Source organism: Hordeum vulgare, chromosome 4H (genome assembly GCF_904849725.1).
Source record: "Hordeum vulgare subsp. vulgare chromosome 4H, MorexV3_pseudomolecules_assembly, whole genome shotgun sequence".
Classification (NCBI taxonomy): domain Eukaryota; kingdom Viridiplantae; phylum Streptophyta; class Magnoliopsida; order Poales; family Poaceae; genus Hordeum; species Hordeum vulgare.
This window is the reverse complement of record NC_058521.1, coordinates 152,161,894-152,233,982: the sequence shown is the minus strand read 5'-3', so window position 1 is coordinate 152,233,982 and position 72,089 is coordinate 152,161,894.

The following is a 72,089-nucleotide window of genomic DNA, read 5'->3' as shown; positions in this document are numbered from 1 at the left end:
TAATCCACTAAGGGCACGAGATCAATTATCTTTGGTTTGGTTGTTCCCACAGGTAAACCAAGATAGGTGAATGGCAAGGAATCCATCTTGCAACCAATAGCATCAGCTAACCTTTGGAGGTGTCCTTGATCTATGTTGATGGGGAGCAGAGCAGACTTGTGATAATTCACCTGAAGACTAGTGGATTGGGAGAACAAAATTAGCATTTTTTTGAATTCAAGCAACTGCGATTCTTCTGCAGGTAGAATGGTGAGAGTATCATCAACATACTGTACTATGGGGAAGTCTCTGTCATGGCAGGGAATTGGCATTTGAATGAGGCCATCCTCCAAGAGCTTATTGGCCAAATTTTGAAGGAAATCTGCAGCAATTGCAAAGAGAAGAGGGGACATGGGGTCTCCCTATCTGACCCCTTTCTTACAAATGAACTTCCTTCCAGGAACTCCATTTAGAAGTACAGAGGAGGAGCCAAAAGTGAGCAGCTGTTGCATCGATAGGAGCCATCTATCATTAAAACCCTTGTATCTGAGAATCTGAAAAATGAACTCATGTTCCACAGAATCAAAAGCCTTTTCAAAATCCAGTTTGAGGATGACAATGGGTTGCTTGGACTGATGACATTGATGCAAATACTCTAGTGTCCAGCCCACACAATCTTGGATGGTTCTAGATTTGATAAAGCCATACTCATTTTTGTGCATGCATTTTATAACTTGCAGTTGCAGTCTATTGGCCACCATTTTAGACAAAAACTTAAGTCCCATCCCTGTGAGAGAGATAAGCCTAAAATCACCAACTTGCTCAGGGGAACTCTTCTTGGGTATCAAATTTATATAGGATGAGTTCATGTTTTCAAGCTTGGCAATGCCAGCATGGAAATCAGCTGCAAGTTGGTAAAATTCAGGGCAGATTATAGACCAACATTTCTTAAAAAATAAGCCATTGAAGCCATCAGGGCCAGGGGCCTTGTTAGTGGGCATTCCTTGCACTGTGTGATCCATTTCTGACTTGGTAAAAGGTTCTATTAGCACATCAAGCCCATCCACCTTCTGAATTAGGGACTGTAAGTCAAAAGCCATATTAATACCCTGAGAGGAGCCCATCCTATCCTTGAAAGAAGTCCAGAAACATCCAACAATTTGCTCATGATCAGAGATGATAGAACCATCATTCAGCTTAAGAGATGAAATATAATTTTTTCTATATCTTTCAGTTGCCATGGCATGGAAAAATTTAGTGTTCTCTTCTCCAACTTTGATGAAACGAATTGTAGCTCTTTTTTTCCAGTAAAGGAACTGCAGATGCAAGAGATGATCCAAATGCAACTTTACAATCACCCTGAAATTAGATTTAGGTCTGTATTGGGGTCTTAGCTCTTCGAGATCATCAAGGCAAAGCACAACCTGGTTGCACCTATCAATAAGAAGCTTGAGCTGAGAGAGGCTGGTTTTCCATTTCTTTAGGGCCCGTCGTAGGTGCTTCAACTTGTCCATGATGATGGCAGTGATATGTCCTTTCCTGGATGGAATTCTCCAAGAGTCCTTGACACAATCCATGAAACCATCCATCTCAACCCAATAGTTTTCAAATCAAAAGAGATTGCATTTTGGGATGGAAGTGTTAACTGTAACAACACAGGGGACATGGTCAGATGCAATTTTAGCCAAAGGGAGGACTTGTGTCATAGGATATGATGACATCCAAGTGGCAGATGTAAAGAACCAATCCAATTGTTCTTGCAGAGGTGAATCTTGCATATTGGACCAGGTGAAAGATCTGCCCTTAATAGGCAATTCAAGTAGACCTAGGTGACCAATGATCTCATTGAAGATGAACATGTCATTCACATCAGCCCCAGGAAGGTTTCTATTAGATGGTGATCTAATAAAATTAAAATCCCCAAGCAGTAACCAATTGGCATCAACAGGGATGTTGAGATTATATAACCAGCTGACAAAAAGATCTCTAGCCTCACCATGACAAGATGAGGTAGATAATTGTTATCTTTTCACACGTATTTGCATCCCTACCTCACCTTTGCACAATTATTCCCATAACTACATTGCGCGCGGTCAATTTACATGCTTAAATGCCATGCTACAATCCTCTGTCACACCACATGATATGCATGATGACAACACTTGTTCGGTGATTCACCACTTGAATGTTTGGTTTTACTCTAACGCTAACCACATTTGTTTTTCCAAGTGTTTGTCTTCTTTGCTACTCTTGCTGGAATTGCTAGTTGGTGAGACATCGGAGACTGCCCCTTTAGAGCTTGATGATGTTGAGTGCTTGGTGATCCTCCACTTCTACACGGTGACAACATATCCTTCCCATGGTGATTTGGATATCGATGCGAGGATGGATCTTTCCCAAGGGGGAGGGGACGACACGGAGCATCCCACGGACATCACCATGACAAGATTCCCATTTCCAAGTGACACATTCTACTTCTACTTCAAACATACAAAGGTGAATCTTATCATTTACACGTGTCAACTTGTGCCCCGTGAGGATGGTATACTACTTGACACTCCTCTCATGTGCATACATATGTATTTTCGGAGCTTCATGGATGACGATGAGGAGTGCAAGCGCCAAGGAACAACAACACCATTCGCGAGGGAATCTTGGAAGAGAAGGAAGAAGAAGCAAGGACAACTTCTAGAAGACCCGGACCTTCCATACTTCCCGGAACCTCCGGACCCCGGACCTTTCGTCCTCCGGTGACCAGAGTAGCTCCCGAAGTGCACCAAATCTCGGGAAACCCCGAAACCTTCCCGGACCTTCCTCGAAACTTCCGGCCTGCGTGCGTGCAACCACTAGGGCCCAAGGCCCATGTATCCCTCTCTCCCTCTCACTTACCCCTTCTTGCCTTGGACTATAAATAGATCTCCACCTCCTCCTTCCTAGGGTTAGCTATGTATTGACAACTGATTGTTGAGCATTGCTCCTTCCTCTACCTCCTCCTATGGAGATACCTCCACATGAGAAGACCACGTAGTGGATGTCAAGTCCCCTTGCGAGGGAAGATACCTAGTGGATTCAAGGATCCATCTCCCCATGGGATTTGGGGTGAACTCTACCAGGTATCTTACTTTACCTTTCTTGTTCTTGTAGCCTTCTGGATCTTGTGTGTGGTGAGTCTACTGGATGTGTGATTGGTCTTGTTCTTGAGTGTTCCCTTGTGATTTCTCCTCGTTCTTTGCTTAGTCTCGCTGATGCGTTGGTTTCCCTCCAAGCTTAACGGGTGATGTAGCACATCGACAACAAGTATTTCCCTCAATTAAGAAACCAAGATATCAATGTAGTAGGAAGATCCACAAGACTATAGCTTGGGGGAGTTGATACGTCCATTATGCATCATGTTTTCATGTTGATATTTATCCCTTCTTGGGCTGTTATTTCACTTCACGGTACAATACTTATGCCTTTTCTCTCTTATTTTGCAAGGTTTACATGAAGAGGGAGAATGCCGGCAACTGGAATTCTAGCCTGAAAGTGGAGCAAAGTTGAGATACCTATTCTGCGCAACTCCAAACGCCGTAAAAATCAACGAGGATTTTTTTTCCGGATTTATAAAAAATACTCGGCCGACGAAGCGCTAGAGGGGCGCCAGCAGGTGGCCACAAGCCTGCATGGCGCGGCCACCCCCCAGGCCGCGCCATGAGGGCTTGTGGGTAGCCTGTTGGCCCACTAACCTCCCTCTTTTGCTATATGAAGGGTTTCGTCGAGGAAAAAATCAGGGAGGAGCTTTTTCGTGGATTCGCCGTTGCCACGAGGCGGAACTTGAGCAGAACCAATCTAGAGCTCCGGCAGGACGATCCTGCCGGGGAAACTTCCCTCCCGGAGGGGGAAATCGTCGCCATCGTCATCACCAACACTACTCTCATCGGAGGGGACTCGTCACCATCAACATCTTCATCATAACCATCTCATCTCCAAACCCTAGTTCATCACTTGTAACCAATCTCCGTCTCGCGACTCCGATTGGTACTTGTAAGCTTGCTAGTAGTGTTAATTACTCTTTGTAGTTGATGCTAGTTGGATTATTTGGTGGAAGAGTTTATGTTCAGATCCTTGATGCTACTCATTACCTCTCTGGTCATGGATATGAATATGCTTTGTGAGTAGTTACTTTTGTTCCTGAGGATATGGGATAAGTCATGCTAATACTAGTCATGTGAATTTGGTATTCGTTCGGTAATTTGATGTGGTGTATGTTGTTTTTCCTCTAGTGGTGTTATGTGAACGTCGACTACATAACACTTCACCATTATTTGGTTCTAGAGGAAGGCATTGGGAAGTAGTAAGTAGATGATGGGTTGCTAGAGTGACAGAAGCTTAAACCCTAGTTTATGCGTTGCTTCGTAAGGGGCTGATTTGGATCCACTAGTTTAATGCTATGGTTAGACTTTGTCTTAATTCTTCTTTCGTAGTTGCGGATGCTTGCGAGAGGGGTTAATAATAAGTGGGATGCTTGTCCAAGTAAGGGAAGTACCCAAGCGCCGGTCCACCCACATATCAAACTATCAAAGTAACGAACGCGAATCATATGAACATGATGGAACTAGCATGACAGAAATGCCCATGTGTCCTCGGGAGCGTTTTTCCTCCTATAAGACTTTGTCCAGGCTTGTCCCTTGCTACAAAAGGGATTGGGCCACTTTGCTGCGCCATTGCTACTTTTGTTACTTGTTGCTTACTACGAATCATCTCACCACACAATCACTTGTTACTGACAATCTCAATGCCTCCAGATTTTACCTTGCTGAAAACCAATTGTCAGATCCTTGTGCTCATCATTGGGTTCGACACTCTTACTTATCGAAAGGACTACGATTGATCCCCTATACTTGTGGGTCATCAGTGAACATTAAACATAACTAACACAAAGTAATTTAACACAAGTAGGATGTAATTTAATAGTATAATTATTGAATTCATGTGCATGCATAGGGAATAACAAACCTTAACACCAATATTCTTGCTAGAGCATAATTACTCATCAACATAACTCACATATCACTATCTTCATATCGCAAAACTATTGCAAAGAATCAAGCTTAATATTTAATGATCTTCATGAAAGTTTTTATTTCATATTGCGTGGACATTCATCACTTTTGGGAAAATTTTCACTTAAAGCAAATTGCCAATCCAAATAACAAGCTCTCAAACAAATATAAGTGAAGAACGAGAGCACAAGTTTCTATAAAATTTTCAACTCTCAAAATTATATAAGTGAAGCAAGAGAGGATTTATTACAAATTTCAACCACTCTCAAAATAATCTACGTGAAGCATGAGAGCAAATTTCTTCAAAATAACAGCACCACCATGCTCAAAAAGATATAAGTGAAGTACTTGGGTAATTTCATTGCTCAAAAAATTTAAATGAAGCATAAAGAGCGCTTCTAACAAATCTTATCATACTTTGGCTCTCTGAAATGGGTGTGTCTAGCATGGTTTATTATGACAAACTAACCAACAAAGAAATCAAAGACACAAATGATACAAGGCACTCAAGCAAAACTCATGATATGTGACGAATAAAAATATAGCTCCAAGTAAAATTACCGATGGTTTTTAGAAGAAAGAGGGGATGCCTTCCGGGGCATCCCCAAGGTTAGCCGCTTGGTACTCCTTAGATATTGCCTTGGGGTGCCTTGGGGCATCTCCAAGCTTAGGTTTTTATCACTCCTTATTCCTTCACCCATTGTGACCTCATTCAAAACTTGAAAACTTCAGTCACACAAAACTCAACCAAAAATTTGTGAGATCCATTAGTATAAGAAAACCAAACTTTACTATAGGTACTATTGGAAACCTATTCCAATTTTTGTTTGTATTATATCTATTGTATTCTAACTTTACCATGGCTTATGCCCCCCCGATATAAACCATAGAATAATTAAAATAAACACATAACGCAAAGAAAATAGAATCTGCTAAAAATAGAACAATATGTAAAGATTCGAAATTTACTTATACTTCTGTAACTACAAAAATTCTGAAAAAATAGGGAAAGGTCGGAAATTTGTATATTAATATTTTGTAAAAAATTCAGATACTTTTGACGTTTCTGTGTTTTTAAGATTTTTTTCTACTGGATGCAAATGTTTATGTTTTTCTAACGGATTAAAGCAATTAACACCCCACATGATCTCAATAGCTTTACTTGGGACAAACACTAAATAGAATACAAAAACACAATTATAACAGTAGCATAATTTTGCAAGAACTCAAGAACAGAAAGAAAAAGTGAAAATAAATTTTATTCATTGGGTTTCCTACCAACAAGCGTTATCCTTTGAGGCCCCTAGCTAGGCATATAACATAGATTTTAAGTGATGTCATCCTTAGTTTCCATAGATGCATTCTTATCAGGAGATTTCTCAAAAGTAACTTGAAACACGTTATCCATATGAATTTTGGCATGATCAATTCACCCATCTACCTATCCCCTTTGATTACCGGCAACAAACCAACAATATTGTTGACTAACATTGTTGACAACTTGTTTGATCATATCTAAAACATGAATTCGTTTTTCAACATTATCATCAAAGATTTGATTATCACCGAGCAAATGTCTCAGAACATAATCACTATTATTGAGAATTTCATTTACTACCGGCTTTTCACAGTTCATACCATAAAAATCAAAGATTTCCCAAGCTTCTCGTACTATATGATCAAATTCAGCCATAAGAACAAGGGTGGCTATATTCTTAGCTTTAGAATCCTTTATAACAGGTAGTTCATAAAACAATATTTGCAAAGTAGGATGACTACGGATAAATCCATTCTCAAGTTACAGAACTACTGCTGACATAGCTTCCGCATAAGTTTTAGTTCTTTTAAGTAGATGAGTATTATCACAAGTCAAAGTTCCAACACAATTAAAGAATTCTTGGATAACTTCTTTTCACATAACATTTCCTTGTCCCAAAACAAAAGGTTTAGCATCCAGATTACCAGGATGTCCAATTTTAGAGTACTTCCATCATTTGTTTCTACCATACCAAAATCACTCATGATTACAACCAGCAAAAACACAAGCAAATAAGAGATCCGACAAGAAAATGGCAAACGAAAAGAAGGCAAATAAAAAGGCAATTTTTGTGAAGTGGGGGAGAGTAAAATGGCAAATAATGTAATTGCAAGGAGATGAGAGTTGTGTGTAGGAACCTAATAGATCTTGACTTGATCTTCCGCGACAACGGCGCGAGAAATCTTGCTTAGTCTCGCTGATGCGTTGGTTTCCCTCCAAGCTTAAAGGATGATGTAGCACAACGACGACAAGTACTTACTTGAGTTAAGAAACCAAGGTATCAATCCAGTAGGAAGATCCACAAGACTATGTAAGTAGCACAAGCACGCAAATAGCAAATCCTCGCAACCCAATGCGTGGAGGGATTGTCAATCCCTCGTGGGTAAAGTAAGGATAGATTTATAGATGCAGATAAGATTTATAGAAAATAGAACGCAACAAGGTATTTCTTGATAATATAGATCTAAAAACTAAAAAGATAATAAAGTAGAAATGCAAATAGCAAAGTAGAGGTTGCAAATAGATGATGTGAAGTAGACCCGGGGGCCATAGGTTTCACTAGTGGCTTCTCTTGAGAAATAGCAAACGGTGGGTAGAAAAATTACTATTGGGCAATTGATAAAAGATAAAATAAGTATTACTATATTCAATACAATGATCATATATATAGGCATCACGTCCAAGATAAGTAGACCAACTTCCGCCTGCATCTACTTCTATTAATCCACACATCAAACGCTATCCAGAATGCATCTAGTGTATTGAGTTCATGGAGAAACGGATTAAATCCTTAATAGTGATGAAATGGTATAGACAAGATTTATTCATGTAGGAATAGACCCCATCGTTTTATCCTTGATAGCAACGATACATGCCTGTCATGTCTCTTTCTATCACTGAGATTGAGCATCGCAAGATCGAACCCATCACAAAGCACTTTTTTCCATTGCAAGATAAAAGATCTAGTTGGCCAGGCAAAAACCAAATATCGGAAAAGAGATACGAGGCTATAATAATCAAGCATGAATATGTTTTCATACTTCTGATCATAAACACACAATTCATCGGATCCCAACAAACACACCGCAAAAGAAAGAGTTACATCATATGGATCTCCAAGAGACCATTATATTGAGAAAGAAAACGAGAGAGGAAGCCATCCAGCTACTTCCTATGGACCCATAGGTATGATATGAACTACTCATGCATCATCGGAGGAGCGACAATGAGGATGGTGAACCACCCCGCGATCATTTTCCTCTTTTGAAAGGTCTCCAGATTGGATTTCATGGCTCTAGAACTTGCGACGGGTGAAACAATTTTTCGTCGACTCCTGTAGGGTTTTCTGAATATTGGGATATTTATAGAGATCAGAGGTGGTGGAGAAGGTGCCCGAGGGACGTACTAGACACCAGGCCGCACTAGGGGACTTTGGCGCTCCCTAATGTCTAGTGCCCCCTTGGGCCTCGTCTGCTGCTAATTCTTGGCTCCCAAATATCCTTATGGTCCAAAAAATTCTCCATCAAATTTCCTGGCAATTGGAGCTCATCTGGTATGGATTTTCTGCAAAGAAAAAACAACAAAAAACAACAACTGACACTTAGCACTATGTCAATAGGTTAGTCCCAAAAAATGATATAAAATTGCTATAAAATGATCATAAAACATCCAAGAATGATATTATAACAGCATGGAACAATTAAAAATTATAGATACGTTGGAGACGTATCATTATTCCCCTTGTTATTCGGGTTTTTGAGGAATCGCCCTCCAATTCGTGAAAGATCAACACCCATGGGAGTGTCCCGTATTAGTATGGTAAGTAATTGGTGTACTAACTCATACTATGTGTTGTCTATGTTTATGAGGGTTAGGTTATTCTCATGGGACCGCATCAAGAGAGTGATATTCCAAGTGTGCATGAGAGGATGACATCAAGTGTTCATGATCATGGTTGACAAGGGAAAGTTCAAGATAACCACCCCGAAGGATTACATGCTTGAAACTTTTGGATGTTCACGTGATGGACAAGTGAGATGAATACAAAGCAAGGCTTCCGGCATTGTGTATGGGAGAGATATTTGAAGACTTCACAAATGTCTTCCCTTCAACTTAAGCCAAGAGGAAACAATAACATCAAGCTAAGGTGAAAGGCTCGAGTCAAAGGTATTATTACCTTTGGCGTTAGTATTGTGGACTGACGACGACTCAAGAAACATATACACTGCAGATTGGATTATGAATAGCTATGTAGTATAAATCTTTTATGATTCTTGAGTTATAGGGATCCCACACTATTAAGAGGGGATCAAAGGGGTTTGTGATGAATTTGCTCCAATCAACATATTTCATAAACAATTACACTACTATCTTATATAACAAAGAAATCCATAGCCAACTAGGTTCCCTAAAGTATATGATCTAACCTTTGCATACTTTGCACCCTCCATTTTGTCTTATCATGGGTGGTTCTCTATGTGAGGACGTGTAGATTTTCAGTAGCTTTAAAAAAGCCCAAGAACATCAAACGGAGTTCGTATGAGAAAGTTATGCATGTTTTACTATTGGGGTGCCTGCCATTTTTGTGATGGCCGGATTTCTGGGAGGATATCCTAGATATTCGGCCGTCGATGTACAGAAACCATGTCGAAATGCTGGTTTTGTCCCATGAATTTCCGGAAATTGGTCGGATGTCTCGGGCCCCAACTTTGGCCAGATGTCCGGGCAATGTACATTGACATAGTCTTCTGTGTTCGTGTGCACACTTCACAGCCGTCGGATGTCCGACGCTTGGTCCGGATGTCCGGCCCGACACAGCCACTTACACTACAATAGCCATATTTGCACACACACTATATATATATCCCTTCACCACTTCATGGAGGGGTTGAGGAACACACTATGAACCCTAGAACACAAAACACTCCCTCTCACATCGCCTACACCAAATTCCAGATCTCAGAGAGATTAGTGAGAGTTCTTGAGAGATATTCCAATCAAGTGATAGATCCACTCCCTCTCCCTCTTGTGAGCGAAAGAATTCATGATTTGAGCAAGTATCGAGCATATCCCCTTGATCTTATTACTCTTGGAGGTTGGAGACTCCTAGGCGGTAGAAGTGCTCAGGTGAGGAATTTACTTGTGATTTGTCCCTCACAAAGTTTGTGAAGGTTTGGAGGCCGACTCAAGGCCTACCATTAGTGGTTGGGAATTGCCTTCGTGGTGATATCCCATGGAGAATAAGGTGAGCCTTCATGGCATTTGTGTTCCTTCGTGGTAACATCCACCTCTCTAACGGTGAGTAGCTTCCCTCCAAAGAAGTGAACATCGGGATACATCCTCGTCTCCGTGACTTTGGTCATACCTAACCCTAACTCCTTACTTATGGTTTACTTTGGTTACTTGAGCATACATTCACTATATATTGTGTTTGTTATTTCCTTTTAAATATTAGTTATTTAGTCCTACACTTTATATCCCGCAATTCATACTTGCTAAAAGTGATAAATCTTGTGTTTAGTGTCAATTGATAACTTGTGTCATACACTTACATATCTTGTGGTATTATAGTGCCCCAAGTGTAACCTTGCCATATTTGGAACCTATTGCATGTGGGTCCACCTTGTCTTGGATATGATGATGTCATTTTGTGTCTATGATTTGCATCTATTACTTGCCATGTCTTTGTGTGCAGACTTGTGAACATGTGATGTGTGACTTGTGTGGAGTGAAGCATGTGTTAGCAAGTGCTTCGTTTTCAAAACAAACCACCTTCACTCACTCTCTATTTTCCCCTATGTAAAATTTCACCTCTTCCTTTCCCTTTTTAAAAAATGCCCATGTTTTAGCTAAAATTGTGGTGGATGAGAGATGTGTATTGCTGGTTTTGAATGGGTGTTTCAAGGTGCATAAAATTACAAACTAATTAAACTAATGCTGTTTTGCAAAATATCTACGTGCTCCTAAATTCTTGTTCTTATTTTTAGTAAGTAGGATTTGATTTTCCAAGTCCAGGGATGTGCTTGTGATATTTTTATCACGTGTATACACCCATGGGCATTTCTTTCTTCCCTAATTATTTCTGTAAATAGGAAACCAAAGGGAATAGTTTTTCCCTTCTCTGCTGCCGTGGTAGGCTAGCTCCCGCGCAGGCATGGCCCAACTTCCCCTCCCTCGCGCATAGGATCCCACTCCCGCGACGCCTCCTTCCTGACGGTGTTCCCTCCCAGCGCGCACGTTTCCGTCAGCATCAGAGAGAGAGCGAGCACGCCGTGAGGTTTCACGGACGTCGAGGTCCCCCCTTATAACGCGTTGGCGTACGTGCCCTCTTCCTCTCCTAGGGTTCCCTCTTCCCCCCATCTCACGCCGCCACCATCTTCTTCCCCATCTCCTTCTCTTCTTTCCCTTGGTAAGGCTCTGTAGGTTAGGGAACCCGAGAAAGAGCAGCTCCTCGCTGGCGTCTTCCCTGCTTCCGTCACCATCCGCCGCCGCCGCCATGTCCGGGAGCTCAGGGTGGTTCCCCATGATCCATTCCAGGCGCTAGGAGCCCTGGGGACCGACCACACCGACGGCCCCGAGCTCGTCAAGGGCGCGTCCGCGGTGTTCCTGCTCCTTCCCGTGTTTCGGTTCTACAGATCCCCGTCGTCGGTCTTCTTCCCCTCCACCGCTTCTTCCTCCACGAACCCCTTCTTCCTTCCCCAAGGTGAGGAACGTCTCCCCTGTGCCTCTTCCTCCTTAGTTCGGCCGGATCCGTCATGTGCTCGCCGTGCCTCCCTTCTGCTGTAGCTCGTCAGGCCAGTAGGTTGTTGTGGTGCAGTAGCTTGGCGCGCTAGGTATTTGAGCAGCAGGGCTTCTCCCCCCTCGTAGTGGTGTGTAGATGTGAAGTGGTTCCCCTCCGACGTGTAGTAGCAGCGGGATGCGGCGACCTCCCTGTCACCATGCTCTCTGCCGAAGCAGAGCAGCAGCTTCGATGTGTGTGTGTGTTTCTCTGTCAGGTGCGGTTCATGAGTAGGTGTAGTGGTAGCAGGGGTCTTCCCCTTCGTATGTAGCGCTGTCGTGGTGGTGGTTCATCCTTGTAGCGTGGTAGCAGGAGTAGTTGCTCCAGCAGCCTTCCTGTCACCGGTGTGCAGATGTAGTTGCAGGTGCTGGTTGTTTTGCTAGTATGACTAGGTTAAGTCCCCTTCTCTGTCACGAACCGAGACGTAGCGAAACGGTTGGTGACTTGGGCTTGTTCTCACCAGGTCGTGGGTTCGATCCCACGGAAAGCCTCCCCCTTTTCTTTGTTGCTTTTCTTCGCCACGGTAGTCGCAGCAGCAGGGCATCTTATCCCGATAGATGCCCCTGTTCTGTCGAGTGCACTAGCTTAGCAGGGTGGTAGCGCTGCAGTAGTAACGCCAATAGGTCTAGGGTTCGATCCCAAACCCAACCCCTTTTATTTTACTGTTCCCTGTTTTTTTTGCTATGTATTTTTTTTCCTGTCTAATTCCTGTGCTCTTGTCTTGGCAGCAACTTAGCATATTTCTTTTGTGCACTATGTAATATCCTCCTGCATATTGTTTGTGAGTGTGTGTGCTCTAGAGTACTTGTGTGTGTGTGTGTGTGCTCGTGCATATGCATGCACAAGTGAGTGGGGTTGTGGTGCATGTGCACTTGGTGTGTGCATGTGTTGGTACATTCATTTGTGCAAGAGGGTAGCCCTCATGTGCACCTAGATAAGGTTGTGGTGATGATATGTGTGTGTGGTGGAACAGCCCCATTGGCAGCACTTGTGCTACTCCTCATGTTCATATGAGAGAGGGCATGATGTGTGAGTGTGTGGGTGATCTAGTGAAAGAAGTGCTTGTGATGTTGTTGTGCATGACACAAACATGGGGTTCAAACCCTCATGTCAATATTGTCTTTGTGCACATGAGCATATCTATGTAGTAGTTGTTCTAGTGATAGTCACATGAGATGTTGCACTACTCACTATACATGATTTGGAGTAGCTTCTTCCTTCTTAATTTGTGGTCACTTGTTCCAAGTAAGTTCCCACATATTATATATGGTTTTGTGGTAGAAAGATCCCAGGAATGCAATGGTGAAATCATTTTTTCCATTGGAGCATTTTCTGGAGATGGCATATTTGCATTTTCTTCTAAGTTTAGAGCTTGGTTCCATGAATTGTGATGTGCTCTTGTGTTTGTTTCTTGTTTGTGGTAGTAGAGGGTGACCACCATTACCACATGTTGGTTTCAATTCATGATTTGGAATCCATGTGTGCAAGTTGTTCCCATCCAAAGTCGGCATGTGGCTGAAATTCCAGCTTAGTGAAAATCTGAGATTTTCACAAAGTCTAAGAATCTGTTTATATTTTCTTCCCCTATAGATGAGGTTGTGCTGGTCATTGAGTAGTAATCTAGCCCTAGCTTTCTACTACAAAGTTGGACCTGATATGTTTGTCTAGCTCCCTGTAAAATTTCATGTCATTTGGAGCCATGTAGGTATTGTTTTGACTCCTATCAGAAAGCTTCAGAGCAAAGATAGAAAGTCACGTGCAGGAATTTTCACAAAGTCCCTGAGATCTGATGGTTTTGGGAAAGTTTGCAGCCTTGTATCTTCCAGTGTTTAATTCCTTTTTGTGTGATCCTTGCTTGTGCTGGTAGTATTCTTGGCTAGCTACAGCCACATATATTATTTGTCAGAGTTGGGTGGCTGTAGGTGCTTTGCATGTAGCTCACAAAGTGCTATGATGCAGTTTATGGCACATTATGTAGTTTTTTCATTTTGATGATTGTGCATGCTTAGTTGATGATGTGGTGTTCTTACTTGCTCCAACACATTCATGTTGGGTTTTTATATGTCTTGGCAACCTGGGAAAACCTGATTTGTGCAATTTGAGTGAGTGGTGAAGATTTTGACACGTAGGGCTTCATATCTTGTTTCGTTGATTCCCGTTGATCCGTAGCTCCGATTGTAATGTTCTTTATATGGTTTTGCATCGATTTCTCGAGACGCATCTGAAAATGTAATCGTCTTGCATGTAAAGATAGGTTAGAATGCAGTTCTGTCCAGAAACTTGTATTAGCTTCTTTTGCTTGTGCTAGTGATAGAAATAGTGATGCATGCTCATTTTTGATCTCATGCATCATGTGCTTGTTGCATATTGAGGTGCTGTTGTTCATTGGATGTTATACTTATGTTGGGTAGCACCAGGATCGGAGAACGAATACGTGGAGTCAGGAGAGTACGTGCATGACGATCAAGAACCTTTCCAAGCTGAGGATATCACAGGCAAGATGATATGACCTTGATTCCATCTCTAGACTTGTTACACTAGTTTGCGTTTCCATTTCATATGGCTTGCCGCCTACCACTGAAATATTTGCCTCTTGATATGCCATGAACCCAAACACTGATCCCTTCCTAGCAAACTTGAATGGCTAAGTAGGTTTGCTCAGCTACTAATGTTAGCGTTGCTAGATGTAGGTGCATTGACTCATGTGATAACATGAGCTTGATATCATTATCTTAAATTCTTTTATTTAATTAATGCACCTATATACTTGGTAAATGACGGAAGGCCTAGCCTTTTGTCGGGTGCTTTGTTCCGTTATTTCCACCATAGTTTCCGGCTACTAGTGTTTGATTCCATATTGATCGCTCCTAACACATTAGGGGTTGTTATGGGGACCCCCTCGATAAATCGCGTAGTGTTAAGACTTGTCTGGCAGGACCCAACATTGGTTTTAATCTGCTAATCACATAATAATCTGCATAGGGAATAGCTACCCCGAGGAATTTAATCAACAACCCGGGCCAGTGCTCCTCATGAGTGTTGGTCCCACCTGAGCGATGTCCGGGGCCCCACTGGTCACCCAGAGGTTTAGCCATCCCGACGTCTAGCTCATCCGTCGTGTCCTGAGACTGAGATACGCGGCTCTTATCAGGGTCGTCGACACGACGGGAGGTCTTGCTAGTCTTGCCTTACCTTAGCGATATATCTTGCGTATAGGAATCCCAGTGGAGCTTTTGTTTCCCCCAGAGTTGAGGTTTTCCTCTAAGGAATCCGACGAGATCACGAGATTCGTGATAGAGGATTACTTTGCGGCCTGTGTACGTTTGTGATGGACTAGTTGGAGCACCCCTGCAGGGTTTAATCTTTAGTAAAGCCGTGCCCGCGGTCATGTGACAACTTGGAATATTTTGTTAACATCCGGTAATAGATAACTTAAACAAAAGCTAATAAAATTGCCAACTGTGTGCGTAACCGTGACTGTCCCCTCGAAGATCTCTCTTCAATCGGGAACATGGTCGGGTTATGAATGACGTAGGTAGGTGTTCAGGATCACTTAGTGACCAAGTATTCACGACCGCTAGTGTAGACCACCTTCATAAATGCTACGTAAGATAGCCACCAAATCAAGCTTAGGATGCTGGAACCTTAAAAACTTCACCTTATCCTACCTAATAACTTGACTAGTTCTGGCACCATGGTCTTAGATTGCTGAGTCCAACATGTTCAGGTACCCCAGAGACAGATGATCCCGACGGCACGCAGCTGGCGTGGCAGTACGATGAGGAGACAGACTGCGTGTACGTGAACTATCCAGAAGATTGAGGCGTGGTCGTGATCGTGGGCCTGCAGGCAGGGTAGCATAGCCTTTCTATGTTTTGTAGTCCGTAGCGGAACTACCTTGGTTGTATGTGTGATGTACTCTAAGATATTTATGAGAAGGCAATTGAACCCCTGATTGTCTGTCTTTATTATTATGTATGTATGTGTTGTGTTACCTGTTTGCGAGACGCTTAGATGCGCTCCTTTCCAATTCGGGGTCTCGATCCGCAGATCGGAAAGGACCGCATCTTGGTCGTTACAAGTTGGTAATCAGAGCCTTACGACCATAGGAGCCTTTGTGCGATCGTACTTGGCTGAGTCGAGTCTAGAAAATGTTTTGAGTCTTAGTTATATCGGTGAGTAGGATTCTTTTTTCTCCTCTTCCATGCGCTGGTGAGGTTCCCGTCTTAGGAAATCTTTAACTCTACTCCTTTTCTCGCTCAAAATTGTTTTTAGGATCACGCGGGTATTTGTGAAATCTATATGATTTCGATGTGACGGAATCATGTCCTGGTGCCTCCTATCTGCTCTAAGTTTCAGGGGAGATGAGCTCTGGGGGATTCTTGCGCACATCAACATCATTCAGATTTCTGAGTATCTAAGAACGAAGGATGTTCGTTATTGCTTCAATACTGGTAGTGGTGAGATAACCCCGATGTCCCTAGTACTGGTGCAGATTGTTCGGGGGTACTAGCACACTTGGTATCGTTTTGATCACGAGGGTCTGTTATAGATGAAGGTCCGAGATGCTGGTTGTGTGTTGAAGGATGTGATAGAGGTGACGGGTTAGTTTAGGAGTTGTGTGAAATACTCCTTGTATCCGTGTACCAGATTGCATGACCAGTTATTTCGGGAATTCATAGGTGGGATATCAAGTAGTATCTTATAGGACTATCTTCCTACAGACGCTTGATTGAGGTTTGGGGAAATCTTGATCATATGTTTGTTCCGAGCAATTCTAGCTCACACTTGTTTAAAGTGGTCCTTATCGGAATTTTGTCGTCCGTCACTTTGAGGATGCATTCTTGCTATGTTTTTCAAGTGCAATTGCTAAATTCTGTTCAGATATTCTGTCTTTTGATTCAGCAATGTCTTCAATTATTCTGTGGACTAATATGCTGTCCGTCTTCAGGATGGCTCCACCGACTTGTCAGAACCCAGGGCATGAGGATATGCCGCCTCCACCACCTCCTCCCCCTCCGCCGCCGCCGCCTCCTCCTACAGAGGCCTGACAAGCGGTGATGGCAGCTACTAATGCAAACACCCAGATGCTAATTTAGTTGCTGCAAGAGAGAGCCAACCAACAGCCAGACAATTTTTAACATGGTGGAAATCAGTTTGCGAGTCTCAGTCAGTTCCTGTCGAACCAGCCAAAGACGTTCACTTCATGCAACCAACCATTTGATGCAGAAGATTGGATCCGTGATATGAACAAACATTTCGAGTGTAGCAATGTGCGTCCGGAGGACTATGTCAAGTTTGCAACGTTTCAGTTGAAGGGACATGCTTCTATATGGTGGCAGCAGCTCAAGGACTCCAGAGGCACCAGGGTGATGTCTTGGGACGAGTTTTGTCGTGACTTCAGGTCCCACTACATCCCTTCCAGTTTTGTGGAGGAGATGCGTGAGAAGTTCAGGCGTTTGAAGCATGGCGGCAATTCTGTGTACATGTACAATGTCGAGTTCCACGAGCTGGCCCGTTACACGCTACAGGATATCCCGGATCAGAAGAGTAAGATCTATCAGTTCAGGGGTGGCTTGAAAGAAGACTTGCAGTTAGCTCTTTCCTTGCACGATCCTGAGGAATTCGACAAGTTCTACAACCTAGATCTCAGAGCAGAGGCAGCCTTGCTCAGGGTGGAAAATTCCAAGAAGTGCTTCACAGATTCCGGCTCTTCCTCGACTCAGGTGGTTCAGAAGCAATAGAGGTTTTGGGTTTCTCCTCCTCCTCCTCGGCACTCACAGCAGCTGAAGCACTCAGGTGGTCGTGGTTCTTCCCACACACCCAACCCTGGCTTCCAGCACAGATACCAGCATCAGAAGCAAGGGCCTCCTCAGACTCAGTACCGGCAGCCAGTAGATGTCACTTGTCACAAATGTGGGCAGAAGGGTCACTATGCCAACAAATGTACTTCTGAGCTCCGTCTGCCGCCTCCTCCTCCAGGCAAACCTGCAAGCAACGCTCTTGTCAAGTTCAACCCCAGATCAGCTCGAGTCAACATGGTGAACGCAGCTGAAGCATACAACTCCTCTGATGTGATCATGGGTAACCTCCTCGTCAATGATATTCCTGCTAAAGTGTTATTCGATTGTGGTGCTTCGCATTCGTTCCTCTCCATTCCATTTGCCTCCAAGCATAATGTTCCTGTTGAAGAGGTTCCTAGTCCGTTGTCAGTAGTTTCTCCAGACAAGTTCATGCATGCTAGTACTCGTGCTCCCGATGTTGCTGTCAAGATGGGTAGTTATTCCTTTCTGGCGTCTCCGTATGTCTTGGGCAAGTCCGACATCGACTTGATTCTTGGTATGGACTGGTTGGCCATGAACAAGGCGTCAATTGATTGTGAAGCCAAAGAAGTGAAGCTTACCCACTCTTCGGAGGATGTGATTATATTCGCGACGCGCGATGATACAATCCTTCTGTTCTCCTTGAATGAAAAGGGTGAGATCAATCCTATTGAGCAAGTCCCAATAGTCTGTGAATAGCAAGATGTGTTTCCTGAAGAGCTGCCAGGTATGCCTCCGCTCCGTGAAGTTGAGTTTGTCATTGAGCTTGAGCCAGGCACAGAGCTAGTGTGCAAACGGCCGTACAAGCTGGGTCCAGAAGAATTGAAGGAACTTAAGAGGCAACTCGATGAGCAGGAGCGTTTGGGTTTGATCAGACCGAGCTCGTCTCCGTGGGGCTGTGGTGTTCTGTTTGTCAAGAATAAGGATGGCACGGACCGACTGTGTGTCGATTACCGTCCATTGAACAAGAAGACAATCAGGAACAAATATCCACTTCCGAACATAATTGAGTTGTTCGAACAGTTGAAAGGTGCTAAAGTATTCTCCAAGCTTGATCTCAGAATGTGCTATCATCAAATTCGCATTCGCGAGGAAGACATTCCGAAGACGGCCTTCAGGACTAGTTTTGGCTCGTATGAGTATACGGTCTTGTCTTTTGGGCTCGCAAATGCTCCTCCGACATTCTGTTGTTGATGAACTATATTTTCTCCCCGTACAAGAATGAATTTGTCTTGCTCTATCTCGACGACATTCTGGTCTTTTCTGAGACTGAGGAAAAACATGAAGAACATCTCAGGTTGGTGCTTGATAAACTGAGAGAGTACAAGCTGTATGCCAAGTTTTCCAAGTGCGAGTTCTGGCTGAAAGAAGTGGTTTATCTTGGGCACATTATCTCTGCCGAGGGCATTAAAGTTGATCCGTCCAAGGTTCAAGCCAGTTTTGAATGGGAGCCTCCGTAGAATGTGAAGCAGCTTCGAAGCTTTCGCGGGCTTGCTGGATATTGCAGAAGGTTCGTTGAGAATTTCTCCAAGATCTCCAAGCCGCTCTCAAGTCTTCTTCAGAAGGGTGTTGAGTATGCTTGGTCTCCAGAGTGTCAACTGGCCTTCGATACACTCAAAGAGAAGCTTATCTCCACTCCGGTCTGGGCCCCTCCGGATGATTCCAAGCCGTACCAGGTCTTTTGCGACGCTTCTCTCCAGGGTCTTGGTGCAGTCTTGATGCAAGATAAGAAGGTGGTTGCTTATACATTCAGGCAGTTGAAGCCTGCGGAGAAGAACTATCCTGTGCATGATCTCGAGCTAGCAGCTGTGGTACACGCCTTGATTACTTGGAGACATCTCTTGTTAGAACGTAAGGTTGAAGTCTTCACCGATCACAAGAGTCTCAAGTACATCTTCACTCAGCCTAACCTGAATCTTCGACAAACACATTGGGTGGAAATGCTCCAGGATTTTAATCTGAGTGTTGAGTACACGCCAGGCAAGGCAAATGTTGTGGCGGATGCATTGAGCAGGAAGGCATATTGTAACAGTCTAATTCTGCAACCTCTCCAGCCGGGTATTTGTGAGTCTTTCAGGAAGCTCAACCTTCAGCTAGTACCTCAGGGATTTCTTGCGAACCTTCAGATCTCTCCTACCTTGGAGGATCAGGTTAGAGCAGCTCAGCTTCTTGACGCTATGGTGAAGAAGGTCAAGATTGGCATGGGAAAGAGTCTCCCCAAGTATAAGTGCTTCACTGTTGATGTCAGGGACATGTTGTTTTTCGAGGATCGCCTTGTCGTCCCGAAAGGTGATCTCAGGAAGGTGATCATGGAAGAAGCTCATAACTCTGTGCTCTCTATTCATCCTGGAAGCTCCAAAATGTACCATGACTTGAAGCAGACATTCTAGTGGGCTCGTATGAAACGTGAGATTGCTCAGTTCGTAAACGAGTGTGATGTATGTCGAAGGGTGAAAGAAGAACATCAACGCCCAGCAGGCCTCTTGCAGCCTTTGCCGATTCCCGAGTGGAAGTTCGATCACATTGAGATGGATTTCATCACCGGGTTTCCGAAGTCCAAGAAGGGTAATGATGCTATCTTCGTCGTCATCGACAAGTTGAGTAAAGTGGCTCATTTTCTTCCAGTCAAGGAGTCCATTTCAGCAACTCAGCTGGCAGAGTTGTACACCTCCAGGATTGTCTCTTTGCACGGCGTGCCTATGACGATCTCTTCAGATCGCGGAAGTATCTTCACTTCCAAGTTCTGGGACTCCTTTCAGTCTGCTATGGGCACGAAGATCCGCTTCAGCACATCGTTCCATCCTCAAACTAGTGGTCAAGTGGAGAGAGTGAATCAAGTTCTTGGGATATGCTGAGAGCCTATGTTATCTCTTTTGGCATGAAGTGGGAAAATTGTCTGCCTTTCGCGGAGTTCTCGTATAACAACAGTTATCAAGCTAGTTCTGGCAAGGCTCCGTTTGAAATTGTCTATGGCAGGAAGTGCCGTACCCCGCTCAACTGGTCCGAGACCAGCGAGCGTCAGATCCTTGGCAATGATATGATAGAATAAGCTGAGGAGATGTGTCGGATCATTCGCGACAACCTCAGAGCAGCTCAGTCCCGTCAGAAGAGCTATTATGATAGCAAGCACCGTGACATGTCTTATGAGCTTGATGACTTTGTCTATCTCAAGGTGTCGCCTATGAAGGGTATGCAACGCTTTGGCATCAAAGGCAAGCTTGCGCCTCGTTTCGTTGGTCCGTTCAGAGTGGTTGGCAAGAGAGGCGACCTTGCGTACCAGCTCGAGCTTCCGTCAACCTTTGCAAATGTCCATGATGTGTTCCATGTTTCTCAGCTTTGGAGGTGTTTCAAGACCCCCGAGCGCACTGTGCATGTTCAAGATATCGACCTTCAGTCTGACCTTTCTTATTGTGAGCATCCAGTTGCGGTTCTCGAGGCGACTGAGCGCAAGACCCGTAACAAGACTGTCAAATTTCTCAAAGTGCAGTGGTCTCACCATTCCGATAAAGAGGCTACGTGGGAACGCGAGGATCACCTCCGTTCCGAATTTCCCTATTTCTTTCAGTCTTAGATCTCGAGGGCGAGATCTTTTATGTATTGTGGGAGAGTTTGTAGTGCCCCAAGTGTAATCTTGCCATATTTGGAACCTATTGCATGTGGGTCCACCTTGTCTTGGATATGATGATGTCATTTTGTGTCTATGATTTCATGTGTCACTTTGTGTTCTTCTTTTGCATGCATTCATCCATGCCATGCCATGCCTTTTATGACTTGCATCTATTCCTTGCCATGTATTTGTGTGGAGACTTGTGAACATGTGATGTGTGACTTGTGTGGAGTGAAGCATGTGTTAGCAAGTGCTTAGTTTTCAAAACAAACCACCTTCACTCCCTCTCTATTTTCCCCTATGTAAAATTTCACCTCTTCCTTTCCCTTTTTAAAAAATGCCCATGTTTTAGCTAAAATTGTGGTGGATGAGAGATGTGTATTGCTGGTTTTGAATGGGTGTTTCAAGGTGCATAAAATTACAAACTAATTAAACTAATGCTGTTTTGCAAAATATCTACGTGCTCCTAAATTCTTGTTCTTATTTTTAGTAAGTAGGATTTGATTTTCCAAGTCCAGGGATGTGCTTGTGATATTTTTATCACGTGTATACACCCATGGGCATTTCTTTCTTCCCTAATTATTTCTGTAAATAGGAAACCAAAGGGAATAGTTTTTCCCTTCTCTGCCGCCTTGGCGGGCTGGCTCCCGCGCAGGCGTGGCCCAACTTCCCCTCCCTCGCGCATAGGAGCCCACTCCCGCGACCGCCTCCTTCCCGACGGCGTTCCCTCCCAGTGCGCACGCTTTCCGTCAGCATCAGAGAGAGAGCGAGCACATCGTGAGGTTTCACGGAGGTCGAGGTCCCCCCTTATAACGCTCGCGGTGTTCCTGCTCCTTCCCCTGCTTCGGTTCTCCAGATCCCCGTCGTCGGTCTTCTTCCCCTCCGGCGCTTCTTCCTCCATGAACCGAACCCCTTATTCCTTCCCTAAGGTGAGGAACGTCTCCCCTGTGCCTCTTCCTCCTTAGTTCGGCCGGATCCGTCGTGTGCTCGCCGTGCCTCCCGTCTGTTGTAGTTCGTCAGGGCAGTAGGTTGTTGTGGTGCAGTAGCTTGGCACGCTAGGTGTTTGAGCAGCAGGGCTTCTCCCCCCTCGTAGTGGTGTGTAGATGTGAAGTGGTTCCCCTCCGACGTGCAGTAGCATCGGGATGCGGCGACCTCCCTGTCACCATGCTCACTCCCGAAGCAGAGCAGCAGCTTCGATGTGTGTGTGTGTTTCTCTGTCAGGCACGGTTCATGAGTAGGTGTAGTGGTAGAAGGGGCTCTTCCCCTTCGTATGCAGCGCTATCGTGGTGGTGGTTCATCCCCGTAGCGTGGTAGCAGGAGTAGTTGCTCCGGCAGCCTTCCTGTCACCGGTGTGCAGATGTAGTTGCAGGTGCTGGTAGTTTTGCTAGTATGACTAGGTTAAGTCCCCTTCTCTGTCACGAACCGAGACGTAGCATAGCGGTTGGTGACTTGGGCTTGTTCTCAGCAGGTCGTGGGTTCGATCCCAGGGAAAGCCTCCCCCTTTTATTTGTTGGTTTTCTTCGGCACGGTAGTCGCAACAGCAGGGCATCTTATCCTGATAGATGCCCCTGTTCTGTCGAGTGCACTACCTTAGCAGGGTGGTAGCGCTGCAATAGTAACACCAGCAGGTCTGGGGTTCGATCCCAGACCCTGCCCCTTTTATCTTACTGTTCGTTGTTTTTTTTTCTATGTATTTTTTTCCTGTCTAATTCCTGTGCTCTTGTCTTGGCAGCAACTTAGCATATTTCTTTTGTGCACTATGTAATATCCTCCTGCATATTGTTTGTGAGTGTGTGTGCTCTAGAGTACTTGTGTGTGTGTGTGCTAGTGCATAAGCATGCACAAGTGAGTGGGGTTGTGGTGCATGTGCACTTGGTGTGTGCATGTGTTGGCACATTCATTTGTGCAAGAGGGTAGCACTCATGTGCACCTAGATGAGGTTGTGGTGATGATATGTGTGTGGTGAAATAGCCCCATTGGCAACACTTGTGCACCTCCTCATGTTCATATGAGAGAGGGCATGATGTGTCAGTGTGTGGGTGATCTAGTGAAAGAAGTGCTTGTGATGTTGTTGTGCATGACACAAACATGGGGTTCAAACCCTCATGTCAATATTGTCTTTGTACTTGTGTGTGTGTGTGTGTGCTAGTGCATATGCATGCACAAGTGAGTGGGGTTGTGGTGCATGTGCACTTGGTGTGTGCATGTGTTGGCACATTCATTTGTGCAAGAGGGTAGACCTCATGTGCACCTAGATGAGGTTGTGGTGATGATATGTGTGTGTGGTGAAACAGCCCCATTGGCAACACTTGTGCACCTCCTCATGTTCATATGAGAGAGGGCATGATGTGTGAGTGTGTGGGTGATCTAGTGAAAGAAGTGCTTGTGATGTTGTTGTGCATGACACAAACATGGGGTTCAAACCCTCATGTCAATATTTTCTTTGTGCACATGAGCATATCTATGTAGTAGTTGTTCTAGTGATAGTCACATGAGATGTTGCACTACTCACTATACATGATTTGGAGTAGCTTCTTCCTTCTTAATTTGTGGTCACTTGTTCCAAGTAAGTGCCCACATATTATATATGGTTTTGTGGTAGAAAGATCCTAGGAATCCAATGGTGAAACCATTTTTCCCATTGGAGCATTTTCTGGAGATGGCATATTTGCATTTTCTTCTAAGTTTAGAGCTTGGTTCCATGAATTGTGATGTGCTCTTGTGTTTGTTTCTTGTTTGTGGTAGTAGAGGGTGTACCCCTCTACCACATGTTGGTTTCAATTCATGATTTGGAATCCATGTGTGCAAGTTGTTCCCATCCAAAGTCGGCATGTGGCTGAAATTCCAGCTTAGTGAAAATCTAGTCTGAGAATCTGTTTATATTTTCTTCCCCTGTAGATGAGGTTGTGCTGGTCATTTAGTAGTGATCTAGCCCTAGATTTCTACTATGAAGTTGGACCTGATATGTTTTTCTAGATCCCTGTAAAATTTAATGTCATTTGGATCACTGTAGGTATTGTTTTGACTGCTGTCAAAAAGCTTCAGAGCAAAGACACAAGTCAGGTGCAGGAATTTGCAGCCTTGTATCTTCGTGTGTTTAATTCCTTTTTGTGTGATCATTGCTTGTGCTGGTAGTATTCTTGGCTAGCTACAGCCACATATATTATTTGTCATAGTTGGGTGGCTGTAGGTGCTTTGCATGTAGCTCACAAAGTGCTATGATGCAGTTTATGGCAGATTATGTAGTTTTGTCATTTTAATGATTGTGAGTGCTTAGTTGATGATGTGGTGTTCTTCCTTGCTCTAACCCATTCATGTTAGGTTGTTATATGTCTTGGCAACCTGGGAAAACCATATTTGTGCCATTTGAGCGAGTGGTGAAGATTTTGACACGTAGGGCTTCATATCTTGTTTCGTTGATTCCCGTTGATCCGTAGCTCCGATTGTAATGTTCTTTATATGGTTTTGCATAGATTTCTCGAGACGCATCTAAACATGTCATCCTCTTGCATGTAAAGTAGGTTAGCATGCAGTTCTGTCCAGGAACTTGTATTAGCTTCTTTTGCTTGTGCTAGGGATAGAAATAGTGATGCATGCAAATTTTTCATGTCATGCATCATGTGCTTGTTGCTTCTTGAGGTGCTGTTGTTCATTGGATGTTATTATTATGTTGTGTAGCACTGGGATCGGAGAACGAATACGTGGAGTCAGGAGATTACGTGCAGGACGATCAAGAACCATTCCAAGCTGAGGATATCACAGGCAAGATGATATGACCTTGATTCCATCTCTAGACTTGTTATGCTAGTTTGTATTTCCATGTCATATTGCTCGCTTCCTACCACTGAAATATTTGCCTCTTGATATGCCATGAACCCAAACACTGATCCCTTCCTAGATAACTTGAATGGCTAAGTAGGCTTGCTCAGCTACTAATGTTAGCGTTGCTAGATGCAGGTGCATTGACTCATGTGATAACATGAGCTTGATATCATTAACTTAAATTCTGTTATTTAATTAATGGACCTATATACTTGGTAAATGACGGAAGGCCTAGCCTTTTTCTTGGTGCTTTGTTCCATTATTGCCGCCATAGTTTCCGGCTACCGGTGTTTGATTCCATATTGATCGCTCCTAACACGTTCAGCGTTGTTATGGGGACCCCCTCGATAAATCGCGTAGTGTTAAGACTTGTCCGACAGGACCCAACATTGGTTTTAATCTGCTAATCACATAATAATCTGCATAGGGAATAGCTACCCCGAGGAATTTAATCAACAACCCGGGCCAGTGCTCCTCATGAGTGTTGGTCCCACCTGAGCGATGTCCGGGGCCCCACTGGTCACCCAGAGGTTTAGTCATCCCGACATCTAGCTCATCCGTCGTGTCGTGAGACTGAGATACGCGGCTCTTATCAGGGTCGTCGACACGACGGGAGGTCCTGCTAGTCTTGCCTTACCTTAGCGATATATCTTGCGTATAGGAATCCCAGTGAAGCTTTGGTTTCCCCTAGAGTTGAGGTTTTCCTCTAAGGAATCCAACGAGATCACGAGATTCGTGATAGAGGATTACTTTGCAGCCTGTGTACGTTTGTGATGGACTAGTTGGAGCACCCCTGCAGGGTTTAATCTTTCGGAAAGCCGTGCCCGTGGTTATGTGGCAACTTGGAATATTTTGTTAACATCCGATAATAGATAACTTAAACAAAAGCTAATAAAATTGCCAACTGTGTGCGTAACCGTGACTGTCCGCTCAAAGATCTCTCTTCGATCGGGAACACAGTGGGGTTATGAATGACGTAGGTAGGTGTTCAGGATCACTTAGTGATCAAGTATTCACGACTGCTAGTGTAGACCACCTTCATAAATGCTACGTAAGATAGCCACCAAATCAAGCTTAGGATGCTGCAACCTAAACACTTCACCTTATCCTACCTAAAAACTTGACTAGTTCTCGCACCAAGGTCTTAGATTTGCTGAGTCCCCATGGCTCACGGATTCCTCCACAATACCAATAGGTTCAGGTACCCCAGAGACAGATGATCCTGACGGCACGCAGCTGGCGTGGCAGTACGATGAGGAGACAGACAGCCTGTACGTGAACTATCCAGAAGATTGAGGCGTGGTCGTGATCGTGGGCCTACAGGCGGGGTAGCATAGCCTTTCTATGTTTTGTAGTCCGTAGAGGCACTACCTTGGTTGTATGTGTGATGTACTCTGAGATATTTATGAGAAGGCAATTGAACCCCTGATTGTCTGTCTTTATTATTATGTATGTATGTGTTGTGTTACCTGTTTGCGAGACGCTTAGATGCGCTCCTTTCCAATCCGGGGCCTCGATCCCCAGATCGCAAAGGACCGCATCTTGGTCGTTACAGGTATTGATCAAGTAAGTTTGTGTAACTTACTTGTGCTTATCAGTAATCTTGTTGTGCTCACCTCGTTTAGATTAAGTTGTTGGTGCACTTAGTTGAGCCTAGTATATTTAGGGTTTGTGCTTGAAAAGTAACCTATTAGTTTATTTTCGCATTAGGATAAAGCCAAATCTGTAGAAGTTTCTAAAACGCATATTTAACCTCCGAGTAGACATCGTGGTCCTTTCAATTGGTATCAGAGGAAGGTCTCTATTTATTAGGCTTCAACGCATAGAGAGTATCGATGTTGACTAATGGATTAGTGCACAATGACACCTTTCATTTCGATGGCATAAATTATCACTTGTGGAGAATTCGTATGCTCTTCCACATTTGGGCCATGGGTCCAAATGCTTTACGAGTTGTTCTTGTAGGTATTTATTTTGCAAAGGATGATCCATCTCCATCTATATATGACATGTATCTTAATTGTGAGGCCTCTTTTGCCATTCCTCAAACTAGAAGTTTTGAAGTGTTTAATTCAATCTGGACTTGCAAGTCGGCTCATGAGGTTTGGATCAAACTCGAAGATATATATATGGTCGATACAATCTTGATGAAGACAATATTATGTTGAAGGAGTTGACGGAGGCGTTCTCCACATTTTTCTACCATGAAGAGCTTGTTGGAAATATTCCCTAGAGGCAATAATAAAATAGTTATTATTATAATTCCTGTTTCAAGATAATCGTTTATTATCCATGCTATAATTGTATTGAATGGAAACATAAATGCATGTGTGGATATATAGACAAAACAATGTCCCTAGTGAGCCTATAGTTGACTAGATTCTTGATCAAGGATGGTTAAGGTTTCCTAGGCATAGAGAAGTGTTGTCACTTGATGACAGGATCACATCATTAGGACAATGATGTGATGGACAAGACCCAAACTATAAATGTAGCATATGATCGTGTCATTTTGTTGCCATTGATTTCTACATGTCAAGTATACATTCCTATGACCATGAGATCATGTAACTCACTGACACCGGAGGAATGCCTTGTGTGTATCAAACGTTGCAACGTTACTGGGTGACTATAAACGTGCTCTATAGGTATCTCCGAAGATGTCTGTTGAGTTAGCATGTTTCAACACTGGGATTTGTCACTCCATGTGACGGAGAGGTATCTCGGGGCCCACTCGATAATACGACATCACAAACAAGCCTTGCAAGCAATGTTACTAAAGAGTTAGCCACAAGATCTTGCATTACGGAACAAGTAAAGAGACTTGCCGGTAACGAGATTGAAATAGGTATGTCGATACTCACGATCGAATCTCGGGCAAGTAACATACCGAAGGACAAAGGGAATGATATACGAGATTGTGTGAATCCTTGACATATAGGGTCAACGATAAGATCTTCGTAGAATATGTAGGATCCAATATGGACGTTTAGGTCCCGCTATTGGATATTTACCGGAGAGTGTCTCGGTCATGTCTACATAGTTGTCGAACCGGCAAGGTCTGCACACTTCAGGTTCAGTGACGTTTTTGGTATAGTTGAAGTATTGATGTTGGTAACTGAATGTTGTTCGGAGTCCCGGATGAGATCCCGGACATCAGGAGTGTCTCCGAATGGTCCGGAAACTATGATTGATATATAGGATTGTTGCATTTGGCTTCTGAAATGTCGGGACCCCGATCCTAAGCCATAGGAATCCAGCCTGTAACACATCGCATCCCTTTGTGGTCTCACGCACGGTTAACCCCACGGCTGCAGCCTTACCTTAGCCGGGACCGTTTGCGTCTTTTGACTCACGTATGCGATAGTGTCGCTAGCAATCCAATGTCAAAGAACCCGGATCGACATGTCTAGTCATAAACCAAAGTGGCAGTACCACACAAGGACAGGCATACATGACCCAACAAAGCAGGTGTCGGTCATCAGCGAACGTAGACGAGTCGTAGCAAGCTACAAGGACTCCATTACGTCGCGTGACATTTCCCCAAAGGGGACATACACAGCAGCTAAGAAGGACACATGCCGGTCAACCAATGTGTCCGGAGCAGTAGCGAACTACCAAGGCTCGTTGGATCACAAAGGGGCATTTCCTTGTAAGGAGTGCTACTAAAGTTCACGACTAGGTATTCGAACCCCATACATATCAAGTAAGACACATGTACGCATGGCATATCGATATGTATAGATACATCGATGGCATCACAACATAAGCATAAACATACAAGCTTTATTTAAGAGGCTCGGAAGAGCCACACACATAATATTACACATTAAGGGTCTCTCGACCCATAATAACAGTCATACAATTACAAGCCAGCGGAAGAGTTATAAACTGTCTGGGTACTATACTACAGAGCCGACGTAGGGCCAGATCGTAGCTGGGACACCAGCTACTCGTCGTCGTTGATGTCTACGAAGAACCCTCCATTAGGGTCTTTAGAAACCTCTCCAACATTTATTAAGAAAACATGAGTACGAAGGTACTCAGCAAGACTTTAGGAGAACTAACTACTCATGCAAGGTATCAAAAGGTATTGTGGGGTTTCATGCGGGAAGCCAGCATATGACTCGTGGCTAGACACTTACATTTTTAAATAATTTTGAAAACTTGATTTCTCGCACACGAGTCCACTAACACCACAACAATACACTATCGTGGAATCATTCCGTTGCCGTACGAAAATGCCGTCCACGACACTCACGCTTATCTTGGCAATTTTATGAGTAGCCGTTGAAGTTATCTATGAACAACATATGTCTCCAAGTAGTCCATATCTGCGGACGCGGCTATTCGAATAGATCATAGCCCTGCAGGGGTGTACTTCATCACACACGCTCTCGCCACTTATCGCCATGTGCACGTCATGCACCTCGGCAACCTTCAAGAGGAAGCCCAGCGAGGGAGTTGGCCACGACAGTTAACCACACTAGTACCTAGTCCAGGTTTATCGCCTATCTGAGAGTAACCCGTACGGAAGTCCGGTCGAGGTTTCCGCCACGGCCTCAAACGATGTGCGCAGGGTTCCCAAGCCCACCATCCGGGTGCCACTTGGTACACCGTGCCACTGCCTACCGCATCACGGCCCACCTCTCAGGTCAGCACCATGCACGGCCTCCACCATTACTATAAACACAAGAAACGACTTGCAACTCCTGGACCGGGTACTACGCGATTAATAGGCCGAGCGGGGTCATATTTCAGGGCCCAGCATGTGGTAGTATCTAGTCTTGGAATACATACACGGAACTCAGTTCCTAAGGACGGTTCCAATGAAACAACCCGCCATGTACTCCTACACGGCCTTTCACCGGTACCTTTACCAAAACAGGTTCAACACACAACCTTTGCTCACCAAACACATTCCACAATTCTGTTCATCTCCCAGATGACAGATCATACACAACTCTAAGCATAGCATGCATAGTAGGATAAGGCACATCATAGCTCAAGCAACTACCAGGTATGCTAGGTTGCAAGGTTCGGCTATTTACTGTGACAAGGTTAAGTCATGCAAAGGAAGTGGGTTCAACTATCGTGGCAAAAGCAGTTGAAGCATTTGATCTTAAATGCAATAATTAGGTGCAGGAGCAAGTACATGGGAGTTATCAGGATGATCAAAGGGGTTGCTTGCCTTGTTGCTCAGAGGAGGAACGATATCCGTCAGACGGATATTCGGTGGAATCCGGGGGTGCGGAGCCTACCGAAATGAATGGCAACATTTAATAACAATCATATTCACTCAAAATGATGCATGAGCATGGCATGAGAATGCAAGGTGATAAGTTATTATTTTCAACATGTATTAGATTTAGAGTTGATTTGAATCGCATTCGAATATCAATTCCAAACGGGGGTATTCTCGGATACCGGTTTAATTGATTCGACCTGATGCTCAGATCAACTTGATGTTAACATGCATGAAATGTCATGTTATGATACTGATTTGTAATTAGGACAGTGGTAAACACTGTATATATAATGGAATTTGAATATTTTTGCAATTTCCATTTAAAAAGTGATTATAAGAATTGAATTATTCCTTATTACACAATTTAGGTTTTTGTAACTTTTTCAAACATAGTAGAAAATAGCATAATCAGAATCCTTGAATTTTTCTGATACTTTTTCATATATAAATTATTTTCATTGGAGTTACAGATTAGTTTCTATGATTTTTACAAGTTTTAGCAATTTCCTGAATTAGTTTTATACTGGAAATTCTAATTATTGCATCAGACTGACGTCAGCAGGTCAGCCGACCTGTTCAGGTCAAACCTGACAGGGGGGCCCCACTGGTCAGCCTCTCTGGGACTAATCCCGCGCTGACCAGCCCTAATTGAGGTTTGACTTGGCCTTGGGCCCACTTGTCAGCGAGTGATTAAGTCCTGAGCTGCTGGGTTAGCTTTGCCACGTCGACCCCCACCGGAGGGTGGTTGCCGGCGACCAGGCCCGCGGCGGAGGGCTCGCCGGAGGCGACCTAAACGACGCTGCACAGCACCAAAACGCACACGGTTTGCAGCTACGGCACGCTGGCGAAGTGGCCGATCTGGCAGGGGCATCAGGGGAGGCTAGGGTCGCCGGAAGAGGCGCCGGCGATGAGCCGGAGCGGCGGCCGAATCTCGGCCTTCTATGAGAGACGGCTCTAGGGCACGGGGAGGGCAGCTGGAGGGCTCGACACGCTCCTGGAGGCTCCAGGAGCTCGACTCCGAGCTCGAGCGTGTGGATCGGACACCACATCGACAACGACGACATGGCCGGCGGCGAGGAGCTCTCGGCCTTGGTGGGGAACTAGGCTACGATGCACGGGAGAGCGTGGGGCGAGAGGGGAAACGACGACGAGTTCACGGCGGTTCCGATGGTGCTGAAGAGGGGCTCGGGGATGCGCCGGAGGGAGCGAATCGACGGGAGAGGTCCGGCGGCCGGAGGTGGAAGATGACGGCGTTGGGGGTGATGCAGAGCTTGGGGAAGCTTCGGCTTCTGCAGAGATGACCAGGGCGATGAGGCGGAGCTAAGAGACTACTCGGAGGCGGGATCCCATGGCTAGAGGTGCTGCGGCTCGAGCTCGAGCTCGGCTCCAATGGCGGCAGCAAGGAGGAGGAAGAGATCCGGGAGGAGGGAGAGAGCCGATGCGGGGAATGGATAGGGGAGGCCTCAGGGGGCTTATCCCCGGCCTTGCCAGCGCGAGGCGGCGGCTAGGCAGGCGCACAGGTGCGTGGCCGCGCCGAGGAGGCGGCGGCCACCTCCTGCTGCCTACTGGCGCGAGGGAGGGGACGAGCGAGGGAGATGGGCCGGGCCAGGCTAGGCGACAGGTAAGGGTTTTCCCATTTTTTTCTGTTTTTGTTTTTCTATTTTGCTAACTATTGTTTTGCTAATTATTTCAGCTCCAAAACAAAAAGTAAAAACTATTTTAGACCTCCTGAAATATTGTTATAACATTCCCAACCATTTCCAAAGTTTTCAACATTTTTGGAAATTTATAGATTCTGATTTCGAATTTAAAACTTGAAACCAGTAGCCTTTTGCATTTATTTAAAATGCTTAAAGTGTCAAGAAAATAGTTTTCTCCAATGCTCATTTACTTTCATGATTTATCAGAAAGTTTGAACATTTCTTGAGGCCATTTTGGGTTCATTGATTTGAACTAGTTTGAGATTTTCTTTAATTGAAATGGTGGCTAGGGTTTTGAGTTTTTCCTTTGCCACTTTTTTGTTTTTGTTGAAACTTCTTAGATGCAAATGCAAAGAAGACATGAGCACAAGACTAACTTGCTTAGGGGTTAGGGATGTGACACGAAAAGATTTCGGGAAGTACCGATAAAGTACCGGGAGTGACGAATGGGTTCCATGGTTTTACCGGGAGGGGCCACCCAGCTGGGAGAGGACCTAATAGGCCCATGGGTGGCGCACCAGCTCTTAGTGGGATGGTGAAGCCAGCCAAGTAAGCCTATTTCAGCCAAGGCAAAAATAAAGAAGGAAAACAAAAAAAGAGAAGGAAGAAGGTTGACAAGATGGGAAGGAATCCTCCACCAAACCGAATTGGAGGAGGAGTCCTCCCTCCTTGGCTCGGATGACTCCTCCTCCTTGGAGTAGGAGGCAAGCCACCCTCCCCTTGGTTCCTCCTATATATAGTAGAGGTTTGAGAGGGTTTTTGCACCTCAAGCCTTTGTGCATTCCTCTCTCCCTTCACTACTTCGTGACACCTTATAGCTAGTTCTGTACGACATGGCGTAGCCCTGCTGGAGATGCTCCACCATCATCACCGCCATGCCAAGATCTAGGTGCCGTCAGTTCGACACTAGATCGGACCGGATCGTGGGATGGCGGCGATTTGGATCGCGAAGACGTTCCACTACATCAACCGTGTTTCTTAATGCTTCTCGCTTAGCGATCTACAAGGGTATGTGGATGCGATCTCCCTCTCATAGATGATCATCACCATGATAGGTCTTCATGTGCGTAGGAATTTTTTTTTCCCATGCAATGTTCCCCAACAGTGGCATCGTGAACTAGGTTCATGCGTATATGATATCTCAAGTAGAACACAAAAGAGTTTTTGGGCGTTGATGTTCGATTTGCTGCCCCCTTAGTCTTTTCTTGATTCAACGACATTGTTGAACTGAAGTGGCCCGGACCAACTTTACTCGTACGCTTAAGAGAGACCAGTTTCATCGACTGACATGCAACATGTTGCATAAAGATGACTGGCGGGTGTCTTTTTCTTCAACTTTAGTTGAATCGGATTTGACCGAGGCGGTCCTTGGATAAGGTTAAACAGCAATTTGCATATCACCGTTGTGGCTTTGCGTAAGTAAGATGCGATCATACTAGATACCCATAGAAGCCACGTAAAACATGCAACAACAAATTAGAGGATGTCTAACTTGTCTTTGCAGGGTATGCTTGTGATGTGATATGGACAAAGACATGATATCATATATTGGATGTATGAGACGATCATGTTGTAATAAGTTAAATATCGACTTGCATGTCGATGCTACGGCAACCGGCAGGAGCCATAGGGTTGTCTGTAAATTTATTTTTCGCTTGCACATGCTCTTGCTATATCGCTAGGCAGTAGCTTTAGTAGTAACAACATAGATAGCGCGAGAACCTCGATGGAAACACAATGTTGGATATCATGCTGATGGAGATCATGGTGTGGCGCCGATGACGATGGAGATCATGCCAGTGCTTTGGTGATGGAGATCAGGAAGCAGAAGTTCATGGCCATATCATGTCACTTTTGATTTGCATGTGATGTTATTCCTTTTATGCACCTTATTTTGCTTAGAATGACGGTATCATTGTAAGGTGATCCCTCACTAAAATTTCAAGATAAAATTGTGTTCTCCCTAACTGTGAACCATTGCGATAGTTCATCGTTTCGAGACACCACGTGATGATCGGGTGTGATAGACTCAATGTTCACATACAACTGGTGCAGAATAGTTGCACACGCGGAACACTCGGGTTAAACTTGACGAGCCTAGCATGTACAAACATGGCCTTGGAACACAAGAGACCGAAAGGTCGAGCAGGAATCATATAGTTGATATGATCAACATGGAGATGTTCACCATTGAAACTAATTTCAACTCACATGATGATCAGACTTTAGTTAGTGGATTTGGATCATGCCACACTCGAATGACTAGAGGGATGTCTATTTGAGTGGGAGTTTATTAGTAATATGATTAGCTAAACTCAATTGTCTTGAACATAGTCTAAGTAATCTTTGCAAAATTTTATGTTGTAGATCAATGGCTCACGCAGTAGCAACCCCCAATTTTAATACGTTCCTAGAGAAAGCTAAGCTGAAAGATGATGGAAGCAACTTTGTTGACTGGGCTCCTAATATGAGGCTTATCCTCACACCTGGTGAAAAGCAATATGTCCTTCATGCTGTGCTAGGTGATGCACCACCCGCTACGACGACCCAAGATGTTTTGAATGCTTGGCAGTCCCGTAAGGATGACCCCTCACTAGTTTAATGTGCAGTTTTGTATGGCTTAGAACCGGGACTTCAAAGACGTTTTGAACGTCATGGAGCATATGAGGTGTTCCAGGAGTTGAAGTTTATCTTTGAGAAGAATGCCCGGATCGAGAGGTATGAGACCTGTGATAAGTTATATGCTTGGAAAATGGAGGAGAATTCGTGTGTCAATGACCACGTGCTCAAAATGTCTGGGTACTCTAACCGTCTAGCTGAGCTGGGGATTGAACTCCCGCAAGAAGCTATCACTCACAGAATTCTTCAGTCACTCCCACCTAGCTATAAGAGCTTCGTGTTGAACTATAACATGCAAGGGATGAATGAGTCACCTCGCGAGTTTTTTGCGATGCTGAAAGTCGCTGATTCAAAAATCCAGAAAGAACATCGAGTGTTGATGGACAATAAGACTACTAGTTTCAAGAAAAACGGCTAAGTCAAGAAGGGTAACTCCAAGAAGAGTGTCTAAGCTGTTGCCCCTCCAACGAAGAAACCCAAGGCTGGACCTAAGCCGGAAACTGAGTGCTATTATTGCAAGGGGACTGGTCACTGAAGCGCAATTTCCCCAAGTATTTGGCTGATAAGAAGGCGGCCAACACCAAACAAGGTATATTTGATATAAATGTTATTGATGTGTACCTCACCAGCTCTCGTAGTAGTGCCTAGGTATTTGATACCGGTTCTGTTGCGCACATTTGCAACTCAAAAAAGGAACTGCGGAATAAACAAAGGCTGGGGAATGATGAAGTGACGATGCAAGTGGAAAATGGTTCCAAGGTTGATGCGATTGCCGTCGGCACTCTCTCACTTCAGTTACCATCAGGATTAGTGATGAACTTAAATAATTGTTATTTAGTGCCTGCATTAAGCATGAACATTATATCTGGATCTTGTTTTTTGTGAGATGGTTACTCATTTAAGTCAGAGAATAATGGTTGTTCTATTTATATGAGTAATATCGTTTATGGCCATGCACCCAATGTGAGGGGTTTGTTCATATTAAATCTCGATTGTGATGAAACTCATGTCCATAACATTCAGACCAAAAGATTTATAGTGAATAATGATAGCGCCACTTTCTTGTGGCACTTCCGCTTAGGTCATGTTGGTGTAAAGCGCATGAAGAAACTCCACGCTGATGGACTTTTGGAGTCACTTGATTTTGAATCACTTGACACATGCGAACATTGTCTCATGGGCAAGATGACTAAGACTTCGTTCTCCGGAACAATGGAGCGTGCAAGTGACCTGTTGGAGATCATACATACTGATGTGTGCAGACCGATGAGCATAGAGGCACGTGGGGGATATCGTTATTTTCTCACCTTTACTGACGATTTGAGTAGGTACGGTTATATCTACTTGATGAAGCACAAGTATGAAACGTTTCAAAAGTTCAAGCAATTTCAGAGTGAAGTTGAAAATCATCATAACAAGAAGATCAAGTTCCTACGATCTAACCGAGGAGGTGAATATATGAGTTACGCGTTTGGTGCTCACTTGAGACAATGTGGAATTGTTTCACAGTTGACACCGCCTGGAACACCACATCGCAATGATGTGTCCGAACGCCATAATCATACTTTATTAGATATGGTGCGCTTTATGATGTCTCTTATCGATTTGCCGTTATCATTTTGGGGCTATGCATTGGAGACAACTACATTCACTTTAAACACACCATCAAAATCCGTTGAGACGACACCATATGAGCTGTGGTATGGCAAGAAGCCAAAGTTGTCATTTCTTAAAGTTTGGGGATGTGATGCTTATGTCAAAAAGCTTTAGCCTGAAAAGCTGGAACCCAAAGCAGAAAACTGCATCGTCATAGGTTACCTAAAAGCGACAATTGGGTATACCTTCTATCTCAGATCCGAGGGCAGAAAAGTTTTCACCGTGATCGGGAAGGATCGTGGGACGGCGGCGATTTGGATCGCAAAGACGTTCCACTACATCAATTGCGTTTCTTAACGCTTCCCGCTTAGCGATCGACAAGGGTATGTGGATCTAATCTCCCTCTCGTAGATGATCATCACCGTGATAGGTCTTCATGTGCGTAGGAAATTTTTTGTTTCCCATGCAACGTTCCCCAACAGAGCTCTCCATTGCTTCCACCTCCGATTAGTTGCACACTTCAACATCTTCCACTCCACTCACATGTGGCATGGCACAAGGTAGTTACATGGTGAGTGAAGAAATATATTGTGATGATGGTGTTAAGATCATTATTAATGATCTTGCTTGTATAGATTCTAGTGATGTATTTTCTATGGACATGGGCATATCTAGGACCACAAATAGTATAAATTATTGTGTTGATCGTCCATGCATATCACCTAAGAATTCCTTGACAAATGTTTGATTATATGCTTTCTCTCTCTTGTTGCCATGATCAAAATTCTTTGGTTTCCTCTAGTTGTTCTATGACTAACCATTTAGAGGAAATCAAGAAAAAATGAGTCACTCTTGATTGATGAAGAACCTTATTCTACAAAACAATCATCACCAACCCTCTCTGTTCACATGTGCCTCATGGCAACAGGTAATGACGAGGTAGCATCATCTCTTAGTGATAACAATGATACTTGTAATGACGATGAGGATCATGACTTAACTAAAATTCTCCATGAGATTGCTAAAACTATTCATAGAGCTAAAAATAACGCTCATAAAAGGTTTCAAGATGTTCTTGCATGCTTTGAAAAATATAATGAATTATTTATTAACGAGCAACCTAAAGTGAACAACTTGAACATGAACTTGAAAAGGCTCATTAAACGTTTAGAGACTTAAGATCTTCAAAAGGAGGGATTGAAATTTCTCATGGTAAACTTAAAGAGGATTTTGAACCCCTTCTCCTTAAATGAAATTATGTCAAGCTACATGAGACCGTGGTCACCAAGGTAGAGCTCATCAAGGATCTTAAATCTACTCATGAGAAGTCCCTAATTGCTACTTGGTCCTCTCATATTGTTGGCGATACTTGTGCATCTAACTCTACCTCATGTGAAGAATCAACTTTGAAGGAGAATGTTGGGCTATATGCTCAACTTTATTTGGTAACAAGAAATAATGGGAAATTGGAAGAAAGTCATGAAAATATCGCGAGCACTCATGAGGATCTTCTAATATCTCATAATGAGCTAAAGTTAGCACATGAGACCATGGTCACCAAGGTAAAATCTTGTGAGTCTGATGTGCACATTAGCACATCTACTCTAAATGATTTATTGCCATTTTCCAATACTTTTAATTCATCCACCTATCATATTATTACGACTTATGATGAATTGCTTGCATTGTCATGTTGCTCTAACAATGAAGTTTCTACTTCCACTAGTTATCTTGTTTCTAGTGTTCAAACTAACCACGTAGAAGAAGTTAATGAGATCAAGGGACAAGTTAGTAGTTTGACGAATGACTTGGGAAAGTGTGATGATGGACATAGTTATCACTTTAATAATAAGAAGTTCAAGAATAAGAAAAGGGGACAAGACCAAGCCATGAACGAGTCCAACAATTCTTGCTTTAAGTGCAAAAAGGTTGGGCATCATGTGAGATCTTGTCCATTGAATATAAGGCTTATAAAGAGAATCCACATGGTAAGAGGATACAAGTCAATCTCAAGCTCAACCTCATGTTGAAGAACAACCACTATGCATGATGAAACATGTTATTTCTCCCCAAGTTGTGAAAGTAAAGAAGATGAAGAGAAAGGGGAGTACATGTTGCTATAATTGTCGTAAGAAGGGACACATAGCTTCATCATGCCCCACTGGTAAGATCTCTAAGCCTCCAATTATCAATGACCATTATTAAGTTAGGAAGGATATTTTTGGCAATTTTTTTGCCAATTACGTTGGTGCTCAAAGTGGTTTGGAAATGGATAAGATCATTTGGGTTGCCACACCTATTGTTACTAACTTCTTAGGAACCAACTTGGTTGGGGACCATCAAGCTCAAACTTGATCAATAGGTGTGTGGAGGGCATTGAAGACTTGGCTAGTTCATGAAGAAAGATTATTTCACCATTTATTATGGTTCAAGCCAAGTCAAGAATATTACCATCATATTTTTCATTTGAATGCCTCTCTTGGCGGTAACTTGTATGTATTGTCTATATTCAAAGTTACTAGCCCCTCTCATGTTTAGGTTTTGTACCAAGAATGTCTTTGTACATGTTGTTCCTCCTAGTATGCTTGATTTGTGTTATATAGCACGTGTAGGTTGTTATGCATGTCATCTAGTTGTGTGTGCAGTCTCGAGCCTTCATTGGATCTTTGTTGTATCTTATCGGGGTCTTTTGAGATATTAATGGATCGTCACATTATGAGGGAGTGTTATGCTCTACGCGCATCACAAACCTAAAATACATATTTATAGTGCAAGATTATATAGTTACTATGTGGTATGTCAAGTTCATTTGAAGTTCAAATTCTCATCCATTGATCATCTTTAGTTGGATTTTAGTTGCCTCTTATGGACAATACACGGATTAACACATTATGAGGGAGTGATATGCTTTGTGCATATCACGATCCGTGCTAATATGAACAATTGATGAACGTCACTTGGAATCTATTATTGAGATTATATTATATCTCTATGGCTTGTTATGCTCAACACGTCTCTATTTGTGTAATAATTATTTTGTTGTTTCATTCCTTAGATGTGTGTGAGTTTGACATTCTTGGGTGGTTTTATTCATGGTTTATCTTATAGATCATACTTAAAAGAAGGGTATGGATGATGCAAGCCATTCCAATTGTTTCTCTACATGATGATCTACCTAATTTCAATGTTAATAATATGTTACCTCAGCATTGTGCTCATTACTAAACTCTCACATCATGCTTCGATGATTATAGGTGATCTTGTGCTTATTGGGAATCTCTCATTGAATGATAATCCAAAATACCATTGTGTTCTCTTACACATGGTATTCCTTGTATGGTAGAGTTTGATTGTCATCTTCATATTGGCTTTTGCTTCTACTTGCATTTTATGTCTTGCCGAGAAATTCATTTGCCTCCTGATAATCGCCCATGCCTTTTTTGAGAACATATTACTTGTTTTATTGTATTATGGGAGTTAGTATCTTTTTACTTGTACTATAGTATATCTACTTAAGTGAGATATGCATGTAATAATGTGTGCGATGCATATCTCATATGCTCATTGGTTTTGCTTTGTTCATTGAACTTTGTGTGCAGTCATATGTTGATTTGTCACTTTGATTTATTTTGGACAACATGAATGATTATTGATGTTAATGTAAGTATTAATGGTTATGTGTTCATTTTCCAAGTTGTATCTCCTTGGATTTTTTAGCCTTGTGCATGCATATTTACTATGTGTAAATCATCATGCCTTGTTTACTTTATTTGATCCAATATATATATGGTAAATCCATCATATTGTTAATACCTAAGATGTGCATGAAATTCAAATTCATATATATATGCACATAACTAAGTGTAAATTCATATCTATATGCACACAGCTAGTTTGGGGACCATACTGTACTTAAAAGTGATTTAGGTACATTGGAGAAGCATTGTTGTCTTGGCTTATTCGTAAATAAGGTGGTTACACCACGAGGTAATTAGAGCCAAGATTATATAACTCATTGTTTACTACTCCATACCAATGCTTTCTCGGTAAATAGTATTTACTTCATGCATGTATATAAATAGAGTCAACCTTGTGTGGGTTGCATCATATCATGTTATAGTATGTATTGTATTTGTGTTTTCGTGTGTGTTCTTTAAAACACTCTATTGCAATGGTTAGACAATTGAGTAGAAGCATCTAATGGGGATCTGTAAAAAATATTCATGATTCTCTTATCCCAAACCATGCCAATTAAGCAATTCATTGCATGTCAATTCCTAAAATGTTCTCTCATGGGCGTTTTTTTAAGAAATTGCAAAAACACGCTATTTCCTTGTGGTATTCGCTATCCTATTTAGTAGTTCATTGTAATACAAATGGGATCAATGTGTGCCATGTGCTTTGTGACATGTGCCTTTCTCTTATGTTAGGATCACAAGTGTATAATAATGGATTCACTTGTGCATATCATGTTCCTATCAATGACGACTATTTTATGTATGCATGTTTTTTTGTGGATACGTAGACTACTATTGTCCACTTACAAATTTTTGCTCATAAGTAAATTTCCATCTTTGCTTGATATCACTTGATCCTTGTCGGTCACCTGGTTCCTTCCTTATTGATTAATTGGTGGTCTCTCTAAGAGGTTGTGAAGTGAGTGCTTGTATGTTTTGCATATAATCTTGCGCACTCATGCGTTTCGATGTATTTTGGACCCATATTTATCATGATGATCGAAATTGGATATTCACATTACAAAATATGTTGTTTGGATCTTTGAATGTTTACCTCACATGTCGAGTGCTTATTTTAATATCATACCTATTGCAATCTCTAGATCCTGAGCTCCTAAAATTTCTTGTCATTGAATATGTGCATTTTATTTCACTCTCATCTTTTAATATGCATACTCTAAAGAGGGACTCGTTGTCTTTGAGATTTGTCCCATTTTAGCATTTGTTGCCAATGGGGTAGTAGTTTAGAGGATTTAAGATAATCTAAAAGTGCTTATGGCTTATTGTCATTCGTGCATATCTGACCTAGTTATATATGTCTATTGCATGAAATAATATATATAGAGAAAAATCAACCTAGTGTATGTTAACCAATATATGCAAGGAAATTCATACTTCGTTCACATATACATATATTGTGGGGGATCTTGTTCTATATATTGCGGTTCTACCAACATAAAATCATTGTGTAGTATTTTGAAGTTAGTACACCGAGTGTGATAAACTCAAGTATCTTTGTGGCACTTGATGCTATCAAAACCATCCTAAGTGTTCAATGTATCCTCGGGTAAATTGCATACTTACGTCAAAATTAATTATACAAATCCCCTTGTTGAGATAGTCATAAACTACCAAAATGGGGGGATTGAAAGTGCATGTAGACGCCATATGTGGCTTTTGTAATTTATGAAAATCCTAATGGAGAAATGTCTGCATTGAGTTATACATTTGAAGGAATGTTCTATTTTCAATGCATGAAGAATATTGTCTGAATTGAAGGATGCTTGTTCCATGATGATTAAAGACGGAGCTTGAATGAATCCTAAATGAATGTCATATACATATTGTTGTCCATGCATCAAGGATGACCTTAATGATTGAATGAGAGATGATATGATTAAGATGAATTCCCTATGACGAACAACATGTGATCTATGTGGAGTTCATTGAGGATCTCAGATGTTCTCATGCTTTGGCTTACGGTTTGAACCATGATGGATCAAGATCTTGAGAGAATAATTAAAGAGATGAATTCTACATATGTCTTGAAAATAGGATCATGGTCATCTCATATGTTGAGTAATGGATGATTATGTCTTCAAGCAAGTAATTCAAGTGAAGAATTCATTGTTCCTCTCAAGAGACTATGTTGGATCATGAAGACGAGCAAGTTATAGCCAATATGAGATTCATGGAGAAACTTGATATGGTCATGGTGAATTGAGATATTGATAATAATGTCTTGAAGAAATGAAGCATAGTAAAAACAATAGGGCCTTCAAGACATCAAGATTAGTCATGGATAAAAGATTAATTTTGATCAATATGAATAAAAAAGATTTAACTCAAAGTTGGTCATCACACAATCTCAAATGATGTACCACGTGGAATCTTGTGGTATGGTAAGTAGTTGTTAATTGCATCTTGTGTACTAACCCATACTATGTTTTGTCTATGTTTAGGAGGGTTAGTTTATCCTCACGGGCTCACATCAAGAGAGAGATTCCAAGTGTCAATTAGAGGATGACATCAAGGGTTCATTATCATGGTTGATGATACGACTCCGTTGTATCTATAATTTTTGATTGTTTCATGCCAATATTCTACAACTTTCATATACTTTTGGCAACTTTTTATACTATTTTTGGGACCAACATATTGATCCATTGCCCAGTGCCAGTTCCTGTTTGTTGCATGTTTTTTGTTTCGCGGAATATCCATACCAAACAAAGTCCAAAAGCAATAAAAAACCTATGAGGATTTTTTTGGAATATTTATGATTTTTGGGAAGAAGAATCAATGCGAAACGATGCCCGAGGGTGTCACGAGCCCAGGAGGCGCGGCCTACCCCCCAGGAGCGCCCGACAGGCTCGTGATCAAACCCTAAGGCGGTTGGGGCCCATCTTTCGCCGCAAGAAAGATAATATCTGGAAGAAAATCGTGTTAAAAGGACACCTCAATCGGAGTTACGGATCTCCGGGAATTTATGAAACGGTGAAAGGCCAGAATCAGGGAGCGCAGAAACAGAAGGACACACACACACACACACACACACACACACACAGAGAGAGAGAGAGAGAGAGATCCAATCCCGGAGGGGCTCTCGCCCCTCCGCCGCCATGGAGACCATGGACCAGAGGGTAAACCCTTCTCCCATCTAGGGAGGAGGTCAAGGAAGAAGAAGAATAAGGGGGGCTCTCTCCCCATCTCTCCCGGCAGTGCCGGAACGCCGCCCGAGACATCATCGTGTGACGGTGATCTACACCAACACCTCCGTCATCTTCACCAACACCTCCATCACCTTCCCCCATCTATATTTAGCGGTCCACTCTCCCGCAACCCGCTGATATGTCTCCAACGTATCTATAATTTTTGATGGTTTCATGCTATATCTTGTCAAACTTTGGATGTATTACATGCCTGTTATATATTTTTTGGGGACTAACTTATTAACTCAGTGACAAGTGCGAGTTCCTGTTTTTTCCATGTTTTGACCCCTTTCAGAGGAGATTTTGAAACGGAGTCCAAACGGAAGAAAATCCCCGAAAAGATTTTTTTTGAAACGGAAGAAGATTGGGAAGCTTGGGAGCCAAGGCACGGGAGCCTCAGGGGCCCCACAAGACCCCACCCCGCGACCAGGGGTGAGGCCGCGCCATCCAGGCTTGTGGGACCCCTAGACGCCCTTTGCCCTAGGTCTTTCGCCTATATATTCCCATAAATTCCAGAAAAAAAATCAGGAGATCATTGATACGTCTCAAACGTATCTATAATTTTTGATGGTTTCACACTGTTATCTTGTCTTCTTTGGTTGTTTTATGTACCTTTTATATCTTTTTTTGGGACTAACTTATTAATTCAGTGCCAAGTGCCAGTTCCTGTTTTTTCCGTGTTTTTGACTCTTTTCAGATCTGATTTTGGAACGGAGTCCAAACGGAAGAAAAACCTCGAAATGATTTTGTCCCGAACGGAAGAAGATCAGGGGGGCTTTGGGCCAAGCCAGGTGGGCTCTAGTAAGCCCACAAGCCCCCACTCCGCCACCAGGGGGGAGGCGGTGGTGGGCAGGCTTGTGGCCTCCCTGGCCGCCCCCTGACCTAGATCTTTGGCCTATAGATTCCCAAATATTCCGCAAAAAATCAGGGGAGCCTCAAAAATACTTTTCCGCCGCCGCAAGCTTCCGTTTTCGCGAGATCTCATGTGGAGACCCTTCCCGGCGCCCTGACGGAGGGGACTTTGGAGTTGGAGGGCTTCTTCATCATCATCATCGCCCCTCCAATGACTCGTGAGTAGTTCACTTCAGACCTACGGGTCCGTAGTTAGTTGCTAGATGGCTTCTTCCCTCTCTTGGATCTTCAATACAAAGTTCTCCATGATCTTCATGGAGATCTATCCGATGTAATCTTCTTTGGCGGTGTGTTTATCGAGATCCGATGAATTGTGGAATTGTGATCAGATTATCTATGATATATATTTGAGTCTTTGCCGATTTCTTATATGCATGATTTGATATCCTTGTAAGTCTCTCCGAGTCTTGGGTTTTGTTTGGCCAACTAGATCTATGATTCTTGCAATGGGAGAAGTGCTTGGTTTTGGGTTCTGCCATGTGGTGACCTTTCCTAGTGAGAGTAGGGCAGCAAGGCACACATCAAGTAGTTGCCATCAAGGGTAAAAAGATGGGGTTTTTATCATTGGTTTGAGATTATCCCTTTACATCATGTCATCTTGCTTAAGGCGTTACTCTGTTCTTATGGACATAATACACTAGATGCATGCTGGATAGCGGTCGATGTGTGGAGTAATAGTAGTAGATGCAGAAAGTATCGGTCTACTTGTTTTGGACGTGATGCCTATAGATACAATCATTGCATAGATATCGTCACGACTTTGCGCGGTTCTATTAATTGCTCGACAGTAATTTGTTCACCCACCGTCTACTTGCTTTCATGAGAGAAGCCACTAGTAAACACTACGACCCCGGGTCTATTCATATCCATCGTTTACATCTCCGCTTTTACTTTGCTTTGTTACTTTGTTGCTTTCAGTTCTCACTTGGCAAACAATCTATAAGGGATTGACAACCCCTTCATAGCGTTGGGAGCAAGTTTTTGTGTTTGTGCAGGATCTTGAGATACTCCTCCACTGGATTGATACCTTGGTTCTCAAACTGAGGGAAATACTTACCACCGCTACCGTACATCACCCTTTCCGCTTCGAGGGAACACCAACGCAAGGCTCCAAGGCCACGGGGGAAATCCTTTGCATACTTGCCTAGGAAGTCCCTTAAGGTGTAGCCGAAGCAGAAAGATCAAGCCAAGTATTCTCCCGTCGACGTGCCTATTTATGGCGCCGTTGGAAGGTCTTTTGTTCCAGTAGCAGAAGTATTTCTGGCACCGTTGTCGGGAGGAGAGAACAAGATCTATCCAAGTAGGTCTCACAAACTCATCTCCTGCATTTACTTTTGTTGCCAGTTGCCTCTCGTTTTCCTCTCCCCCACTTCACATTTGCCATGTTCATTTGCCTTTCTCCTTTGCCTTTTTTGTTCGCCCTTTTCTCTCGCTTGCTTTCTGTTCGCTTGTGTGCCATGTGCCTTCAGTATGCTTGCATCTTCGCTTGCTGAAAATCTATTGATATGGATCCCCATCCACTAGCTAGTCTCTTTAAGAGACCCACTCTTGTGGAACGAATTGCTAGTGAGTTGAGGACACTTGACTATCTCTATGGAGTTTTGCGTGAGAGGCGTGAATCTGAAAATTGTGAGGAAGAAATTTATGAAGTGATTCACGAGGGCTCCCTGGATGAAAACCATGATTGCAATGGTTTCACTATAAATTCTATTAGTGACAATCATACTAAAAATATGCAAAACCCTAAGCTTGTGGATGCTAGTTTTGCTATGTCCACTACTTGTTTCAAAGATCATGAGTGGGGCGATGATTTTTCTTATGATCTTGAAAATTTGTTTAAGCGTCATGATGAGTTTGATATTTGCAACAATACTGAAAGTGGGTTTGGAGACGGCATGCCTTTAGTTGATTATAATCCCACTATTTTTTAAGAACCTCAACTTTACATGCATGTGGATCATGAAAAGAATGTCCTTTGTGATATTTACATTGTTGAATTCATTCATGATGCTACTGAAAATTACTATGAGAGAGGATCATATGCTTCTACTTATTGCAATAGTATCAAGCTTCCTCTCCATATGTTGAAATTTTTAAAGCTATGCTTGTTTTGCCTTCCTATGCTAGTTGATTATTGCTCCAATAAATTGTTTGATCACAAAATCCCTATGCATAGGAAGTGGGTTAGACTTAAATGTGCTAGCCATTTGCTCCATGATGCTCTCGTTGTGTTTCAATTCTTACCTTTTATGTGACCATCATTGAAATCAATGCCTAGCTAAGGGCGTTAAACAATAGGGCTTGTTGGGAGGCAACCCAATGAATCTATCCTCTTTATTTCTGTTTTGTGTTTTTCAAACTTTCATAATTCTGTTATGATTGTGTTTTTTGTGTTTCTTTTTGCGTTTGTGCAAAGCAAAACCGTTATGATTAGTCTTGGGGATGATCGTTTGGTCATGCTGGAAAAGACAGAAACTTTCTGCTCACGAAAAGAATTGTCATTTTTTTCAGTAAGAGCTTTTGAGTTGATTCTTCTTGATGCTGATTTCTACGCAAATTCTTCAGACTCTCGTAAGTTTTCGGAATTTTTGAAGTACCAGAGGTATACAAAATATACAGATTTCTACAGACTGGTCTGCTGTTAACAGATTCTGTTTTTGTTGTGTTGGTTGCTTATTTTGATGAAAATATGGATAGTATCGGGGGGTATTAGCCATGGAAGATTGAAAGTAAAGTAACCCAACATCATCACAAGTAGAATTTAAGTTTGCTACAGTACCTAAGGAAGTGGTGGTTTGCTTTCTTGTACTGATGTTATCATGAGTTTCTGTTTAAGTTCCGTGCTCTGAAGTTTTCAAGTTTTGGATGAAGTTCTTATGGACAAAGAGATAAAGAGTGGCAAGAGATCAAGCTTGGGGATGCCCAAGGCACCCTAAGATATTCAAGGATGCCGGAAAAGCCTAAGCTTGGGGATGCCCCGGGAAGGCATCCCCTCTCTCGTCTTCAATCCATCAGTAACGTTACTTGGGGCTATATTTTTATTCACCACATGTTATGTGTTTTTGCTTGGAGCGTCTTGTATCGTAGGAGTCTTTTTTTGTGTGTGTCACAATCATCCTTGCTGCACACCTATAGAGAGAGACATGCACTCACCGTGATTTTGTCGAGCTTCACATATATCTTTTGGTAGACAATTCAGCTAACATGTGCTTCACTTATATCTTTTGAGCTAGATACTTTTGCTCTTTGTGCTTCGCTTATATCTTTTAGAGCACAGCGGTGCGTGGCTTGGTAGTTGATATATTCTTTGAAAGTAGTCTCAAAAGGGGTAGTTATCCAAAGGGATACAAAACATTCCACCTGCATGTGCATTGAATAGTTAGAGAAGTTTGATTCATCTCAATTAGCTTTGAGTTGTGGCTATGGTAATATTGAAGTCATGCTAGTAAGGTGTTGTGGATCTAGAAATACTTGTGTTGAGGTTAGTGATCCCCGTAGCATGCACGTATGGTGAACCGCTATGCGATGAAATATGAGCATGATTAGTATATTGATTCTCATCCTTTGCGTGGCGGTCGGGATCGCGCGATGGTTTATACCTACCAACCCTTCCCCTAGGAGTATGCGTTGAATGCTTCGTTTCGATTACTAATAAAACTTTTGCAACAAGTATATGATTTCTTCATGACTAATGTTGAGTCCATGGTTTAGATGCACTTTCACCTTCCACCATCAGTATCTTCTTAGTGCCGTGCAACTTTCGCCGGTGTACAAAACCCACCATTAGCCTCCCTCAAAATAGCCACCATACCTACCTACTATGGCTTTTTCAAAGTCATTCTGAGATATATTGCCATGCAACTACCACCATGACATGTGCCACCACGTCTATGTTGCCATTGCATGATCGTAAGATAGCTAGCATGATGTTTCCCTTGATGTCTATGCCATGCTAGATCATTGCCACGGTACACTACCGAAGGCACTCCATATAGAGTCATCGTTACTCTAAGTTTTGAGTTGAAAGTGTGATGATCATCATTAATGGAGCATTGTCCGATGTGAGGAAATAAAAGAGGCCAAAGAAGCCCACCAAAAAAAGAGGCCAAAGAGCCCACCAAAAAAAATGAGAGAAAAAGAGAGAAGGGACAATGCTACCACTTTTTCCACACTTGTGCACATTAAGCACCATGATCTTCATGATTGAGAGTCTCTCGTTTTGTCAGCACGATATAGCTAGTGGGAATTTCTCATTATATAACTTGTCTTGTATATTCCTATGATAGGCTTCCTCGAAATTGCCTTAGGTCTTCGTGAGCAAGCAAGTTGGATGCACACCCACTAGTTTTGTTTAAGAGCTTTCACATACTCGTAGCTCTAGTGCATCAATTGTATGGCAATCCCTACTCATTCACATTGATATCTACTGATGAGCATGTCCACAGCTCATTGATATGCCTAGTTAATGTGACTATCTTCTCCTTTTTTTTGTCTTGCAACCTCCACTACATTCCACACCATCTATAGTGCTATAACCATGGCTCACGCTCATGTATTGCGTGAGAGTTGAAAAGGTTTGAGAAAGTAAAGTTGTGAAACAATTACTTGGCCAATAGCGGGGTTGTGCATGATTTAAATTCATTGTGCAATGATCATAGAGCGTAGCCAGACTATATGCTTTTGTAGGGATAAATTTATTTTGGCCTTGTTATTTTGAAAGTTCATGATTACATTGCTAGTTTGCTTGAATTATTATTGTTTCCACGTCAATAGAAAACTATTGTTTTGAATCTAATGGATCTGAACATTCACGTCACATAAGAGGAATTACAAAGGACACCTATGCTAGGTAGCATGAAAGCATCAAAAATTCATTCTTATCACTTCCCTACTCGAGGACGAGCAGGAGTTAAGCTTGGGGATGCTTGATACATCTCAAACGTATCTATAATTTTTGATGGTTTCACGCTGTTATCTTGTCTTCTTCGGTTGTTTTATGTACTTTTTATATCTTTTTTTGGGACTAACTTATTAATTCAGTGCCAAGTGCTAGTTCCTGTTTTTTCTATGTTTTTGACTCTTTTCAGATCTGATTTTGGAGCGGAGTCCAAACGGAAGAAAAACCCCGAAATGATTTTTTCCCTAACGGAAGAAGATCAGGGGGGCTTTGGGCCAAGCCAGGTGGGCTCCAGGAAGCCCACAAGCCCCCACTCCGCCACCAGGGGGAGGCGGCGGTGGGCAGGCTTGTGGCCTCCCTGGTCGCTCCCTGACCTAGATCGTTGGCCTATAAATTCCCAAATATTCCGCAAAAAATCAGGGGAGCCTCGAAAATACTTTTCCGCCGCCGCAAGCTTCCGTTTCCGCGAGATCTCATCTGGAGACCCTTCCCGGCACCCTGCCGGAGGGGACTTTGGAGTTGGAGGGCTTCTTCATCATCATCATCGCCCCTCCAATGACTCGTGAGTAGTTCACTTCAGACCTACGGGTCCGTATTTAGTAGCTAGATGGCTTATTATCTCTGTTGGATCTTCAATACAAAGTTCTCCATGATCTTCATGGAGATCTATCCGATGTAATCTTCTTTGGCGGTGTGTTTTTCGAGATCCGATGAATTATGGATTTGTGATCAGATTATCTATCATGTATATTTGAGTTTTTGCTGATTTCTTATATGCATGATTTGATATCCTTGTAAGTCTCTCCGAGTCTTGGGTTTTGTTTGGACAACTAGATCTATGATTCTTGCAATGGGAGAAGTGCTTGGTTTTGGGTTCTGCCATGTGGTGACCTTCCCAGTGACAGTAGGGGCAGCAAGGCACACATCAAGTAGTTGCGATCAAGGGTAAAAAAGATGGGGTTTTTATCATTGGTTTGAGATTATCCCTCTACATCATGTCATCTGGCTTAAGGCGTTACTCTCTTCTTATGGAATTAATACACTAGATGCATGCTGGATAGCGGTCGACCTGTGGAGTAATAGTAGTGGATGCGGAAAGTATCGGTCTACTTGTTTTGGACGTGATGCCTATAGATACAATCATTGCATAGATATCGTCACGACTTTGCGCGGTTCTATCAATTTCTCAACAGTAATTTGTTCACCCAACGTCTACTTGCTTTCATGAGAGAAGCCACTAGTAAACACTACGGCCCCCGGGTCTATTCACATCCATCGTTTACACCTCCACTTTTACTTTGCTTTGTTACTTTGTTGCTTTGAGTTCTCACTTGGCAAACAATCTATAAGGGATTGACAACCCCTTCATAGCGTTGGGAGCAAGTTTTTGTGTTTGTGCAGGATCTTGAGATACTCCTCCACTGGATTGATACCTTGGTTCTCAAACTGAGGGAAATACTTACCACCGCTACGCTACATCACCCTTTCTGCTTCGAGAGAACACCAACGCAAGGCTCCAAGGCCACGGGGAAAATCCTTTGCATACTTGCCTAGGAAGTCCCTTAAGGCGTAGCCATAGCAGAAAGATCAAGCCAAGTATTCTCCCGTCGACGTGCCTATTTCTGGTGCCGTTGGAAGGTCTTTTGTTGCAGTGGCAATCATCGAAAGTACTTTTCCACCGCCGCAAGCTTCTGTCTCCGCAAGATCCCATCTGGGGCATGTTCTGGTGCCCTGCCGGAGGGGGGATTCGGACACGGAGGGCTTCTTCATCAACACCATGACCTCTCCGATGATGCGTGAGTAGTTCACCATAGACCTACGGGTCCATAGCTAGTAACTAGATAGCTTCTTCTCTCTCTTGGATCTTCAATACAAAGTTCTCCATGATCTTCATGGAGATCTATCCGATGTAATCTTCTTTTGCAGTGTGTTTGTCGAGATCCGATAAATTGTGTATTTATGATCAGATTATCTATGAATCTTATTTGAGTTTCTTCTGATCTCTCTTATGCATGATTACATATCCTTGTAATTCTCTTCGAGTTGTGGGTTTTGTCTGGCCAACTAGATCTATGATTCTTGCAATGGGAGAAGTTCATGGTTTTGGGTTCATACCGTGCGGTGACCTCACCCAGTGACAGAAGGGGTAGCGAGGCACGCATAGTGTTGTTTCCATCAAGGGTAAAAAGACGGGGTTTTTATCATTGATTTGAGATTATCCCTCTACATCATGTCATCTTGCTTAAAGCGTTACTCTATTCGTCATGAACTCAACACACTAGATGCATGCTGGATAGCGGTCGATGTGTGGAGTAATAGTAGTAGATGCAGAAAGTATCGGTCTACTTGTCTCGGACGTGATGCCTATATGTATGATCATTGCCTTAGATATCGTCATGACTTTGCGCGGTTCTATCAATTGCTCGGTAGTAATTTGTTCACCCACCGTAATACTTGCTATTTTGAGAGAAGCCTCTAGTGAACACTATGGCCCCCAGGGTTTACTCCACACCATATTTTCAGCCTTACACTTTTTACTTTATTGCACTTTCTGACTTCAGATCTCACTTTGCAAACAATCTTGAAGGGATTGACAACCCCTTTGAAGCGTTGGGTGCAAGCTTGCTTGTGTTTGCGCAGGTACTCTGGACTTGACGAGACCCTCCTTCTGGATCGATACCTTGGTTCCCAAACTGAGGGAAATACTTACTGCTCCTGTGCTGCATCACCCTTTCCTCTTGAAGGGAAAAACCAACGCAAGCCCAACCTTTGTCAACGTGTCAATTTTTGGCGATGTTGTCTGTGGGATAGCAGAAGAATTTCTGGCGCCGTTGTCGGGGAGGAATATCAAGTCAAGAGCTCATCCAAGTAGGTGTCGCAAACTCATCTCTTGCATTTACTTTGTTTGCCAGTTGCCTCTCGTTTTCCTCTCCCCCACTTCACAAATTTGCCTTTTTCGTTCTCCTTTTCGTTTGCCTTTTCGTTCGCCCTTTTTCTCGCCTGCTCTTTGTTTGCTTGTGTGCTTGCTTGCTTGCTGAAGTCACTATGAAAGAAAACACCAAACTTTGTGACTTCTCGAATACTAATAATAATGATTTTACAAGTACTCCGATTGCTCCCGCCAATAGTGCGGAGTCGTACGAAATCAATGCCGCTTTGCTGAATCTTGTTGTGAAAGAGCAATTCTCTAGCCTTCCTAGTGAAGATGACGCATCCCATCTCAATACCTTCATTGAGCTTTGCGATATGCAAAAGAAAAAAGATGTGGATAATGATGTGATTAAATTGAAGCTTTTTCCTTTCTCGTTGCGAGATCGCGCAAAAACTTGGTTTTTTTCTTTGCCCAAAAATAGTATCGATTCTTGGGATAAGTGCAAAGATGCTTATATATCCAAGTATTTTCCGCCTGCTAAGATCAGCTCTCTCCGTAATGATATCATGAATTTCAAGCAACTTGATCATGAACATGTTGCACAAGCTTGGGGAAAATGAAAGTAATGATTAGGAATTGTCCCGCTCATGGCTTGAGCCTGTGGATGATTATTCAAATCTTTTACGCTGGCTTGAATTTCCCTTCTAGAAATATCTTGGACTCTGCCTCAGGTGGAACGTTCATGGAAATCATGTTAGGGGAAGCCACAAAACTCTTAGACAACATCATGACAAACTACTCTCAATGGCACACTGAAAGGTCACCTACTAGTAAGAAGGTACACGCTATAGAATAAATTAACTCATTGAGTGCTAACATGGATGAGTTAATGAATTTGGTTGCTAGTACAAGTGCTCCTTTGGATCCTAATGATATGCCTTTGTCTTCTTTGATTGAGAGTAGCAACGCTAGCTTGGACGTTAATTTTGTTGGTAGGAATAACTTTGGCAACAACAATGCCTTTAGAGGTAACTATGTTCCTAGGCCTTTTCCTAGTAACTCCTCTAATAACTTTGGCAACTCCTACAACAATAATCATGGAAATTACAATAGATTACCCTATGATCTAGAGTGTAATATCAAAGAGTTCATCAACTCTCAAAAGATTTTCAATGCGTCCATAGAGGAAAAACTACTCAAAATTGTCGATTTGGCTAAGAGCGTGGATATAATTTCTTGTGATGTTGATGCTTTGAAAGTTAGATGTGCTCCTCCCAAAATCAACATGGATGAAACTTTGAAAGCTATGCGTGTTTCCATGATTGAGAGCCAAGAAAAAACCACCCAAATTCGTGCTAGACATGAATCGCTTAAACAGGCGTATTCTCGTGATGAGAATCACGAAGATCTTAAAGTGCTTGGTGTGACTCCCATTGAATCTTTGTTTTCTTGTGTCAAACCTAATGATTATGGGGCTGGATATGAATCCACTTTGGTTGAAAAGTGCCCCAATGATTCGGAGTCCATCTATCTTGATGTTAAAAGCATTAAAAAGTGGAGTAGAAGACGTTAAAACTTTGAGTAGTAATGAAATTACTACCGTGGATTTCAAGGAATTCAATTATGATAGTTTCTCCTTGATTGAATGCATTTCTTTGATGCAATCCATGTTGAACTCTCCACACGCTTATAGCCAAAACAAAGCCTTTACCGATCATATCGTCGAAGCTATGACAAAATCTCTTGAAGAGAAACTTGAATTGGAAGTCTCTATCCCTAGAAAGCTTCATGATGAGTGGGAACCTACCATCAAAATCAAAATCAAAAACCATGAGTGCAATGATTTGTGTGATTTGGGTGCTAGTGTTTCTGCGATTCCAAAGTCTTTATGTGATCTTCTGGGTTTTAATGAGATTGAAGAGTGTTCTCTTAATTTGCATCTTGATGATTCTACTATCAAGAAACCCATGGGAAGGATCAATGATGTTCTTATTATTGCAAATAGGAACTATGTACCCATGGATTTCATTGTGCTTGACATTGATTGCAATCCTACATGCCCTCTTATTCTTGGTAGACCTTTCCTAAGTTCTATTGGTGCTATCATCGATATGAAGGAAGGGAATACTAGATTTCAATTTCCTTTAAGAAAGGGCATGGAACACTTTCATAGAAATAAAATAAGATTCCCTTATGAATCCATGATGAGGGCCACTTATGGTTTGAGCACCAAAGACGACGATACGTGATTCTATCACTTTTATGCCTAGCCAAGGGCGTTAAACAATAGCGCTTGTTGGAAGGCAAACCAATGAATTATCCTTTTCTTTCTGTTTTGTTGCGTCCACACTTTTATAATTCTGTTGTGATTGTGTTTTTTGTGTTTATTTTAGTGTTTGAGCCAAGCAAAGCCTTTATGACTAGTCTTGGTAATGGTTGTTTGATCCTGCTGGAAAACGACAGAAACTTTTCGCTCACGAGATGATTTTTCATTTTTATTCAGAAATAGATTTTGAGTTGATTCTTTTTGTTGATGATTGATATGCTTTTTTCCCAGGACGTCGTAATGTTTCAGATTTTTTGAGGTACCATAAGTATATGAAGTATACAGATTGCTACAGACTTGTCTGTTTTTGACAGATTCTGTTTTTGTTGAGTTGGTTGCTTGTTTTGATGAAACTATGGTTAGTATCGGGGGTACTAGCCATGGAAAAGTAAGAATACAGTATCCCATCATCAATATAGATGGAATTCAAGTTTGCTGTAGTACCAAAAGACGTGGTAGTTTGTTTTCTTGTACTAATGTTATCATTAGTTTCTGTTTAAGTTTTGTGTTGTGAAGTTTTCAAGTTTTGGGTGATGTTCTCATGGACAAAGAGACAAGGAGTGGAAAGAGCTCAAGCTTGGGGATGCCCATGGCATCCCAAGCCAAGTTCAAGGACACCAAAAAGACTAAGCTTGGGGATGCCCCGGGAAGGCATCCCCTCTTTCGTCTTCGATCCATCGGAAACATTACTTGGAGCTATATTTTTATTCACCACATGATATGTGTTTTGCTTGTAGCGTCTTGTATCATAGGAGTGTTTTATTTTTGTTGTGTGAAAATCATCCTTGCTGCACACATTTTTGAGAGAGAGACATGCACTCATCGTGATTTTGCTAGAATGCTCATAGTGCTTCACTTATATCTGTTGAGCTAGATACTTTTGCTCTAGTGCTTTTGAGCTAGATACTTTTGCTCTTGTGCTTCACTTATATCTTTTAGAGCACGGCGGTGCGTGATTTGGTAGTTGGCTTATGCTATGAAAGTAGTCCCAAATGTGCTAGGTACCCAAAGAGGATGCAAAAACTTCCATCTTCATGTGCATTGAGTAGAAAGAGAAGTTTCGATTCCTCTCAATTAGTTTTGAGACATGGATTCGGTAATATCAAGAGTTATGTTAGTAGGGTGTTGTGAATCTAGAAATACATGTGTTGGAGTTAGTGATTCCCATAGCATGCACGTATGGTGAACCGCTATGTTTGGAAATCGAAGCATAATTGATCTATTGATTGTCATCCTTTGTGTTGAGGTCGGGATCGCGCGATGGTTTACACCTACCAACCCTTCCCCTCGGAGTATGCGTTTAGCACTTTGTTTTGATTACTAATAAAAACTTTCGCAATAAGTATATGAGTTCTTCATGACTAATGTGAGTCCATGGTATAGATGCACTTTCACCTTCCACCATTGCTAGCCTCTCTAGTACCGCGCAATTCTCGCTGGTGCACAAACCCACCAAATTCCTTCCTCAAAACAGCCACCATACCTACCTACTATGCCATTTTCATAGCCATTCCGAGATATATTGCTATGCAACTCCCACCGTTCCGTCTCATGACTTGTGCCATCACTCTCATATTGCCATTGCATGATCGTAAAATAGCTAGCGAGATGTTTCAATGTCATACGCCATGCTAGATCGTTGCACATCCCGGTACACTGCCGGAGGCATTTCCCATAGAGTCATCATCATTTTGAGCTATGAGTAAATAAAAGTGTGATGATCATCATTATTAGAGCATTGTCCCAGGTGAGGAGATAAAAAAAAGAGGCCAAAGAGCCCAAAAACAAAAAAAGGGAGAAAAGAGAAAAGAAAAAAAGAGGCCTAAGATCCCAAATGAAAAAAAGAGAGAAGGGACAATGCTACTATCTTTTTCCACACTTCTGCTTCATGTTAGCACCATGTTCTTCATGATTGAGAGCTTCTTGATTTGTCACTACCATATGCTAGTGGGTATCTTCATTTTATAACTTGGCTTGTATATTCCAATGATGGGCTTCCTCAAAATTTCCCTAGGTCTTCGTGAGCAAGCAAGTTGGATGCACACCCACTAGTTTTCCTTTTGAGCTTTCACTTACTTATAGCTCTAGTGCATCTCTTGTATGGCAATCCCTACTCATTCACATTGATATGTATTAATGGGCATCTCCATACCCTATTGATACGCCGAGTCAGTGTGATCATCTCCTCCTTTTTTGTCTCACAACCACCACCACACTCTATTCCACCTATAGTGTTATATCCATAGCTCACGCTCATGTATTGCGTGATAGTTATAAAAAGTTTGAGAAAGTAAGAGTGCGAAAACAATTACTTGGCCAATTCTGGGGTTGTGCATGATTTACATTAGTTGTGTGAGGATGACGGAGCATAGCCAGACTATATGATTTTGTAGGGATAACTTTCTTTAGCCTTGTTATTTTGAAAGTTCATGATTACTTTGCTAGTTTGCTTGAAGTATTATTGTTTTCATGTCAATAGCAAACTATTGTTTTGAATCTTACGGATATGAACATTCATGTCACGTGAAAGAAGTTGCAAAGGACAACTATGCTAGGTAGCATTCCACATCAAAAATTCATTCTTTATCACTTCCCTACTCGAGGACGAGCAGGAGTTAAGCTTGGGGATGCTTGATACGTCTCCAATGTATCTATAATTTTTTATGGTTTCATGCTATTATCTTGTCAAACTTTGGATGTTTTCCATGCCTTTTATATATTTTTTGGGGACTAACTTATTAACTCAGTGCCAAGTGCTAGTCCCAGTTTTTTCCATGTTTTTGACCCCTTTCAGAGGAGATTTTGAAACGGAGTCCAAACGGAAGAAAATCCCCGAAAAGATTTTTTCTGGAATGGAAGAAGATCGGGAAGCTTGGAAGCGAAGGCCGGGGAGCCTCAAGGGCCCCACAAGCCCCCAACTTGCGGCCAGGGGGGAGGCCGCGCCATCCAGGCTTGTGGGCCCCCTGGACGCCCTTTGCCCTAGGTCTTTCGCCTATATATTCCCATAAATTCCAGAAAAAATTAGGAGATCATCGAAAGTACTTTTCCGCCGCCGCAAGCTTCTGTCTACGCAAGATCCCATCTGGGGCACGTTCTGGTGCCCTGCCGGAGGGGGGATTCGGACACGGAGGGCTTCTTCATCAACACCATGACCTCTCCGATGATGCGTGAGTAGTTCACCATAGACCTACGGGTCCATAGCTAGTAACTAGATGGCTTCTTCTCTCTCTTGGATCTTCAATACAAAGTTCTCCATGGTCTTCATGGAGATCTATCCGATGTAATCTTCTTTTGCGGTGTGTTTGTCGAGATCCGATGAATTGTGGATTTATGATCAGATTATCTATGAATCTTATTTGAGTTTATTTTGATCTCTCTTGTGCATGATTTCATATCCTTGTAATTCTCTTCGAGTTGTGGGTTTTGTCTGGCCAACTAGATCTATTATTCTTGCAATGGGAGAAGTGCTTGGTTTTGGGTTCATACCGTGCGGTGACCTCACCCAGTGACAGAAGGGGTAGCGAGGCATGCATCGTGTTGTTGCCATCAAGGGTAAAAAGATGGGGTTTTCATCATTGGTTTGAGATTATCCCTCTACATCATGTCATCTTGCTAAAAGTGTTACTCTGTTCGTCATGAACTCAATACACTAGATGCATGCTGGATAGCGGTCGATGTGTGGAGTAATAGTAGTAGATGCAGAAAGTATCGGTCTACTTGTCTCGGACGTGATGCCTATATGTATGATCATTGCCTTAGAGATCGTCATGAATTTGCACGGCTCTATCAATTGCTCGACAGTAATTTGTTCACCCACCGTAATACTTGCAATTTTGAGAGAAGCCTTTAGTGAACACTTTGGCCCCCAGGGTCTACTCCACACCATATTTTCAGCCTTACACTTTTTACTTCGTTTCACTTTCCGACTTCAGATCTCACTTTGCAAACAATCTTGAAGGGATTGACAACCCCTTTGAAGCGTTGGGTGCAAGCTTGTTTGTATTTGCGCAAGTACTTTGGACTTGACGAGACCCTCCTTCTGGATCGATACCTTGGTTCTCAAACTGAGGGAAATACTTACTACTCCTGTGCTGCATCACCCTTTCCTCTTCAAGGGAAAAACCAACGCAAGACCAACCTCTCTCAACGTGTCAATTTCTTACGCTGTTGTCTGTGGGATAGCACCCGCTGTACCGTGTACTTGAACATGGTGCTTTATGCTTCATATTATTATTCAATGATGTGTTTCCATCCTATGATGTCTGAGTAGATTTTCGTTGTCCTATTAGTGATTGCTGAATTGCTATGATTGGTTTAATTTGCTTGTGGTTATATTGTTGTCCTTTGGTGCCCATCATATGAGCGCGCGCGTGGATCACACCATAGGGTTAGTAGTATGTTGATAGGACTATGTATTGGAGGGCAAGGGTGGCAGAAGCTTCAGCCTAGCATAGAAATTGATGCATACGGGATTGAAGGGGGACCAATATATCTTATTGCTCTGGTTAGATTTTACCTTAATGAACGTTAGTAGTTGCGGATGCTTGCTAATAGTTCCAATCATAAGTGCATAGAATTCCAAGTAAGGGATGACATGCTAGCAGTGACCTCTCCCACATAAAACTTGCTATCGGTCTAGTAACGTAGTCAATTGCTTAGGGACAATTCCGCAAAACCTACCACCACTTTTCCACACTCGTTAAACTAAAGTAATTGTTTCTTTATCTAACAACCCCTAGTTTTTATTTACGTGTTCTTTATTTTCTTGCAAACCTATCCTATCACACCTACAAAGTACTTCTAGTTTCATACTTGTTCTAGGTAAAGCGAACGTAAAGTGTGCGTTGAGTCGTATCGGTGGTCGATAGAACTTGAGGGAATATTTGTCCTACCTTTAGCTCCTCGTTGGGTTATCAAGACCTTTTTCTGGCGCCGTTGCCGGGAATCAATAGCGTGGGGTGAATATTCTCGTCTGTGCTTGTTTGCTTTATCACTAAGTAGATTTATTTGCTGTTCTAAGTTGTTCTCTATCTTTAGTTATGGATATGGAATACGAAATACCAAAAAAATTAGGTGTACTTGGTACTCATGGAGAAGGGGAACCTCCTAAAACCCTCGATGCTCGTTATGTGGAAAATATTATGCACTTCTTTAATAATCCTGAGAAAACCCCATTCAATTATATAATGGGATACATGTTGGACCAACGTGAATACTTTAGGGATTATCGCTTGACTCAAAAAGGGAAACAATTATGGGATCAAATTCATATGTTGAAATGGTATGCTTGGGAGCTATGCTCGACATATGATATTACTTGTTGCTCTAGGATGAAGGCTAAACACCATCCCTTTTCTTGTAAATTTAATGCTAATGAAACCTTGGCTTCTTATGCTAATGGTATATATGATTATTATGATGTGGAACAAATAGAAGAGTTTGTTGCTTTTATGGGTGCTTATGAAATTGAAGCTCTGTTTAAAAGGTGTGATGATAATGATGATGCTCCTTACCGATCTGAAAATTTGGTTATGCCTGATTATTGTTATACTAATTATGAATATAATGCCCATATTGATCGATTTATGGAGAAATTATACGCTGCCCCAGAAGAGAATAATATTTTGCAGGAAACTAAGGAAGAAGAAAATGTTGAAACTGTGAGCTCATTAGATGAAAAAGATGACGAGGAGAGCAAAGAACAAAAGGAGGAAGAGCGGACTAGCTACCCGTGCCCACCTTCTAATGAGAGTAACTCTTCAACTCATACATTGTTTAATTTCCCTTCGTTCTTACCGAAGGATGAATGCTATGATCCCTTGGATTCGTTTGAAATATCCCTTTTTGATGAACCTGATGCTTGCTATGCTTGTGGCCATGATGCCAATATGAATGATGCTTATGAAGATGAACTTGCTATAGTTCCTTATGTTAAACATGAAATTTTTGCTATCGCACCCACTTATGATAGCCGTATTATCTTTTTGAACTCTCCCAACTACACTATATCAGAGAAGTTTTCTCTTATTAGGGATTACATAGAAGGGTTGCCTTCTACTATTACACATGATGATTTTGATGATTATAATATGCATGTGATTGCTGCTCCTACTTGCAATTATCATGAGAGAGGAACTACATCTCCACCTGTCTATGTTTCCAATATGATAAAATTGCAAGAAACTACTTATGCTATGTATTAGCCTTTACTTGATGTGCATGAATTGTTCTTTATGACATGCCAATGCATAGGAAGAGAGTTAGACTTCGTCATTGCCTGATATATGTTACCTTGTGCTCACTACTAAATTACAAATCATTACTTGAGCACTTTATGCCTAGCTTAATGGCTTTAAAGAAAGCGCTGCCTGGGAGACAACCCGGAAGTTTTAGAGAGTCATTTATTTCTGTTGAGTGCTTTTATATAGTTTAAAAACAAAAAATATAGGGGAACTTAAAACTTTTTCAAAAAGAGAAGCAATTGAAAGGTGATGCATTGCGGAAGTGAGGGCCGACCTTGAACACTTGTGTTCATGCTCATGGAAACAATGTAGAATTTTTCATGGAAGTTTCTCGCAAAAATAATTATCCCCTTGTACAATTCCATTGTATTATAAAAATAATGTGCCAAGTAAAGCCTTTATGATTAGTTTGGGTGATAGTTGTTTGATCTTGCTGAAAAAGACATAAACATTGGACTCACGAAATCATTTCTTATTTCTATTCAGAGAGAGATATTGAGTTGATTCTTTTTGATGCTGATTGATATACAAATTTCCATAATTTTAATAATTTTTCATAATTTTTGTAGTATCAGAAGTGTGGTAAACGTTCAGATTAGTACAGACTGTTCTGTTTTTGACAGATTCTGTTTTCTATGCATTGTTCTCTTATTTTGATGAATCTATGGGTAGTATCGGGGGGTATGGACCATGATCAAGTTGGATTACAGTAGATATAATGCTAATATGAATTTGGAATGAGTTCACAACAGTACTTAAAGTGGTGATTTACTTTATTATACTAACGGATTTCACGAAGTTTTTTGTTGAGTTTTCTGTGATTGAAGTTTTCAAGTTTTGGGTGAGACCACGATGGATGAAGGAATAAAGAGAGGCAAGAGCCTAAGCTTGGGGATGCCCGAGGCACCCCAAGCTAATATTCAAGGAAGTCTCAAGCGTCTAACCTTGGGGATGCCCCGGAAGGCATCCCCTCTTTCGTCTACAATCTATCGGTAATTTTACTCGGAGCTATATTTTTATTCGTCACATGATATGTGCATATGTTTGGAGCGTCTTTTGTGTTTATTTTTCCTTTTTATTTTATGAACCATGCCAGTATGAGATAGTCCTTGGTTGATTTATAGAATGGTCTTTGCACTTCACTTATATCTTTCGAGTATGGCTTTATAGAACGCTTCATGTGCTTCACTTATATCATTTGAAGTTTGGATTGCCTGTTTCCCTACACGTAGAAAACCACCATTTGTAGAATGCTCTTTTGCTTCACTTATAATTGTTAGAGTGGGGCATATCTTTTGTAGAAAGAACTAAACTCTCATGCTTCACTTATACCTATTTAGAGAGTTAACAGGAGTTGGTCATTCCCATGGTTAGTCATAAAATCCTACATAAAACTTGTAGATCACTGAATATGATATGTTTGATTCCTTGCAATAGTTTTGCGACATGAAAATGTGATATTAGAGTCATGCTTGTGAGTAATTGTGTATTTGTAGAAATACTTGTGTTAAGGTTTGTGATTCCCGTAGCATGCACGTATGGTGAACCGTTATGTGACGAAGTCGGAGCATGATTTATTTATTGATTGTCATCCTTTGTGTGGAGGTCGGGATCGTGCGATGGTTAACTCCTACCAACCCTTCCACTATGAGCATGCGTGTAGTACCTTGTTTCGATGACTAATAGACTTTGGCAATAAGTATGTGAGTTCTTTATGACTAATGTTGAGTCCATGGATTATACGCACTCTCACCCTTCCACCATTGCTAGCCTCTTTAGTACCGCGCAACTTGCGCCGGTGCATTACACCCACCATATACCCTTCCTCAAAACAGCCACAATACCTACCTATTATGGCATTTCCATAGCCATTCCAAGATATATTGCCATGCAACTTCCATCATTCCCTTTATTATGACACGCACCATCATTGTCATATTGCTTTGCATGATCGTAAGATAGCTAGCATGATGTTTTCATGGCTTGTCCGTTTTTTGATGTCATTGCTACGCTAGATCATTGCACATCCCGGTACACCACTGGAGGCATTCATATAGAGTCATATTTTGTTCTAAATATTGAGTTGTAAGTAAATAAAAGTGTGATGATCATCATTATTAGAGCATTGTCCCATGTGAGGAAGTAATAAAAGAAGCCAATGAATCCCAAATAAAAAAGAGAGGCCAAATACGCCCACCAAAAAAAGGGAGAAAAAATAAAAAAAAATTAAGAGAAAAGAGAGAAGGGACAATGCTACTATCCTTTACCACACTTGTGCTTCAAAGTAGCACCATGATCTTCATGATAGAGAGTCTCCTATGTTGTCACTTTCATATACTAGTGGGAAATTTTCATATACTTCCAATGATGGGCTTCCTCAAATTTCCCTAGGTCTTCATGAGCAAGCAAGTTGGATGCACACCCACTAGTTTCTTTTTGAACTTTCATACACTTATAGCTCTTGTGCATCTCTTGCATGGCAATCCCTACTCACTCACATTGATATCTATTGATGGGCATCTCCATAGCCCGTTGATACGCCTAGTTGATGTGAGACTATCTCCTCCTTTTTGTCTTCTCCACAACCACCATATTCTATTCGACCTATAGTGCTATGTCCATGGCTCATGCTCATGTATTACGTGAAAGTTGAAAAAGTTTGAGAACACTAAAGTATGAAACAATTGCTTGGCTAAAACCGGGGTTGTGCATGATTTAAATACGTTGTGTGGGGAAGATGGATCATAGCCAGACTATATGATTTTGTAGGGATAACTTTCTTTGGCCATGATATTTTGAGAAGACATGATTGCTTTGTTAGTATGCTTGAAATATTATTGTCTTTATGTCGAATGATAGCCTATTGCTTCGAATCACTCGTGTTTTAGTAGTCATGCCATGATTAGATTATATGAACAAGAGTATGCTAGGTAGCATTCCACATCAAAAATTATCTTTTTTATCATTTACCTAATCAAGGACGAGCAGGAATTAAGCTTGGGGATAATGATACGTCTCCGTCGTATCTATAATTTTTGATTGTTTCAGGCCAATATTCTACAACTTTCATATACTTTTGGCAACTTTTTATACTATTTTTGGGACTAACATATTGATCCAGTGCCCAGTGCTAGTTCCTGTTTGTTGCATGTTTTTTGATTCGCAGAATATCCATACCAAATGAAGTCCAAACGCAATAAAAAACCTACGAGGATTTTTTTCTGGAATATTTATGATTTTTGGGATGAAGAATCAACACGAAACGATGCCCGAGGGGGTCACGAGCCCAGGAGGCGCGCCCTACCCCCCCCCCCCCCCCCCGCCCCAGGCACGCCTGGCCGGCTCGTGACCAATCCCTAAAGCGGTTGGGGTCCTTCTTTCGCCGCAAGAAAGATAATATCCAGAATAAAATCATGTTAAAAGGACACCTCAATCGGAGTTATGGATCTCCAGGAATTTAAGAAACGGTGAAAGGCCAGAATCAGGGAGCGCAGAAACAGAAGGACACACATAGAGAGATCCAATCTCGGAGGGGCTCTCGCCCCTCCGCCGCCATGGAGACCATGGACCAGAGGGGAAACCCTTCTCCCATCTAGGGAGGAGGTCAAGGAAGAAGAAGAAGAAGGGGGGCTCTCTCGCCCTCTCTATCGGGGGCACCGGAATGCAGCCTGGGACATCATCGTGTGACGGCGATCTACACCAACACCTCCGTCATCTTCACCAACACCTCCATCACCTTCCACCATCTATATTCTGCAGTCCACTCTCCCGCAACCCGCTGTACCCTCTACTTGACCATGGTGCTTTATGCTTCATATTATTATCCAATGATGTGTTGCCATCCTATGATGTCTGAGTAGATTTTCGTTGTCCTGTCGGTGATTGATGAATTGCTTTGATTGGTTTAATTTTCTTGTAGTTATGTGGTTGTCCTTTGGTGCCCATCATATGAGCGCGTGTGTGGATCACAGCATAGGGTTAGTAGTATGTTGATAGGACTATGTATTGGAGGGCAAGGGTGACAGAAGCTTCAGCCTAGCATAGAAATTGATGCATACGGGATTGAAGGGGGACCAATATAACCTATTGCTATGGTTGGGTTTTACCTTAATGAACGTTAGTAGTTGCAGATTCTTGCTAATAGTTCCAATCATAAGTGCATATAATTCCAAGTAAGGGATGACATGCTAGTAGTGGCCTCTCCCACATAAAACTTGCTATCAGTCTAGTAACGTAGTCAATTGCTTAGGGACAATTCCGCAAATCCTACCACCACTTTTCCACACTCGTTAAACTAACGTAATTGTTTCTTTATCTAACAGCCCCTAGTTTTTGTTTACGTGTTCTTTATTTTCTTGCAAACCTATCCTATCACACCTACAAAGTACTTCTAGTTTCATACTTGTTCTAGGTAAAGCGAACGTAAATTGTGCGTAGAGTTGTATCGGTGGTCGATAGAACTTGAGGGAATACTTGTCCTACCTTTAGCTCCTCTTTGGGTTCGACACTCTTACTTATCGAGAGAGGCTACAATTGACCCCCAATACTTGTGGGTTATCAGTTGACAAGGGAAAGTTTAAGATAAGCATCCCAGAGGATTACGTGCTTGAAGGTGTGGATGTTCAAATGATGGAAAGGGAAGTTTAATACAAAGCAAGGCTTTCCCCATTTCTTATGGGAGAGCTATTTGCAAACAACACCAATGTCTTGCCTTCAACTTGAGTAAAAAATAAAAAATAACTTCAAGCTCAAGTGAAAGGCGCGAGTCAAAGGTATTAGTTTCTTTGGCGTTAGTGGTGTGGATTGATGATGACCGAAGAAACATGTACACTCAAGAATGTATTCTCAATAGCTATGTAGTGTATCACTTTTATTATTCTTGAGTTATAGGGATCCATCACTCTTAAGAGGGGATAAAAGGGATTCATGATGGATTTTGTCAAGTCAACATCTTTCATAAACAATTCCACTCCTATCTTATATACAAAAGAAATCCATAGCCAATTAGGTTCTCCAAAGTATATAATCTAACCTTTGAATAATTTGCACCCTCCATTTTGTCTTATAATGGGTGCTTCTCTATGTGAGGACCTGGAGTTTTTCACTAGCTTCAAAACGAGCCCAAATCATTAAAATTAGAGTTCCAACCTATGCACGTTTTACTACTGCACGAGTGCAGCTTTTGTGATGGCCGGATCTCTGAGAGGATATCCTGGATATCTGGCTGTCGATGTCCAGAAAGCATGTAAAAATGTTAGTTGTGTCCCCTGGATGTGTGGTACTTGGCCGGATGTCTGGGGCCCCAACTTTTCCCACATGTTCGGGGCCTTGGCCAGATGTCCGGACAATATACATTGACACTATTTTTCTATGTTCGTGTGCACGCTTCACAGCCACCGGATGTCCGACCCTTGGTTCGGATATCCGGCTCGACACATCCACTTACACTAAAACAACTATATTTTCACTCACGCCATCTATACCCCTTCACCACTTCATGGACGGGCTGAGCAACACAATTATATGAACCCTAGAACACAAAAGCCTCCATCTCACATCTCCTACACCAAATCTCAGTTCTTGGACAGATTAGTGAGAGTTCTTGAAATTTTGTCAAATCAAGTGATAGATACACTCCCTCTCCCTCTTGTGACCAAAGGAATTGGTGATTTGAGAAAGTCTTGAGCATTTCCCCCTTGAGCTTGTTACTCTTGGAGGTTGGACACTCCTAGGCGAAAGGAGTGCTCCGATGAGGAATTAACTTGTGATTTTGCCTCAGGAAAGTTTGTGAAGGTTTGGAGGCCGCCTCAAGGCCTACCACTAGTAAGCCGGGATCACCTTTGTGGTGATATCTCAAGGAGAATAGGATGATCCTTCGTGGTAACATCCACCTCTCTAATGGTGACTAGCTTCCCTCCAAGGAAGTGAACATTGGGATAAATCCTCTTTTCTTGACTACAGTTATCCCTAACCCTAAATCCTTACTTGTGGTTTACTTTGGTTACTTGAGCATACATTCACTATATATTGTTGTCCGCATTATATTGTGTTGGCTATTTCCTTGTAAAGATTAATTATTTAGGCCTACACTTTATATCCCGCAATTCATACTTGCTACAATTGATATATCTTGTGTTTATTGTGAACTGCTAACTTGTGCCATATGTTTATATATCTTGTGGTATTGATCAAGTAAGTTTGTGTAACTTACTTGTGCTTGTCAGTAATCTTATCATGCTGACGCCATTTAGATTAAGTTGTTACTGCACTTAGTTGAGCCTACTATATTTAGGAGTTGTGCTTGAAAAGTATCCTATTAGTTTATTTGTGCATTAGGATAACGACAAACCCGTAGAAGTTTTGCAAACGCCTATTCACCCCCTCTAGACGACATCATTGTCCTTTCAACCATAGTGCCATGACAAGCGGTCCCCGCGGCCCGCGCGCTGCCGCGACATCTCCCCTTTGGATTGTAATGTAGCGATAGGCAGTCCCCGTCATCGGCCGAGGCCATCCCCGTGGTTGCATCGACCCATGAAATGCAGCTACACCACACCGACGGGACGTCACGCCACAACACGCGGTCCATGTTGCAGCTACCACATCATCGCCCCTTCGGACGCAGCGTCGCGGTGTGCGGTCCAGTCCATCATCCCCAACGTGTTGACTTCCTATGATATGCGCTGTGCCGCCTCCCTCGGCACAAGAACCCCACCTGTCGGGACCCCGATCCTAAGTCATAAGAACCCAGCCTGTAACACATCACATCACTTTGCGGCCTCAGGCACGGTAAACTCCACGGCTGCCAAGTTACCTAGGCCGGGACCGTTTGCGTCTTTTGGATCACGAATATGAATATGTTGCTAGCGTTCAAATGACAAAGAACCCGGGTCGACATGACTAGTTATAAACCCAAGCGGTACATCCATACAAGGACATGTATACATAACCCAGCAAAGCGGGTGTTGGTCATCAGCGTGTGTAGACGAGTCGTAGCAAGCTACAAGGACTCCGTTACACCGCGTGACATTTCCCCGAGGGGACAGACACAGCAGCAAAGAAGGATACATGCCGGTCAATCAATGTGTTCCGAGCAGTAGCAAGCTACCAAGGCCCTAGGAAACACAAAGAGGCATTTCCCTGTAAAGAGTACTACTAAAGGCAAACAACTAGGTGTAGAATCCCACACATATAATGCATTACAAACATACACACATTATGCACGATACGTGTAGATACAACATGGCATCACAACATAACTTTATGACTCAAGCATTTATTAAAGACTCATAAGGGTCAACATAGTATGATATTACAAACAGAGGTCTCGTGACCCGACACTCAAGTCATTCAAACGACAAGCGGAAGCAATTCATGTCTGGGTACAAACATCTATTAAAAGTGGCTGGAAGAGCCTGAAAAGCTACTACGACCCTACCAAAGGAGCCAGACCTCTGTTTGGGATTCCCAAGCTATTCCGGGCAACATCGAACACATCGCGTAGAACCTTTTAATGAGTCTAATTCTTCTCTGCAAAAACATAAATAAAGCAACCGTGAGTACAAAGGTACTCAGCAAGTCTTACATCAGAACTATCTACATATGCATCATGTTTCAATGAAAGGATTGTGGGGTTTGATTGCAGCAAGCCAGCTTTGACTCTTGGCTAACCTGTACTACGACTACAAGTTCTTTCTTTGAGGTGGGATAGCGCACACGAGTCCACATATTCACCAATTCAATACACCACTATGGATCCACTCTCGTCTCCCTACGAGAAGGCCTTCCATAGCCCTCACACTTACCTTGCATGTTTTAGAGTATCCATTTAAATTGTCTATGTACCACGTAATGTTCCCAAGTAGTCCATATCCGAAGACGCGGCTATTCGAACAGATTGATTCACCCTGCAGGGGTATACTTCTTCACACATGCTCCCACCACTTAGCACCATATGCACGTCATGCATCTCGGCAACCTTCAAGCGGAAGCACTGGCGTGGGTGTCGGCCATGACCGTTAACCACACAAGACCTAAGTTCAGGTTTATCGCCTATTTGAGACTGAACCCGCAAGGAAGTCCGGCCGAGGTTTCCTCTACGGCCCCAAACGATGTGCGCAGGGTTCCCAAGCCCACCATCCGGGTGCCACTTGGTACACCGTGCCACTGTGTATCTACCGTAGTGAAGCCTACCCCGTCGTGCAGAGCTAAACACGACCGCCAACACTTTTCCTACAAACACTAGAAACTAATTGCATCTCCTGGACAGAGATCTAGGCAATTAATAAGCCGAGCGGGGTCATATTTCAGGGCCCAATGCATGGTATTATGTTGTCTTGGATAACATACACAGAACTCAGTTCTTAAGGACGGTCCCAATGAGACAACCCACCATGTACTCCTACATGGCCTCTCATCGCTACCTTTACCAAATCGGATTCACACTTTTACTCTCACACTGTAGAACATGATCACAACCATTCCGATTCATCATCCAGATGGATCAGACCCGGCACGACTCTAAGCATAGAAGGCATTGTAAACAAGCATGGATGAGTAAGCACAACAAGGCTCAAGCAGTTGCTACTCATGCTAAGTGGTTTCAACTATTTACTGTGACAAAATCAGGTCATGCAAAGGAATGGGTTCAACTACCGATAACATGTATAGTTGAATCGTGTTTGTCCTAATGCAGTAAAAAGAGCAGGAGCGAGAGAGTGGGTTTATATCAATATGCTCAAGGGGGGTTTGCTTGCCTGACACGTCTGAAGATAGCAATGAGTCTTCATCAATGTCAACGATCACATCGTCGGAAACATCGTTTATCGAGAGGGAACAACGCCGGCAAACAAGAAAGAACAACAATTACTTCATGGAAATGCAACACTATGATGCATGCTCAAGACATGAAATGAAAGGTGGCAGGGCTAATGTGGCTATCATTTCTTAAGTTGAAGTTGGTTTGAATTAGGATTCAAACATCACTTCAAGCCTGGTATCTTTCCAAGTACCCTTATAATTGATTCGACCTGATGCTCATAACAAATTGTTCAAACATGCATGGAGTTAGTATTTTGAGGTACTGATTTGCATTGACCAATGTTTGAGCATAGTAATTGAAGCGGAATTTAAATAGGAATCAAATTCCATCTCCAAACTACTTATTAAATTTACCCTATTCATCATTTTGCCTATTTGGTGTTTTTAACTTTCTCAAACCAGAATGAAAATGCCATAATCAGATTCTTTGGATTTTTCTAATCATTTTTCATATATAAATTATTTCCATCCGAGTTATATTTTAATTTCTATGATTTTTACAAGTTTTGCTATCATTCCGGAATTTCTTTTATATTAGAAAATCCTTTATTGCGCCACAGTGACGTCTCTGGTCAACAGGGGCTCGACCAGGTCAAACCTGACCCGTGGGGTCCACTGGTGAGTGACCAGGGGCTAATCCAAGAGTTGACCAGCCCTTAACTGCGGTTTGACCCACCTTGGGGCCCACTGTCAGCGGCTAGGGGTGGTGGTTAGTACTGGCTAACTACTGGCCATGTCGGGCCCCACCGGAATGTGGCTGGCGGTGACCAAAACCGCGGCGGAGGTCTCGTTGGAGATGCTCTAAAATGGCCTACGGGGCTCGGTTAGATGCGCTGAAGGCACTGGGGTGAAGCCCAGGCTCAACCACATCTATAGGGGGAGGAGCTGGACCAAATGTTCGCCGGAATCCACGCCGGCGACGAGGTCAGCAGCGGCTGCGGCTCGGGCATCGTCGGGAGTGGCGTTGCGGGGCACTAGCGAGCTAGGATAGGGGCTCTACGGCATCTACAGAGCTCTAGGAGCTCATATATGAGCTCGGTCTCGCGAATGGGGTACCACAACGACGGCAACGACATGGCCGACGACGAGGACCTTCAGGCTCCGGCGGCTAACGGGGTTAGAGGAGGGGAATAGCATCGGGAAGAGGGGGAATGGATTCAGAAGCTCACGGCGGATCCCTTTGAAGAGATGGGGTGGTCGGAGGGGCTCGATGACAGCAGATCGACGGCGGCGACCGACGGCCGGAGATGGGGAAGGTGGCGACGATGGCGATGACAGGGGGCCTCCGGGCTTGATTCTATTGATGAGGTGCAGCAAGGCGTCGAGGCGGTCCTTCTGAGCTCCTCGGAGAGTCGAGGGGAGGCCGGAGAGGTGCCGGTGAGCTCGAGCCGAGCTCAGCCATGGCGGGAGGAAGAAGGGCAGAGGGGGAAAGATAAGGAAGAGAGAGAGGGAGGGGCTCGATGGAGACGGCTCTCCCGACCTTATCCCACTCACCAGGGCGGCGGGGAGCCAGGCAGGCAGGTGGCATGGAGCCCCTGGCCATGCGCTGTGGCGAGCTTCTCCTCTGCCTTCTGGGAGGAGGAAGAAGACGCCTGAGTCCCTGGTGGGCTGGACCAGGCGACAGGTAAGGTTTTCTTTTTTTTCTTTTTTTTCTTTTTCTGTTTTGTTTTCTTTCTGACATTTGTTTTTATTTTACTTTGGCTCCAAACTAAAACAGGAAAAAGTGAAAATATTGTTGGGGTGTTAGTTGTAATATTTTCTACCACATATAAAAGATTCAACATTTTTGAGAATCTGAATTATTTGAAATCAAATATATAGTTGATTTTAGTGTCTTTTATATTTAAAATAAAATGCCCAAAAGTATTTTGAAAATATATATCACCCCTGATATTTTCTTTCCAACATTTATCAAAAATAATGGACTTTTATGAAAACCATTTTGGTTCATTGATTTGTCACCACTTTTGAATTGTTTTGCATATAGAGTTGCTAGGGTTTTGTTTTGAATATGGAGTAGCTAGGATTTTTCTCTTGTTGAACCTATTTGGATGTTGTTTGGTACTAGGGTTTGGTCATCCCCATTTGTAGATCATCAAATTTGAATTAAATTGATTTGAATGCATTCATGAATGCTTACTGATGCAACTAACTACAAGCTATAATCTAGGGCTGTGACACCACCATACGCTCCGGTCTTCGTCGTGCTATCGAGTTCTTCCGTGCCTACTTCGAGCATCACTGTCGTGCTCCTAACCAGTCACCACCCCTGCTCTTCTTTGTCGCCATTGTAGCTCGTAGAGCCGAGTTTTGCCGCCCGTCCACCACATCCATTTCTGTCAAGCACCAGCTCATCGCTAGTGTTGCCTTCGTCTATCCCGACCACTTCATCTACTCTAACCTCCACGGGCGACATGACCCCCCGCCGATATGTGCTGCAACCATCGTTGAGTACTTCTTTGATAGCCTCCTTAACATGGCGTGCTAGTTTGTTTAGGTCCCCGTCTACACATGCCCGATGTTGGCAATAATGACCCGTGCCACCGTCCTTGGTTTGTTCCTAGTCCTAGCAAACCTAGAGCAATGCATCATCAACTTCGCATTCGTGTGTCTATGCATGCCCGGTGCCGGCAACACCGATGCGTTCCTTTGTCCACGAGTTGTCCTCGGGATGGCAAACCCGGCACGACGCGTCGTCAAATACATCTTCTTCTAGACGCACCACTACTTCAACACTAGTCCACCCATGACTAACAAGGCGCCTCCTTGCACTCGTGGCTCCACAACGACTTCCTCGACACCGACCAGTGATATGTCTCCAACG